Source organism: Quercus robur, chromosome 7 (genome assembly GCF_932294415.1).
Source record: "Quercus robur chromosome 7, dhQueRobu3.1, whole genome shotgun sequence".
In the NCBI taxonomy this organism is placed as follows: domain Eukaryota; kingdom Viridiplantae; phylum Streptophyta; class Magnoliopsida; order Fagales; family Fagaceae; genus Quercus; species Quercus robur.
This window is the reverse complement of record NC_065540.1, coordinates 27,818,786-27,887,998: the sequence shown is the minus strand read 5'-3', so window position 1 is coordinate 27,887,998 and position 69,213 is coordinate 27,818,786. Positions and strand designations below refer to the sequence as shown.

The 69,213-nt window shown below is 35.3% G+C and overlaps 3 protein-coding genes across 6 annotated transcripts in view; all 3 read left to right on the top strand.

Moving 5' to 3' along the window:
• Positions 1 to 11,888: 11,888 nt before the first annotated feature.
• LOC126692999 (uncharacterized) lies at positions 11,889 to 39,703 on the top strand. 2 transcript variants are annotated; one of them, XM_050388836.1, is made up of 24 exons: positions 11,889 to 12,257; positions 12,363 to 12,463; positions 12,829 to 13,024; positions 13,102 to 13,183; positions 13,282 to 13,564; positions 14,301 to 14,403; positions 14,500 to 14,636; positions 15,653 to 15,826; positions 16,712 to 16,914; positions 17,017 to 17,160; positions 17,249 to 17,337; positions 20,829 to 20,976; positions 21,214 to 21,266; positions 22,520 to 22,575; positions 30,740 to 30,903; positions 31,242 to 31,432; positions 33,315 to 33,366; positions 33,446 to 33,518; positions 37,799 to 37,900; positions 38,026 to 38,122; positions 38,212 to 38,328; positions 38,412 to 38,653; positions 38,774 to 38,914; positions 39,212 to 39,703. In XM_050388836.1, the coding sequence occupies exons 1-24, from the start codon at positions 12,068 to 12,070 to the stop codon at positions 39,392 to 39,394; spliced, it is 3,321 nt and encodes a 1,106-aa protein (XP_050244793.1). In that variant the 5' UTR covers positions 11,889 to 12,067; the 3' UTR covers positions 39,395 to 39,703. The 2 variants fall into 2 exon arrangements, with proteins under 2 accessions (XP_050244793.1, XP_050244792.1); XM_050388835.1 differs by having other exon boundaries at positions 31,239 to 31,432.
• Positions 39,704 to 41,878: 2,175 nt separating this feature from the next.
• Positions 41,879 to 42,470, top strand: LOC126692998 (uncharacterized). The gene has a single exon (XM_050388834.1). It carries the CDS (start codon positions 42,025 to 42,027, stop codon positions 42,223 to 42,225), a length of 201 nt encoding a protein of 66 aa, XP_050244791.1. The 5' UTR covers positions 41,879 to 42,024; the 3' UTR covers positions 42,226 to 42,470.
• A 19,631-nt stretch (positions 42,471 to 62,101) lies between these two features.
• LOC126692997 (uncharacterized) overlaps positions 62,102 to 69,213 on the top strand; it is an 8,466-nt gene continuing 1,354 nt past the window's right edge. Inside the window, exons 1-7 of one of the 3 annotated variants that reach the window (XM_050388832.1) lie at positions 62,102 to 62,259; positions 63,011 to 63,187; positions 63,320 to 63,516; positions 63,647 to 63,754; positions 63,907 to 65,894; positions 66,161 to 66,236; positions 67,214 to 67,400. In XM_050388832.1, the coding sequence (XP_050244789.1) occupies positions 63,088 to 63,187; positions 63,320 to 63,516; positions 63,647 to 63,754; positions 63,907 to 65,894; positions 66,161 to 66,236; positions 67,214 to 67,372 (2,628 nt within the window). In that variant the 5' untranslated portion in view covers positions 62,102 to 62,259; positions 63,011 to 63,087 and the 3' untranslated portion in view covers positions 67,373 to 67,400. Of the gene's footprint in view, positions 62,260 to 62,378; positions 62,400 to 63,010; positions 63,188 to 63,319; positions 63,517 to 63,646; positions 63,755 to 63,906; positions 65,895 to 66,160; positions 66,237 to 67,213; positions 67,401 to 69,213 lie in introns of those variants that run through there. The other 2 variants (XM_050388833.1, XR_007645170.1) reach the window with 2 other exon arrangements.

The window sequence follows — 69,213 nt, the reverse complement described above, 5'->3', positions numbered from 1 at the left end:
TAGAAAATAATTGCAGAAAATAAAGTTTGTTGCTGAGAAAATGAAAAGATGAGAATAAGTCTTTTTCCTTTTTTACTTCTTCTTTCTATATCTATATTTGTCGTACATGATGACCTACTTATAATATAGTGAGAATCCATGCCATTTCAAAATCAAGTTAAATGAGGCTAACAATGACTTACCCTTTTTTTTTCTTTAAATGCGTTGACTATGCTAAATCATAACAACCAAGAATATGAAAAATTATTAGGTCTATCTAGAGAATTGCTGACATGGTCCTCTCTAACCTCTCAACCAATAAAATGATGTTATTTATGCAAATGTGATATCACTTGGTAATTTTTTATTTTTTATTCCTTGTACTAATTAAGAAACTCATGCATACATTACATAGATAACATCGTCTCATTAGTTAGAAGGACTATGTCAGCAGTTCTCCCGGTGGACCTAATAATTTTCCCAAGAATAGAAAGTAAAAGGTAATTCCATAAATACATTAAGTCAAATAGTTATGATAGCATAAACTATCAACGGTAATATTATAAATATATAGTTGTATAGAATTAAGTTTTTAATACCTGCCATCTATAATGTTACCATATTAAATATTCAAATAAGAACATTTGAAAGCAAAACATTTACAATGGAAAAAAAAAAAAAAATATATATATATATATATATTGCAGTAAAACTAAAAAAGTTAGCAATTGGTGGTATTAATTGTGGGCGTAAGCGCCTGTGAATGAGTGTGGTTTCCTTTTGGGCCACTCACTGACATATATAAGTTTGTATACTAGATTATGGGTCCAAAGTTTGAGTACGGCTTGGAAAAGTGTTAGGCACCCAAGACTGCCCGGCTTGTGGGCTAGCCTTCATTATGTATTGCAAGGCCTTGTTTAAATATAGAAGTTATCAAAGGAGCTCTAATCCTTAACATAAACATACATCATGCACTTAAGAAAATAACACACACAACATTTTAAATATCATATCACAATATAAAATGAAACAAATAAAACAAAATCAAACAAAATAAATTAAACATGGAAAGTTGACAATTAAATAAAACACACAAAGAAAAAATATCAAATAAACCAAGCATAACAAAAAGACTCAAACAACATGGAAAATGATTAAACACAAATAATTAGCCTAAACAGAGTCAAACAAAATCAAATAACATGTCAAAAATGATTAAAACATTAAAAATAGGATTTTTGTCATGTTTGGGTTTAGGGGGCACACACTCAACTATGCGTACACATGGTCGAAACCATGTGCACGGAGACTTGATGATGCGTACGCATCCTTTAGCACAATATGTAAAAATCACATTTTTATGATTTAATCAATTGCATACTTGAATCTAAATCAAAGAGATAAACAAAGGAAACACAAAACTAAATAAAAACTACATCATGGTTAGGTTAACATGCATAGAATAAATATAACAACAATCAAATAAAACACATGTCAATAATCAAACTAATATCAAAACAAAGAACATGTTAATATAACATAAAAACCAAATAAAGTCACATAATCAACTAAGAACAGATTACAAACAGCCTAAAATCAAATTAATACATATCAAAAGAATTAAAAAAACAAATAAAACAAAGATAACAATTAGAGAAACTACATTAAGAAACTCATGTGAATCATATTAAACAAAGAAAGAATTCATGGAAAGAATACTCACATTGCTTAAGATTATGAGTTTAGAGATTGTTTAACCAACCCCTTAGTGCCTACAACACAAAGATTAGATTGAGAGGATAAGAATAATCAAAAGAACATAATAGTTTTTAGAAATCACAACTCAAAAACAAAGTTTAATTGAAAATGGTTTTGAAAACAAATTAGAAGATAAACTTTCTTCCTTAAAACTAACTAAAGAGAGGTTTTGAATTTGTAAAAAATGTGCAAGGGTTTTGAGTGAGAGTTTAGAAAAGATGAACTATGTTTTAGAGAAGACGGAGGCAAACAATATATTCTCTCTAGCTAGGGTTTTTATTGGAGACATAAAATGAGTATTTATATGTTAAAATTAGGGTTTTCAAGGCTTTTTAAAGGCTTTTAGATGTTCTCAAGGGTCTAGGAACCGGCCCCCATAAAAGAATAATATTTTGGGGGCCCAAAAATCATGTTTTAATGATTTGGAAACGAGCATGTGTGTGCACATTTCGAGGGTGTGCACACACCCTTGATTCATGCTTACGCATGCTCCTAAAAAACCCTAATTTTGACTGTTATGTTGACCCGATTTCAAACGATCATAACGCACTCAATCTAAGTCCAAGTTAAGTAAATGTTTTGTTTAAATTGAAGCCTATGATGTCTACTTTCCAATGAAATAAACCTTACTCAAACTTTATTTATGGATCAAAATTTATGGTTAAAACAATGAGTAAAGGTCATCTTTCAGTATAGTTTTCAAAGTGATTTAAGCACTTTTGAGTTGTGATTACTTTCAAACTATTGTAAACTCTTTAATTACCCTTGATTGACATATGTCAAGCTCATCATTGGGGTCGGGGACCAAAAGTTATTAACCGGTACAAAATGAAGTGTCTACATTAATTATCACATTAATGTTTGGAAAATTCTCCTATCTAAAAACATTGACAATAGCTATTCAAATTCTAATTTAAATTTGAATTTCAAACTTTAGCAAAGAAACCAATTTGTCTTTAAGGTATAAAGTTATTTCCTCAATTCACTTAAATGAACATTAAAATAGATTATGACATTTTTGCAAAAATATCCAACACCTCCTCTATTAGGCAACCAACCTTGGACGGGTGTGTTACCCATGACTGTTGTGCTGAAATGATTGAATTAGAGTCCCCATCTAAATTACATCTTGAATCCCAATTTCCCGAGCAAATTCCATTGCTCTCCTTAGTCCTTGCTGCCTCTACTTCTTCCCCATTAGATATTGCTTGGCTTTTAGAACTTAGCACCATAAGCAAGTTTCCTTGCTCATCCCTTACGATGATTGATGGTGTTATAAAATGAGCCTAACTTCAATCTCGTCCATAAGGCTCGTCCAAGGGAGGAATGAGAAAACGGACGGTATAGAGCACGCCCGTCCGTGATAAGCTCGTCCGTCCAAAAAGAAGGATTGGATGAGCTCATTACGTTCTGAGCGTGCACCTCAAAGGCAAGCCTTGAACAACCCCCACATTCCTACCAAGCACGAGAACCGAGGTTCATTATTACAAACCATTTCCAATAACTGTTATGGAAAACAAGACCAAAAGATGTAACTTCCATAGCAATTATGGAAGTTATCACTGAGTCTTCTAAGCTCCTCAATGTTAGGGGAAGTTATTAGATAAATAACAATTTCCATAAATCTATATAAACACTTATCTCCGACAATTAAAGGTAAGTTCTTACTTCCTAAAACACAACCCCAGAAGTTTGGAATTCTATATTTTTGGAAGAGAGAAACTAACTTCATCATCGGTCAACCCCGGTCTCTTCTGATCTTTGTTTTCTTTTTTCAGGCCCTCCAAATTATCAAAGTCCGCACCATCCGACTTACTAATTTTCAGAGAGTTATCAACGATAATTATGCATGATATATGCTACTCATTAAGAACTTGTCCATCAAATTTATTATGTATAATCTGGTGGTGGTGGTCTCCATATATAGCTGTTTGTTAGGCTTAGTCTCATTGTTTACATTGTCGTATTTCTGGTCCTTGATGCATGCATTTTCATTTTCACAATACATAAATCTCTTACAAGTGATACCTACAAATTGTGAGATGGAGAACGCAAACATCTAAAGTATGCAAGGAGAAGTATGCCTACAAATTAGGTAGGGTTTTAACAAGTCTCTCCCGTGTAAGAGTCTCTCTCTCTCTCACCCTGTAAGAGAACTTTTCTCCTCTCCCTTTGGTAGAGAACTTAGCTCCCTTGTGTGGGGTTTTCCTATCCTCTCAATACACTCGTTTCTCAATGGAGCAAGAAATCATTGAGGAGCTGCAGCACCTTTGTCTGACTAAGGAGGAGGAAGAGGATATTCTAATTTCTACGCAAAGCCGGGATGACCTTTTGGAAGAATGCTCATTAAGCTTGTTTGGATGACTACTTTCAGATAGACAGCAAAACATGAGAGCTCTGAAAAACACATTGAGGGTAGCATGGAAGATGGGATCAGAGTTGAGAATCGTAGATGTTGGGAACAATACTTTGCAATTTAAATTTGGCTCCAGTTATCAGCGTGATTGGGTTAAAAATAGTGGGCCATGGAATTTTGAGAACAATTTGCTTCTTCTTTGTAGATGGAAGAAAGGCCTCACTGCTGCAAATATTGTTTTCACTCACTCTCCCTTTTGGGTTCAGTTATGGGGCTTACCATTTGAGCTCATGTCAGAGGAAGTTGGACAGGATATTGGAAGGAGTTTGGGGCGTTTGATAGAGGTTGATAAAAGGGCCAGTCAATCGGATCAAGCCAAATTCTTACGCATTAGAGTGGATCTCCCAATAGAAAAGCTACTCCGAAGAGGTGGACATGTACTAAACAAGAGTGGTGAAAAGTTTTGGATTAATTTTAGATACGAAAGGCTTCCCACTTTCTGCTATCTGTGTGGTCTGCCTGGCCATGATGACAAGCATTGTAGGGTTCATGCAGATTGGCAAAACACTCCAAAGCAATATGGAGAATGGTTAAAAGCAAATGGAGCTTTCAATGGTGGAAGTGCGAAGCAAATGAACTTCAGCAGCAGAAACTTCGGTGCAAGGAATGATGTTAATGGCGGTGAAGGTCAGGTTGCTGCTGAAAATTTTCTGCATGTTGCATGGACAGGTTGCAGAGAAGGAAGTGCCATTGGTGGGTGTTTTCAAAATTCAAAAAGAGTAGACAAGTCAGCTCAAAGTCACAGCTGTGGCGTGTCAGGTACTCAAGGTTGGCAGGCGGCGAAAGTCAGGTCTGAAAGGGACATAAAGGAAAATGAAATGTGGGATATAAGTCAAAAAGTTAAGGCATGTGTAGAGAGCCCCAATCCCATTCAACTAGATGTGCCTGATCTAGTCACAAAGATTGGAGAGAGAAGCACGTTACAAAGTAGTTGCCAGTTAACTCTGAACATGGAAAGTAATGTTGAAGTCACAAGCCCACAAAAGCCACGGTATTGGGCCCAAATGCAAGAAGCAAAAGTAGATCACGCAATAGCCCAAGAAGTCACTAAAAACCAAAAAGGGAAGGGCCGAATCAAAAAAATAGCATGGAGAAAGGTCAAACACAAAGAAAGGAGAAGCAAGCTCTCGGCCCAAACTCAAGTACAAAACGTCAAATTGCTTTGCTATTTACAGAAGGGGAAGTAGAAAATTTAGATAATTCAGTCAGGAAAAGAAAATGTGAGGGTTTTGCTTGCATTGATCATGGTGTTCATGGTAGTGTTATTACTGGTGTTGCTCATGGTGTTCATGATGGTATTGCTCATGGTGTTAATAATGATGATGCTAATGGTGTTCAAAATGGTGTTGCTCTTGGTGTTCATAGTGTTGCTCATGGTATTCATGATGAATCTGATATATCAGCGATGGCTGCAACGCAGCACCGCCGGGAGCCAGAAATTCCTTAGGTTGGAACTGCTGGGGGCTTGGGAACCCCTGATCGTTCGAGCATTGCACGATCTGGTGCGGTGCTGGGATCCCAAAATAGTCTTCCTCTCAGAGACTAAGGTAAGGAAAAAACGAATGGAGAGAATTAAGGAAAGAGTTGGGTTTGCAAATAGGCTCTTTGTCCCTTGTCAAGGTCATAGTGGGGGGTTGGCTCTCCTGTGGACAAGAGAAATTAACTTGGAGATCAAAAGTTTTGGCAGCCACCACATTGATGCTGTTATTACAGAGGAGACCTCAAATTTTAAATGGCGATTCACTGGCTTCTATGATCACCCCCAAACTCACATGAGGCAGCAGTCTTGGGATTTGTTGGAGTTCTTAAAGAATCAATCTCAGCTCCCTTGGTTTTGTTTTGGAGATTTTAATGAGGTTTTATCAATGGACGAAAAATCAGGTGGAGCTGTAAGGTCACAGAGTCAGATGGATAAATTTTGAGATGTGGTTAATGCTTGTGGTTTTAAAGACTTGGGATACTTGGGGCCGGATTTTACATGGTGTAACATGCAGTCTGGTGACAGCAGGGTGTATTTGAGGTTGGATAGGGCTTTTGCAACCAGTGATTGGATTGACAAGTTTGGCGAGATCAGAGTTAATCGTCTGGTTGATTCAACTTCTGATTATTGTGCATTATATGTAGCGGATCCTAAAGCCCCTAAACAGCCCCGTACTCACCGCTTTCACTTTGAGGCTATGTGGGCTAAAAGTGACGAATGTAGAAACATTATTGAGGCTACTTGGAGCACTACAGGCAATGTGAATACGGTAGAAGGTATGGTTGCTGCCTTGAAGGCCTGTGCCATGGATCTAAAGGCTTGGAGCTCTACCACTTTCGAGCAAATCCCAAAGAAAATACAGGAGAAAAGGAAAAGGCTTAGCAATCTGGTACAGTTGGATAGGGATGGCCAGTTGGGCGAGGAAATAAATCAGGTGAGGAAAGACATTAATGATCTTATTGATAGTGAAGAAATCTATTGGTGTCAACGGTCGAAAGCTCATTGGCTCCGGGAGGGAGCTAGGAATACGAAGTTTTTCCATGCTCGGGCTTCGGAAAGAAGGAAGCAAAATACTATCTTGGGTATATGGGATAAATTTGATAGTTGGTATGGTGATCAAGATAGTATTGCTAGGGCTGCTATATCCTATTTTGAGGAAATCTACACTACTTCTTGGTCGAATCAGATTGAGGAAGTAACCGATCTCATCCCAGTTAAGGTAACGGAAGGAATGAACATGGAGCTGTCCAAAAGCTTCACCAAAGAAGAAGTTCTTGCAGCTCTTAAGCCACTTCACCCTACTAAGTCTCTAGGCCCTGACGGTATGTCTGCACTTTTCTTCCAAAAATATTGGAGTATTGTAGGCAATAATGTAACTAATTTAGTTCTGAATGTACTTAATTCTGATATGTCTATGGCTGAAATCAATAAAACTAATATAGCCCTGGTGCCAAAAAACAAGAATCCTCAGAGAATGACTGATTTTAGACCTATCAGCCTATGTAATGTTGTTTATAAGCTTATTTCTAAAACTTTGGCAAACCGTCTTAAAGCTATTCTTCCATATATCATTTCAGAGAATCAAAGTGCTTTTGTGGCTAACAGACTCATCACTGACAATGTCTTGGTGGCCTACGAGATTATGCACTATATAAAACACAAAAGGGGTGGGATCAATAGCTTTATGGCTGCAAAGTTGGATATGAGCAAAGCATTTGATAGGGTGGAATGGTCCTTTATTGATAAGGTAATGAGGAGGATGGGCTTTAATGAGTCTTGGATTGGCTTGGTGATGAAGTGCATAACCTCGGTAACCTACTCAATCATTATAAATGGTTCGGTTCATGGATTATGCCTACTAGGGGTCTTAGACAAGGCGACCCTCTGTCTCCTTATTTGTTCCTGCTTTGTGCTGAAGGCTTCTCAGCTCTTATTAATGAAGCGACAAGATGCCAGCAGTTGAATGGTATATCCATCAGTAGGGGGGCTCTAAAAATCAGCCACCTTTTCTTTGCCAATGACAACCTCCTTTTTTGTAATGCCAATGGTGCTGAATGCAATAAGTTGAAGGAAATTCTAAGAATCTATGAATCTGCTTCGGAGCAAAAGATCAACATCGAGAAGTCCTCAATATTTTTTAGCCTAAACACTTCTCAAGAGCGTAAGGATGAAATCCTTGGCATTCTGGGGCCTATGAATGACTTTCGGCATACAAAGTATCTTGGTCTCCCCTCCATAATTGGTCGATCAAAAAAGCAAATCTTTGCAGAGATAAAAGAGAAGGTTGGTAAGAAGCTGGTTGGCTGGAAAGGTAAGCTTCTCTCATTGGGAGGCAAGGAAATTCTAATCAAAGCGGTGGCTCAAGCCATCCCCTCTTACACTATGAGTTGTTTCCTTCTCCCAATGAGCCTATGTGAAGACCTTGAAAGGGATATGAGAAGCTTTTGATGGGGTCAGAAGCAGCAGGAATCTAAGATTGCTTGGGTCGGTTGGAAGAAAATGTGTCAGCCTAAATCCCTTGGTGGTATGGGTTTCCGCAACTTGCATGCGTTTAATTTGGCCTTGCTTGCAAAACAGGCTTAGTGGATTCTTACAAACCCATGCTCCTTAGCAGCCCGTATTTTAAAGGCGAAGTATTTCCCATATGAGGACATTTTGAATGCAAGCCTTGGCAGCAGTCCCTCGTACACTTGGCGAAGTATTTTTCAAAGTCTTGAAGTCATTAAGAGCGGAACCCGTTGGAGAGTTGGAAATGGGCGTTTAATTCACATTTGGGAGGACAAGTGGCTCCTTACTCCTTCCACATTCAAAGTTATCTCCCCTCCTAGAGAATTTGGGGATTTCCCCATGGTTTCCTCTCTCATTGACCAAGAGACTAAGTGGTGGAAGCCCAATGTGGTAAGGACGCTCTTCTTGCCTTTTGAAGCGGACACTATACTAAAAATCCCCCTAAGTCAGAGTTTGCCGGTGGATTCTCTTATTTGGATTGGGAACAAAAGAGGGGTGTTCACTGTCAAAAGTGCGTACTTCATTGTTGCTAAGCTTCAGACCGATAAGGATTTGGGGGAAAGCTCCTCGGGGGACTCAAATAGTATCATTTGGAAGAAACTGTGGAAATTGAAGCTCCCTCCAAAGGTCAAGATTTTCTCTTGGAGAGCTTGTGTAAATGGCCTCCCTGTGTATGTGAAAATGGCGGAAAGAGGAATTCATTTAGGTTGTGACTGTCCTGCCTGTGGGGAAGAAATTGAAAGCCTCACTCATGCGTTAATTTTGTGAGATTTTGCTCTTTCTGTGTGGTCTCTTTGGCAAGACTGCCCCCAGAATTTGCTTGTAAATGCTATGGATTTCATTGATGTCGTGCATAAATTTTGTTCAAGCCCCAATGTTGTGCACTTAGAATATTATTTTGCAATTGCTTGGGCAATTTGGCATAATCGGAATTTGTTAGTGCATAATGATAAGGGCCTCTCTCCTTTGCAAGTTTGGGATTTGGCGAGAAGTGTTTTAGAGGATTTTCATGAAGCCAACGATGTGCTCTATTTTGCGAAGCAAGGTTCGAATGATGGCTGGATGGCCCCTCCGCCTGGGTATTTCAAGGTGAATATGGATGGCGGGTCGCCTTTAGATGGCAAAGGCATCTCCGGGCTTGATGCGATTGTTTGTAATGATGGAGGCAAGGTTGTTGCAGCGCTGTGCAAGGCTCTGCCTTCGTGTTACCCAGCAGAATGGGCCGAGCTCTTTGCTTTGGAGCAAGGCGTCCTTTTGGCTCAACAGTTCGCCATTTCCAACGTTATATTTGAATCAGATGCTGCTCCAGTGATTCAAGCTATTTCACAGGATCTTTGTGGTGGTGGTGAAGTTGGCCATTTAATTCAGGGAATTCAGAGAGCAATATCTTCTTTCGCTAGCTGCTCTTTTAGACACGTGAAAAAGGGCTTATAACGGGGCTGCTCATGAGCTCGCCTAGTTTGCAAAATGGAATAATACTAGTCATGTATGGAAAGATGATTTTCCGTTGTTTTTAGAATTCTTGCTTCAGTCAGGCTCTGGCTGATGGTTGTATTGTTTCAACTCTGTTGTATTCCTTTTCTTTGAGTTAATGATATCTCATTTTCTTCTCAAAAAAAAAAAAAAAAAAGTATGCAAGGAGAAATAATTTGCAAATAAAAAAGAGGGGAGTGTGTCTAAATGAGGAGATAAAAGAAATGAATAAAAAAGAAATTTTTAAAAAATTTATCAAATAGAACATTGAATGAAGGGTACATTTCTTGATATTTGGTGTGCTAAAAGCCTAAAATATAGCACATCCAATGCTAGTGTTTTAGGTGACATAACCAAACTAAAATATGAATCATTATCATTTTGCTAGTCATGTTGAGGACTAAAAGCAACCATCCAAGTTAAATAATTACTAAGAGTGACCACTTTTAAATTTGTTTAGTATGTGCTAAAATTAATCTGTCACTTTAAGAATTCATAGTAGATTTTTTGGGGGGGGGGGGAGGTGAATGTAAAATATAACACCCACTATCTATTAAAAAACAAAAACAAAAAAAAGGAGAGAGAGGAGAGAAAAGAGAGATATATGAGAGAGAAAAGAGGATAGTTAGTAGAGAGGGGAGAGAAATTATTAAAAAAAAAAAATTAGCGCATAGCTAGAAATAAAGAGAGTTAGTAGAAAGGGGAGAGAAATTGTAGCATGTGTTGAAATAATTTGGCATGCCACATATGATGAAGGCTTATTTTTGGTATTTGGTGTGCTAAATGCTAAAATTTTAGCATTCAGCATACTTGATGACAATGCTCTCATTTCATGAATGTTTTAGGTTAAAATTTTAATTAAAATAAGAATGTTTAAAAGGAAAAAAATGACCAGATTGATTCATTTTGACCTAGTGAAAGACTGAATTGACATAAATTAAATATTTAAAACTAATATGACTACTGAAATAGAAATAAATATTTAATTTAATTTTAACAAAAAAAAAGAAAAAACAAAAGGAAAAAAATATATTAAATTACACTTCTGGTCTCTAAGTTTTTATTATTATTATTATTTTTTTAATTTTTTTATATAAGATAAAATTCTACTTTAGTCTAATCTATGTGTATATGTGTATGAAGCTCTCTTATAGAGACATGAACCCCAGTCCTTACCCCTCCCACACTCTATAAGTACTTATACTTATAAAGTGACCAACACGCCAAGGGTGTGTGGTGACGATCTCTAAGTTTGAGGTTATTTTAATTTTAGTATTTTGGGTCTGTTTGATTGGAGAAAAGAGAAGAGAGAAGAGAAAATAGAAGAAAAAATGGTGTTTGGTTGGAGAGGAGAGGAGGAAGAGAAAATGATGGAACATAAGGTTCATTTGGTTTGGGAGATGGAAAAATAGGAGGATAGAAAATAATGGGAGGATGGAAAAGTGAGAGTATAGAAAATATTTAGTTTTATTTTGTGTGCGTTTGGTTGGAGAGATGAAAAAGTGGAGAGATGAAAAACTCCTTTATTTGATTGAGAAAAAAAATGAGAAGATGAAAAATATAGTTAGTTACAAATTTACTTTTATACCCCTATTATATAAAACATTATTTATTTATTTATTTTTAATTATATTACCCACAAATATATAAATATGTTTATAAGCAAGTGAATCTAATTTTGTTAGCCTGTTTGGTAAGAGTATTTAAATATAATTTTTTTTTTTTTTTTGCAATCCATAAAATGGTGGGTCCACACTTGAATTTATTGTTTGGCTAATATTTTTTATATACAGTTTTCAAAAAATTGTATCATATTTTTCTGGATTAGAACATAATTTTGAAAACGGTTAAGGAGGTGTTTTTAGGATACAGGATTTTGGGTGGCGAATTCAATGGCATGAAATTTTGTGGGCGGCAAAGAGTGACGGTGAATGATCTTCATGGAGGACAACAATGACTCGCCTCAACTAAGCCTTGATTGAGATGGATAATCTAAGGAATATATGCGTCATTTCAGGATTAGAGCTTTTTCTCGCCTATGTTTTCTTCCTAATTCGGGGAGATGAATTTTTGTGGGCTCAGGTGACATGTTTTCTCCTCTCTTGTCTCTCCCTTCAGTTTTCTCTCTCGAACCAAATGGGAAAAAACAACATATTCTCTCCTATTTTCTCCTCCCAGTTGTTTTTCCTCTCTTTTTCACCTCAACCAAACAAACCCGAAAAGTTTTATCTGAACCTGTTTTTTGGGGGGGTGGGGAAGTGAATTTTGATGAAAAATTACTCATTTGCCCTCTAGAAGTGAAATGCTCTAGAAACACAGAGAAATAGCAAGCAACCCCTAATTCTGTCTCAGTTGAGTATGAATCAGTGCAAGGCGAGTATACATTTGAATAGGGCGAATACTCTTTCTCAGTAGCAAGTTGTTGACATTGAAATAAAAACATCTCCGAGCAAATGGAAGTAAAAGAATTAGAAGAAACGCAACAATTAATATGGAAATCAGAAGAAGAGTCACCACCACCACAATCCATGCTCTCCGTTACGGTGGCCCGCGTCATCAACACTCTGCTCAGCGCTCGCCCCAAAAAACTCTACGACGCCGTTTCTCGCCTCTACCCAGACCCTAATAAAAAAACAACCTCAGGTATTAATTATTCAATTCTGGTCCCTCTCTTTTTTTTGTGTGTGTGTGTGTGTGTGTGTACTGTAGTTCTTTGAATTGAATCAGTTTTTGTTTTTTACTTTATAGGGTCTTTGGAGGACTCTCTCTGGTTTTTACACAAGTATGTAAACGACAGCGTTGAGGACCAGGATGCATTTGATCAAATCCTTCTTCCCATTATTCAACATGTACTATATTTTATGCTCCCTTTGTTTCAATGAAGATAGTTTTTTCGCATTTTCCTGTTTTGTAGTATCAGATAAATTTAACTACTTGGAGCGAGATAGGGCTGTTTTCCGCTAAAATTTTCTCTATAGAGAAAACAACTCTATTTCACGTGAAGCTAAATAAGGGAAGTTAAGAGAGTTTTGCAATTCATTTTAAGGCCTCTACCAAACATAGGAAATTGAGATAGTTTTCTAGAAAATTCTTTTTTGGAAATTATCATTGTCAAAACAAATATTCATTGTGTATTACTATATTCTTGTTATTTGATTTTTATTTTTTGATTTTTTCTTATTATTATTATTATTATTATTATTTATAATAATAGTCATGGAAGAATGGAGGGCAGGCAATGATACTTGTTAACTGGCTATTTCAAGACGAGCTTCTTTTCCGACCTCTGGCGACTAATCTTGCCAACATTATCGTCAGAAAAGACGACCGTTATATAGCCCTCGCCTGGTGCATTCTTGTCCGCAATCTTCTCGAGTTTGAGACTTCCATGACTCAATTTTCAATGAATGGTAAACACCCCAACCACATTTTGACCGTTGTTGTGTGTTAACCCGTGTGAATTACTTCAATTTGTTATTGATGGCAGGGATAAGGGAGAGGTACAATGATGTTTTGAAGATACTTTCTTCATGTATGCCACGTCTGTTAAGTATTGTATGTAAAGGAAGGTACAGCTCACTTTCGAGAAACTATATGTGTCGCAATTTCATTTTGTATCTTATGTGTGTGTGTGTGTGCGCGTGTGTTTGACTGTTTGTTTCTGTAGCACTTTGCAGGATGGATTTGAGTTGCCATCTCGTCTCTCGGTGTCTGCAGCTGATTGTATGTTAGCTCTTACTGAAGCATTGGCAAAAAAGGTGTCAAGTGACAAGCTGAAATCAACTTCAAATGCTTTGAGTCGGCCGATTACTTTAGTGCCTGAATCATCTACTGGTGATAAGAAAGTGAAACCAGCTTCTAAATCTTCAGAAGTCTCAAACCTGGAAATGGGACTTTTATTTTGGGACCATTTAGAGGAACTCGTTAATTTAGTGCAGAGACTCATTGCTGTATGTTCTGTACTTGTGTTATATTTATTTGGCTCCAACACAGAACCTGCTTACTCCTTGTTCATATTATGTCATTATATTTACTTTTAATTGGAAATGCTGAGTTGGTGATACACATGCTTTTGCTATATGTGTGATTATGATAGATGTCATTAATTATGATTTGTGCTCTAGACAGAAGAAATTAGTTATATAAATGAGCTAAAAGAAAACTAATTGATATTCACACCATGTGCCTGTATGCAATTCAAATTCTTTATTGAAACCAAGAATTTTGCTCAAGGAGAGAATACATCTCCAGTGATATGTACCCAGTTTTCCCCACCTTTTCGTTTTTCCTAAACTCATAGCTTCCGTCGTGTCTTCTATATTTTTTTCTCCATGAGTTTGAGAATAGAATCAGGAAGTTTTGTGTGGAATGCTGATAGATGAGTGAAGGAATTTCAGACAAAAATAATTCATGTATCTATACCTCTGTGTAATGTGCCGTTACTGTGCTTATTTTAGACAGTAACGTTTTAACTTTTAAGGAATGCCCCATGAAAGAGGTTGTAGACTAATATAGATGTCTGCAAAAGAAACATTTGCTTTTGTTTGGTGACAAGTTGCCTGAAATATTTAATCAGTTTCTACTCTTTTCAAAACCTTGCTTCAACCACTGATTTGATGGCACTGTGTGTTACTTGAAGTTTGTCACGGTAATGAACTGTAATGGGGATTTTCCCATGCTGTGCAGTGGAGCAGAAAAAGTCGATCTTTACATGCTAAAGGATTGGAAAAAGTGCTCAAGTGGTTGCAAGAGATAAAAGGGCAATATGGATGCTTTCAAGATGAGGCAGGTCCAATACCCAATACATGCTTTCGTGCATATCGTATATCTTAGTATGTCTAATTTTCTATACATTGTGATTTCTTTTGCTACACATGGAAGACAGGCTCAAAGATACTCAAGACTGGAGTAACGTTACTCTCTTCTTGTTGGAAGCATTATGGCATACTATTACACCTGGAAGATCGCAAATTTTCTCAGCATTACAAAGAATTGTTGGAACAGTACTTATCTGGCATCCAGGTTATTCATTTCTTTTCTTCTTCTGTCAATGAATAAGTTGCCTAATTCATAGATCAAATCTGAATGATGATTCATGAAAAATTTGATTACGAAATATCAAAAAAAAAAAAAAAAATATTCTTTATCTTTACTCAATTTATATATATATTTGTCTTTTCAATCCAAATAATATATTTATTTTTGAGAGTTCTTTTATTATTTTAGAAATATAAATTAACATATATTAGTTTGAGTATCTGTTAATTTTGAGTGATGCGATAATTTGGTGTTTTGTTTGTAAAACAAACTTGCTATCTTTTTTATCTTTTCTCGAAGAATTGTTTTTGCTTATATGATTGAATCAAGTTGATAAATTACTAATTGTCTCAAAAATTGTTAGGAAATGTTGAATTTAATCATTAACCATCGCTTTAATACTTCTCTTCACGTGTGGACCCAAAATCCCCCTTTAACAAATGGAATCCATCACATGGGACTAAATTTTTTCAAATGGGAGGGTAGAGTGGAGGTAGGACTCAAGACCCTAACTCTGATACCATAATAAATTAGCAATGGTCCCAAAAGCTTAGTTATTAGAAAATGGTGAATTTAACCATTTAAGCATTATTCTAACACTAGTAAATAAGGATATTTGGTATAGCCTGGTCATTCTTCAAGATTATAGAATAATGTTCTTCTTGTGACTGCAACCAAACTTATTGGCTGTAGTATTTATTGATAAATTACCGATTGTCACAAAAGGTCTAGCTGTTAGGAAATGGTGAATTTAACCGTGTAACCAATATTGTACACCCCCCACCACACACACACACACAACACCTCTCACATGTGAGCTTAGACTCCTTAAGTGAGCTCAACATGTAAAATTTTAATTTTTTTTGCGGGAGGTAAATTGGAGACAGGATTCAAACTCATGACCACTTGCTTTGGTACCTTGGTAAATTATCGATTGTATTTGTGATGAAGCATATCCATTCTTCTTTCATTTCATGACGATAAATTGCTGATTCATGCAGTATTATACAGACAGCAATACTGAAGGGCATAGCGATAGTAAGGATGGTGGTGTAGAGACCAGAAAATTTTTTATAAACTGTTTATGCCTTTTATTAGGGCGTTTAGACAGCAAGAAATTTGAAAGCACCATTGTGGAATATGGGATGCAGATATCACGTGAACTTTTACCACAGGTATGCTTGAGGCCATGAAGAAACAAGTTGTGGTTATTTTGCATGATAGACATATACAGCTTTAGGGTTCTTGCAATTTGGATCACATCCCATTTTAGTTTATGGATGTACTATTTCATGGAATGCTTTAGGGGCTGTTGTTTTAAGAATTGGTAAAGTCCCATGCTACTAAGCGCAGGAGCATGGGTTCAAGATTTGCATCTTCAGTGTGACCACTTCATGCAAAAAATACTTAATGTTGGGACCTTATACAGGACACCCCTCCCATGATCTCACTTAGGTGGGAACAATACCGGGTAATGATTCCATAGCTATTGGTCACTGTTTGCCTGCGTAATAGTCTATTGATCTTTTAGCTATGCATTGTGGACAGCTGTGGGGAGCTGTGAGCAATTTTAACATGTCTTGGACATGGTTCTGGTGACATTATTTTGAAATTTAGACCTTTTTTAATGGTTGAGCATAGTAATATTACCAAAAATTCTTGTAGTAACTCTTTCAAAACACTGAACCTCCCACAACCTCCCCCCCCCCCCAAAAAAAAAAATTTCAAGACTTGGTCATGATGATATCAAAATTGGTTAGCTTTAGATTAGACAACAGGTGTCAGAAGTTCTCCTATGTTTGTTTTAGAACTTTAGCCATTGTGTTCTGAACTGGCAAGATGGTTGTCACCACCTGTTGTGATAGATTAGGTGTCTCTTGGTTAATTTTGATAGATAGATTAATTGCATTCAATCCTGGTATTCACATAATTTTAATTAGGTTAACAGAATATACCATATATATATATATTTAAATTTTTTTTTTTTTTTTTTAAAGAATAGATTCATGGTTGGAATTCATTGTGTTCACTTGGTCATGATTTTTCTCTGCTTTTTGAAGCTTCATTGCGCTAATGAAGATGTGATAGACGGGGTTGTTTGCATATTTAAGGCAGTTATATTTAAGCCAACTTATTCATCTGGAAGCAGTCTAACTGATACTAGACTGATGGACTCCATGCTACCGTTGCTGCTTCACCTTCTAGATGAGCGGGATGGCGCAGCTAGAGCTGTTGTTAAGCTGATTGCAGAATACTGCTCAGTGTACTTTTTCCATTCTTTTCACCTTTTTAATACTTTGTGGCAGCAACACACTTATGGCCTCTCTTTGGGATTATAACCTGACTTGCATTAATGATCCACCAGGAGCAGAGACAGTCGGTGCATTCAAGAAGTTTTAAAGCGAATTGCTTCTGGAAATGTTCTGCAGCGAAGGAATGCTGTTGATGTTATTTCAGAACTTATTTGCAAATCATCTGATTCAATAGATGAACTTTCTCATTTGGCATGGTTAAGACTACTCTAGTAGCTATTGTCATTTTGTGATTTCGCCCTTTGTAGCGTCTTTATAAGTCTCCTCTTCCTACTACTATGGCAGGCAAGATGTAGCAAACCAATTGCTAGAGTGCCTTGGAGATGAAGAAAGTGTAATTCGTGAGCAAGCCTCTAGTTTGCTTCCAATGCTAGGTTGGTTTTGACTATCTAAAATGTTTTATGATAATTCTTATATCGACATGATCTCAATATGTCTTTTGTATTCTGGTGTTTGACTATCTAAAATTACAAGGGATAGGTTACACAGATATGTTTATACTTGTTTAAACCATTGTGCACTTGGGCAACAAAAACTACTGCTGGCAAATGATGCTTGTTTGGAGACCTTAGTTAACTTAGGTTGTGAAATCATATTATTGTTGAGGCAACAACATACATTTCCTCTTGAGCTATGCACGTAGAAGTGCCGATGGGAACTTTCAACTTCCTGGTTATATGACTTGGGGTATTTTGGTACAAACAATTAATCTTCTCCCCCTTTTTTGTTAGAACCATTGAGTTTGATTCCCCATGCACAAACAGGATTACGAAAGAAGTTACTGAATAGGAAGAGTTAGCATTAGCACTGTTATTTTATATTGTCTTGTTATTCTTATATTAGCTTAATGGTATTCTTGTAATCATTCATATCATTCAATTAAAATGTATGCTACCGTGAAGGGAATAAGGCCCTAAACCTATTTTTTAATCTTACTCTCTCTGTGTTCAATCTTCTCTCCCTTTTTCTCACCAAAACCTAATCTTTGATATTTTACAACACAACTTGGAATTAGAGCATTCCAATCCAAGCTAATATAAAAAAAAACTATTAGAATAATGGTTAAATAATTAAATTCATCATTTCTTAATAGCTTAAGCTTTTGAGACAAGTGGTAGTTTATCATGATAGCAAAGAAGGTGGTTCTAATTCGAACCTTGTATCTGCTCTAGTCTTCACTCCACCTCCAACTTAAAAAGTTAAAAGTTCCACATGTTAGGTCCCACTTTTTAATGGAGTCTGTCCCCTACACAAGAGGGGGAGTGTTAGTGACGTTGGACAAATAAGGGGAATGTGTCTATGTGTGCTTGTGGATTGTGGTGGATTAAGTTGTAGGAGAATTTGGGGATCTAGGGTTTATAATTGTTAAAGATAGGTTATAGGTTCCTGATTTTTACCCCTACTGTACATTCCTTATCTCTATTAGACTTTCCTTTTGATTTGATTGTATTTGTTTCAAGAGCAATGTGTTTACAATTGTAAATACATTGTTCCTTTTCATCAATAAAACTCTTATTATCTATCAAAAAAAAAAAAAAGTTATAGGTTGTGATAGGAATAAAAAGATGGTTTGACGAGTTATTTGATGGCTATTTGGTAGAAAAACATATGTTGGGTTTTAGGGTTTTGATAGGTAAAATAAAGTACTTGATATGGGGTTGTAAGGAAGAAGAAAAAGAGACACTCTTATGGTGTCTCAGGGCTGTATGAATAGTATCTGGGAACAGTACCACAAGAAAGAAGAAGAAAAGAGAGAACCTGTGAACAGTGCCACAAGAAAGAGAAGAAGAAAAGAGAGAACAAACAGGGAATAAGAGAAAGGGTGGAAAAGAACAAAAAGGCCAACATGCCTAATACTTAGGGGCGGGCTCCCTTCCCATTATAAATTCTTTAGTTCTCTCATGTTTTTACACAAATAAAAGACACGTGGCAAGCAACATATCCTAAGGTTAGAAATAAGCCACATAATTTTCTCTCTTTCAACCGTTTCAGTTTTTGATAAAAATTTTCTGGGTTTGCTTATATCACCTGTTACGAAAAATGATATTTCAAAATCATCTTTTGAGGGTTTCCACTATCACAAAATGACCAGCTGCTCCAGACCCATATCTAGGAAGCTCAAGAACTCTTTCAAGAGCTTCAAAGTTTGATGGGAACAACTTTTGACGGAGAACAGAACAATGAATTGGGTATTTGATTTGGGTTATATTAATTGTGATTTGAATGTGAAGAGAAAGGCCAATTTAATTGGATAAATGAATAAAAAAAATTAAGGAATAAAAGATTAGAGAAGAACATCATGGCTGCTTTCAAAACTTTGAAGAAGAAGAGGAAGCTTTCAAAGCTTCCATAGCTGATTCTTTCACAGCTTTCAAAGTATATTGAGAAGTCTCATGCCAAACCCACAACCCATCACCCATCGGAACTCCCACAGCCAGAAATCCATATCAAACCCAATGTCTCACCTCCCCAAGCTCGCTGGAGGACCTAAATCTCACATGCCTCCGTCAGAACTAGCCTTGATGCTCATAGCGGCATAGCCATGAAACTCACTGTGTCAATCCAAACAGCCATGGTTTCTTGTTCTGATATGCCAATCTTAGCTGTGAAACCCACAGTTTTAGTCCAAACCCATTGCCATCAAGTTCCGATCTGCCAATCTGGACGCATCTGATGCTCAGGTAGGTGAGGTCCTTTAGGATGGGGATGTTGGAGAAAGAGGCAAAGAAGAAGGAAAGACAGAATCAGTATGTGTGGGGATAGAGTGAAATTTTGGCATGATGTTTGGTGTGGGGATAATCCTTTGAGTATGTGTTTTCCAGATTTATTCAGAATTGGTAATGATAAGGAGGCTTATGTGGCTGATCTCATGCAGTTTCCTAATGGGGTTCTTTTTTAGGACTTAGAATTCTTGCGAGAAATTCATGATAGGGAATCAGATTCATTGTCTGTTTTTTGGAATGTTATATATGGAGTCTCATTGAGAGGTATTGGTGAGGATAAGATGTGTTGGACATCTGCTAAGAGCAAGGGCTTTGAGGTAAGCAGTTACTATCAGGCTTTGTTGGGTGTATGTACTCAATCCTTCCCTTGGAGAAGTATTTGGAAGCAAAATGTTCCTTCCAAAGTTGCGTTTTTTGTTTGGACTGCATCTTTTGAAACTATCTTGACTATTGATAATTTACGTAAGAAGGTGTTGATTCTAGATTGGTGTTATATGTGCAAAAGTAATGGAGAATCGGTAGACCATCTTTTACTACATTGTCCTATTGTTTACGAGTTGTGGTCTATGATGTTCACCTTGTTTGGTATCAACAATATATAAAATTTCTTATTTACCTATCAACAATATATTTGTATGTTGCATCACACTAGTGTAACTCCCGTGAAAAGGATTATGAAAACATAAAATAACTACTAGCATCACACTTGTAGTTCATAAGAAGCATCACGCCCAGGGTTTGAGGGAAATTCAAAGGCAGCCACAAAATTTCCATCAAACAGTGATGATAAGAAAATTCTCAATACAGTTAAATAAACTAATCTGAACCATACATTATAATAGAATAAAACATAAGTAAAGGACTAGAAACCCTACCGATTAAACCCCTTATATTAGTAAAATTCTAAAGTTTGGCACTCTCTGAACATTTTTCTATAGTGCCATGAACAGTGAATTTTCAGTCCTCAACTTTAGCTTAACTCCCATGTTGGAACCACACCACAATCATTCCACCAAATTAAAGCTTGGGGTTGATAAATCTGATGTTTCTTGTTTCTCTTATAAATAATTGGCTGATTTCTATCAGATTGTCATGTGGATTGCAGTACTATGCATTGCTGAATTCTATGATTCTTCTTGCAGATCCTTCATTAGTTCTGCCAGCATTAGTTCGCCTTGTTTACTCTTCAGATGAAAGAGTTCAGTTATCTGCTGCTGATTCCTTAATTAGGGTGCTCAAATATCATAATCAGAAAGTTGAAGTTATTTGTATGCTGCTTGACTGTCTGAGGTATCTTGCCTTCCGTCCCCCCCACCTTTTCCCCTTCTCTCTTCCAATTCCTAAAGTTCAATTAATCCTGAGCAAAATGGAATTTGTTAATGGAAAGAGTGACGAGCATTTGTTGGAAGAAGAGGGTGGGGTTCTGACAGCAACCCAAACATTTGATCAGTTGAAGCTCATAATTCTAATAATATATTATATGGCATTTTCATCTATTTATGCATTCTTTTCCCCCTTTTCTCACAGCAACCTCAATCAGAGCCTAGATCTTCCACAAATTACAGGACATATAAGGGAAGGTTTGTTTCTCACTGTTTTAATGTTACGAGTTCTCAGTTGATGCAAGTTCTCATATGTACTTATATTATCTATAATTTTTCCTTGGATTGTATGACCACTTTCATGCTGATATACTATATTTTATCATTCTTTTTTAATAATCAAAACTTAAAATTTTTTGGCATTGAAGGTATCTATGATGGTTCTAAAATATGAGGGGAGCTATGGATCTGTTACATTTTTTTTGATAAGTAAGAAGAGAATATTATTAATAAAAGAAAAGCAAGAGAAACACAAAGAGTTCACGGTAGTGAACAAAGGAAAAACGAAACAGCAAGACAAAAAGCAGCCCCTAAACTATTCTAATAGAAGAAATAAAATCCATAAGGGTAGAACAATCCGAGAAACCCCAACAACGAGACCAATCAAAGAGGGTCCTCTGGCAAAACTCTAATAACTGAACCACAGTTTTCTCCTCATCCTCAAAGGCCCGCCGATTCCGTTCAGACCAAATAGTCCACATTAAATAGCCTGGGACCAAATCCCATATATCAGAACTATGCTTCCCAAGCCAATGAAACCAACAGAATAATAAGTCCTCAACTGAACCTGGCATGACCCAAACGATCCCAAACAACCGGAGCATATGCATCCACAAAGAATGAGTTATCGGACAAAAAAGTAACAAGTGATCCACAGATTCCGCATTACAACAGCACAAATAACATTGATTCACCATAGGGCGACCACGAAGCATAAGGTTATCCAATGTTAGAATCTGACCATGAGCTGCTGTCTACATAAAAAAAGCCACCCTTTTAGGAACCTTAACTTTCCAAATACCCTTCCAAGGGAAGGTGGAGGGAGCTGCATTACGAATCTTATGATAGAAAGACCGAGCATCAAACTTCCCATTGCCAATATTAACCGATTTTAACCGATTTTCTATTAGATTGTTAATGTTGATCACTGCATCTGTGTGTATTTAAATATATATTACATCAATTTTAATAAATTTTCTATTGGCTTATCCTTCTTTTGGTATTTTGGATTTGAAAAGAATAGAAATGTTTGGAATCTTGTAAGAATCTTCTAATTCAACGTTATTATAAAGTTCTAAAGTTCCTTCTCATATGGTCCATCTTCCTAGCAATAATAGAACTTGGCATTAGGTACTCATTCTGAATTGTTCTGACTGTTAGTGAGTTCTGTTAATTCACTTTGCCAAAAAAGGTAGATCCAATATATAATCATGCTTTTGTAACCATGGCAGGATCAAAGTTTGATAGCGATCAAGTGCTCAAGCTAATCCCAGAGTGGTCAAAAAGTGTAAGATTTATTATGCTAATATAAATTGGTTATATTTTTTTCCTTTTTCTTCCCTTTTGAAAATTCACTCAAGTAGCATAGGCTCTACCTTGCTGTCCAAAGTGTTTTCTTTATACATTTTATGTATGAAATCACATCTATGTTTCTGTTTTTGTCCTGCTTTACTATTGGAGATTTTTGGCTTTCTAATAATAAGAAATGCATATTTTTCTGTATTTTTAATTGTTTGTGGTTTTGAACAAATGATATAAGACCTGATTTTGACTTGTGTTGCAACCTCTTCCCTCTCTCTCTCTCTCTCTCTCTCTCTCTCTCTCTCTCTCTAATATGATGAGATCATTTTGTATCAATCCACCACCATTGCAGGCTACACAATGGGGTATACCCTTCCCCCTCCCAAACAAATGATGACATCTAAACTACAGCATTTCTAACAATAGCTGAAAGAACTGCACAGCATAGCATTTGCAGACATTTCCCAGTTGCTTCTTTTGATGTCAAAAATATATAAGAAATGAAAATGAAGAGATATAATACAAGTATGGTTTCTTTAAAGTTTGGGATTACATGTCTCACTCTTTGTTTCACACAAATGTGCACACAAAGGGACATAAACTGTTATGAGTTATTAGATTCTGTTTTATAATTGACATCCATTTATGGCGAAGATTTAATTATTCACTAACTGAAAGGTTTACATAGTCGCATGTCATTTGGAATATCATTCCACCGATTAAGGAATGATAACTACTTTTAAATTACGTGGAAAAGTGCATCAAGAGTATTGTGTAGTTATAGAATACTTATTAAGTTAAGAGGGAAAGTTTTACAAAATTGCTATAAGACCAGCCATGCTATATTGTACTGAACAGTGGGCTATTATGAAACATGTTCATAAAATGAGATAGCTACATGAGAAACCTATTTTCGTTTTTGCTTCCTCTCACATGGACTTACCTCACGGTCTTGTTGCTTGAGAGCTTAGTATTTGCAAACTGATGGCCAAGCTCAAGCTCATACTTCACCTCTTCCTCCTGGCCTTCATCCCTCCTCCAATGGCATGCCTCTTGTGCATAGAGTCACATGATACCCATGGTTCCCGCCAGGGGGAGAGGGGGGGGGGGGGGGGGAGAAGAGAGAGAGGGTGTACAAGCTCTTTTGCTTCATTAGCACCTCTATTGCTTGGGCTCACATGTAGTTAACACTTGTAGCTGAAATGAGAATGTTAAGATTGATAAGTAGAAATATTCTAAGGTGTCTTCCTTAATAATGTTTACATAACATATATAAAGGTGACACAATAGAAAGTGAATTTTATAGATTTTAACAAGTTGTTACTTGTAACTTGATCTATAGAAATCCATGCTCTCTCTAGGGGAATAGTTTTTTTAGGAGGCCCTGCTTCCTCAAATTAGTTAGAAATACTGTTTTAGTTTAATTCTTTGGATTGGTATAGGTGGTTTCCAAAGTTTTTTTTATTGAATCTAAGCTATTTCAATTGGTGGTTGAGGAAGGGGGGAATTTTTTCTCCCTTAAGATTCTTGGACGGGGAAAATACTACATGCAATCAGTTTTTATGGGCAAGAGTGCTGCACTTTGGTCAATGAAAAACCTGGAACACACTGTGATTGGGGTCAATTCCAAGCAGTTTTTCATGCTCAGGGAAGGAGATAATACTCATACATTGCAACGGGGGTCCAACTCGTTTGGTCAATACTTATCAATGACTGAGCTTAACGTAGGCAAGTTGTGGAGATCTATCATTATCCCTACGGGAAAGTTACTGCAAGGTTAGAGGGCCTTTGGGATTGAATTAAGAAGAATGCTAGAACCTTCCCAATATGTGTTGGGTGGCCTGAAATTTGTACCATACAAGTCTAAGCAGTTCTCAAAGTTTTGTTCTTCCTGGTCCTTTGTAGTAACTGAAAAAGCTCTAGTACAGGCAAGTTTGAAGCGCACTCAGCAGTCTTTCATTAGAGAAAAGGATAAGAATAGAGTTGGGGAGAAAATAGCGGAGCCTCTGAGAGACGAATCTTGCACACAAGTAGTAGTTTTTGAAGCTCAGGTTGGAAGATTTCTCCCGTCAGCCGTGGGTGGTGTTGAGGGTAGAGACGGTGGTATTAATGGCAAGAATAATATTAAGGCGAAAATCCTGGAAGGAAATAATCTTAGATTTCCTTTGAAGTTTAATTCGAATTCAAAAACTTTTGATTTTGGAAAGGTGCATGATATTAGGAAGTCACGTTAGTTAGGAAAAGGGTTGATTGTGGATGTGAATGAGGATGGAAAGAGGTGGTGTATCTTGGGATCGTTCTAAGTGTGGTGAGCAAGTTGGCAAATGGGTAGCATGGGAGAGATGTTCAAAATGAAAAAGTGTGGCTGGGCCCCTCCGAACAGAAAGCCCAAGTAACTCTTTTGGCAATAAAAAAACAAACTAGGGCTCGTGTTTGTCAAGCCCAAGTTTTTTTGAGGCTGGTGACTGTTCCAAACACGCTCAAGTCAACCTTGGGTCTTCACTTATGGGCCCAATTGTTCTGGAATCATCTAACTTGAAGTGCCCCTTTGACCCGAGCTCAAATACGAGTGGCTTGACTGCTACGAAGCAACCCGTGAGCTATGTGATCTTGCCTATGCCATCGGGGAAGCTTGCGATGGTGCCCTTGGCCACAATTTCCTCCATAGTGATGGCGGAAGTGGCAGGCGATGATGGTTTTGGTGGTCAGATAAGCCTGATTTGACGTACCCTGCCATCCACCATGTTGTTCCTGCCAGTGGTGGTGGCCCAGGCATCCCTCGAACCTATATTGACTTCTAGTGCTCCAATGGGGTTGGTGATGGTGCCCTTGGCCACGGTTTCCTCCATAACGATGTTGGAAGTGATAGGCGATGATGGTTTTGGCGGTTAGAGAAGCCCGATTCGGCAGTCCTCCAGCATGACGGTCTTGCCAATGGTGGTTGCCTAGGCACCCCTCGAACTGATATCGGCTTCTAGTGCTCTGTTAGGGTTGGCGATGGTGAATTTGACATCTCAGGTGGCGACAGAAGATGGGGATGAGGATTTTGTGGGTTTAGAAGTATCGGCCATTGCTCATGAGGATTCTGATCTTGAGGGGGTTCAGCAACCTTTCCCCACAATTAGGGAATTGGTTGGAGACTTGGATAAGTCTTGGGGTAACTCCAAAGAATGGATGCTACAATTGTGTGATGGACAGTAGTTAGTGCTTCCTTTGTCACTATATAGATCTCTAGAATGCATGTCGGTTTGCTCAAGCATGGAGGGAGAGTTTGTACTAGTTATTAGTTCTATTGTCACTGAAGGGCATAGGGTTAGTTGGGTAGATGAGGGTGATGGGCTAGTAGATTCTTTGTCTGTGGTTCTTGGGTCAAAGGATGAGATTTGTGAATTTGATGAAAAGTTGATGACTTGGAAGAGAGGTGGTAAGCCATTAGTAGTGGTACCCTTGGCCACTGAAGGTCCTTTGGAATTGGAGTCTAGTCCTATGAAGGAGCTTGGGTGCAAGGAGAGTGTTGATAATAGTCAGATATCACAATGGGTAACCAATTGGATAAAGGATTTTAAAAAATCTACGGGAACTTCATTGGAAGGTTTTGAGGAGCAAATTACAAGATTGTTGTTAGCTACAGAGGCCAGAAAAAAAAAATAAACAGCAACATGTGGTAGGTGATCAGACGAAGGTGGTCAAGTTGGGGCAGAAAGGTCAGCGGGAGTTGAAAAATTTATTGTCATCTTTGAATGTTGAGTATGGTTCAAATAAATTAAGGAGTGCAAGTATGGAGCGGGCTGTTGTGTTTTATCAATGAGTTTGAAGATTATTTCTTGGAATGTTAAAGGGTTGAATGAGTAGGATAAAAGGTTTTGGGTTAGAAATTTGATTAGGAAATGGGGGCTAGATGTTGTCTGTCTTCAAGAAACCAAAATGGAGTTGATAAAAAGAGCTATGATTCACAGTTTGTGGGGTGGTCAACATGTTGATTGGTCCTACTTAGGCTCGTGGAGCTTCTGGAGGGGTGTTATTGATGTGGGACACACGGGTTGTGAATAAAGTGGAGGAAGCAGTGGGGAGATTTTTGGTTTCTTGTAAATTTACAAGTGCGTCAGATCAATTTGTATTGGCGTTTACTGGTGTTTATGGTCCTAATTTACGGAGAGATGGAGGTTTTTATGGGAGGAACTCTGTGATTTGAACAGTTGGTGGAGTGTTCCGTGGTGTGTTGGTGACTTTAATGTGGTAAGGTTTCTTTCCAAACGTTTGGGTTTTAATTATTTTACTGCTGTTATGCAGAAGTTTTCCAATTTTATTTCGGAGCAAGGCCTCATTGATCTCCCATTACAAGGGGGAGCTTTTACTTGGTCAAATTCTTGAGAAGTTGCTTCGAAGGCTAGGTTGGACAGATTCTTGTTCTCTACAAATTGGGAGGACAAGTTTCCAATGGTTTCTCAAAGACAGATGTCTAGGTTGTTCTCGGATCATTTTCCAATTGTCCTTGAGGGTGGATCTTTTCAGAGAAGGAGTAGGCCGTTTAGATTTGAGAATATGTGGCTTAAGGATGAGGGTTTTGTGGATAGGGTATGATCTTGGTGGGAATTCTATCAGTTCCAAAGTGCTTCGAGTTTTGTACTGGCCAATAAACTTAAACTTTTGAAAAATGACTTGAAAAAATGGAATGTGGAGGTTTTTGGTAATGTTGAAGATTGGGTTAAAAAATTGTGGAAGGATCTAAGTGTTCTGGAGAATATTGAGGTTAGTCGGGGTCTATCAGCGGAGGAAACACTAGAATTGGAAAGAGTTCGTGACGAGTTAGAAAAAGTTACTTTGATGGAAGAAATTTGTGGGAGGCAGAAATCTAGAGTTCTTTGTATTAGAGAAGGTGACACGAATACTAAATTCTTCTATCGTATAGCTAACTCTCACAGGAGGTTTAATACCATTGATAGGCTTATGGTGGATGGAGAATTGACTTTGTAACTGGCAGCTATAGCAAGTTGTATCTCTTGTTTCTATAGGCAGCTTTATTTTGAAGATGTGGCTCATAGACCTGTCTTAGATGATGTGGAATTTTCTAGTATCTCAGTGGAAGATGCAATTTGGTTAGATAGGCCTTTTGATGAGGAAGAGGTGTTTGGGGTGATTAATAATTTTAATGGTGATAAGGCTCCTGGCCCGAATGGCTTTTCCATGGCGTTCTTCCAGTCTTGTCGGTGTGTTCTGAAAATAGAAATTATGGCTGTGTTTCACAACTTTCATACTCAGGCAGTGTTTGGGAAGAGTCTTAATGCTTCTTTCCTTGCCCTTCTTCCCAAGAAGGTGGCTGCTGTGGAGGTCAAGGATTTTCGGCCGATTAGCTTAGTTGGTGGGATTTACAAGATTATGTCTAAGGTGTTGGCTAATTGGCTTTGTAGGGTGGCTTATGGGCTTATTTTAGATTCACAGAATGCCTTTGTGAAAGGTAGACAAATTTTGGATTCCGTTCTGATTGCTTCTGAATGTATTGATAGTAGATTGAAGTCAGGAATTCCAGGTATGTTGTGTAAGTTGGATGTGGAGAAGGCGTATGATCACGTGAGCTGGGATTTTTTAATGTATATGCTTTAGCTTTATGGGTTTTCAGAGAAATGGAGAAAATGGATAATGTACTAGATTTCAACTGTCAAATTTTCCATTTTGCTCAATGTTAGTCCATTTGATTTCTTTGGAAGTTCTAGGGGGATTCGGCAAGGGGACTCGTTATCTCTGTTGCTTTTTGATATTGGTATGGAGGCGTTGAGTCGTATGTTGGATGTGGCTGCTTTCGCTGGGCAGTTCTCCGGCTTTTTAGTAGGTAGTACGACTGATACATCGTTGATGGTGTCTCATCTTTTATTTGCAGATGACACTCTTATATTTTGTGATGCTGAACCTACTCATATTGCTAATTTGAGGGTGATTTTTGCTAGATTTGAGGAGGCATCAGGGTTAAGTATTAATTTGGGAAAAATCTGAGTTGGTACCTGGTGGTGTGGTGCCCAATTTGGAGGTTCTGGTGGGGTTGTTGGGGTGTGGGCAGTCTTTTCTTCCCTTGAAATATTTGGGCCTTTCGTTAGGTGCTAAGTTTAAGGATTTATCTATCTAGAATTCCATCTTAGAGAAGATGGAGCGGAGATTAGTAGGTTGGAAGAGACTGTATTTATCTAAGGGGGTAAGGTAACTCTTATTAAAAGCACGCTCTCGTCTTTACCTACATACTTTCTTTCCCTTCTGCCTTTACCTGGAAAGGTGGCATAGGCAAAGTGTATGGAGAAATTACAGAGAGATTTTCTGTGGAGTGGAATTAGTGGTGAACCTAAAATATATTTGGTTAAATGGGCAAGGTTTGTAAGCCTTTGTAGATTGGGGGACTAGGTATAAGATGATTGGGGAGCTTTAATTCTGCGTTGCTAGGTAAATGGTTGTGGAGGTATGGCATGGAGACCAATGCTTTATGGAGGAGGGTTATAGAGGCAAAATATGGGAATATTTGAGGTGGTTGGTGTACGAAAAAGGTGACAAGTCCTTATGGGGTCAACTTGTGGAGATTCATTAGAAGTGGCTGGTTGAACTTTTCTAAACTCCTTGTGTATGATGTGGAAGATGGTACTAGAGTGAAGTTTTGGAAGCATGTGTGGTGTGGAGACTGTACTTTCCAAGAGGCTTTTCTAGAGCTTTATTGTCTTAGTAGGTCAAAGGATTCCTTGGTGGCTGAAGTTACGGGTTGGTCTACTAAGAGGATTTATTGGAATGTGCAATTTCGTCGTTCACTACAAGATTGGGAACAAGAATCTTTTGATCAGTTTATAGGTATGGTCTATTCTTTGACTGTGTGGGGGTTTGGTCCTGACAAGGTTTGTTGGAAGCCAACAAGGAGCAAAGGTTTTAAGGTTAGAGGATTTTATCGTTCCTTCTACCCTCCTACTATTTTATCCTTCCCTTGGAGAATGATATGGCAATCGAAGGTTCCTCCAAGGGTAGCTTTCTTTTCTTGGTTTGCTTTCTTAGGCAAGATCTTAACAACAAACAACCTTCATAAAAGACGTGTGCTTGTGTTTGATTGTTGCTATATGTGTAAGAGATGTGGAGAGTCAGTGGATCACCTTTTGCTTCATTGCCCCATAGCTTGGGAGTTGTGGTCATTGGTTTTCTGTTTGTGTGGTATTCACTGGGTTATGCCTCATACAGTTATTGAGTTGTTTGAGTCTTGGCAGGGAAAGTTTGGGCGACATCGTAACATAGATATCTAGAGACTAGTGCCTCATTGTTTGATATGGTGCATTTGGCGTGAAAGGAATGCTAGAAGCTTTGAGGGTCGTGAACGTTCTTTGCTAGAGATAAAGTCTTTTTTCCTGCACACTCTCTTTGATTGGAGTGTGGTCTTTTCTCATTTTTCTTGTTCTTCCCTTCCTATTTTTCTTGATCGTTGTAATTTTCGTTCCTGATTTGTTCCCCCATAGTACATCCCCAATGTACTTAGTTTGGCGCTTTTATGGATAATATTTTTACGTTATCTATCAAAACAAAGATTGATAAGTGGAAATTTAACCAAAGATATGATATGAAATGAAGAATTTCGTTTGAGGAAAAGATGAGGAAGAGTTGCTCAAAATGGTTTGGGCATGTGCATAGGAGAATGATTAATATATCAGTGAGGAAGAATGATTTGATTCAAGTCAAGAGGATCAAAAGAGGTAGGAAAAGATCTAAAATAACACTATTAAAAGTAATAAAAAGCTGACATGTTAATTAAGTAGGTGACATCGAATGATTTTGGACAAGATAGAATGACGGGAACGAACACGTGGTCGACCAATTAGTTTGTTGAAGATCCACAGCTGACCCTAAAAGTTTTGGAACTAAGGCTTTGTTGTTTTGCTTTTGGTTTATCAATCCCAAAGCTTGAATTTAGTGGGTTAACAATTCCATGCATTGTTGTTTATTTGTACATGGTGATGCAAACAATTGCCAGATATCTCATAACTTCATCTTACACATTCATGGTTAGGTTTTGCAGTTGTTCCTTGTGTGTCTCAGTGGACAAAAAATGGATCAATTGGATGTAGGTCAAATTTAGAAAAAGTATGCATTTGCTTCTCAAAAAAATTTCAGCTTTTTGATTTTTTGATGTATCACAGGTTCAAGACTGGAACTGTTTGATTGGGCCATTGATTGACAAGATGTTTGCAGAGCCATCGAATGCTATTATTGTTAGGTTTCTGAGTTATATAAGTGAACGCCTTGGAGAAGCTGTTGATGTAGTCATTTATCATGTTCTATTGCATATGAAAGGACAGGACGAGTGAGTAAATTATTTTATCGTTTTTATCCAAATTTAATTGTAATATCTTGCATTTATTCCTCTTTTGTTGTTTAATTCTTATTTTTATATCTTAATGGTTTGTTTGTTTGTTTAAATTTATTAAATTGATCAGTAAACTACTGCTTGTTGATTCACTTTACCTGAACATAATTGTGAACTGAGTAGCACAAATGCTTCCAAAAGGGAGTCGTGTCTGTATAGCATATATCAGGATCTAATTTTATGTTAAATATATATTATAATCTTAAAGAATTTTATCTCCTTTTAAAGGAACTGTTCCTTGTCTGTTATCCATCACGTCCATTTCTTTTTAGCAGGATTGATGAAAGCGTTCTATCACGATGTGAGGGTAGAACCTCGACCAATGATGACCCTGTGAAAATGCAGCAATCTCTGTTTGAGCGCCTTTGCCCATTACTCATTATTAGGATGCTTCCATTGAGAATTTTTGATGACCTTAATTTGTCTGCCATGTATGATAAAGTTCTCATTCAAGGCATTATGCATGGTATGCTTTTCTGCCTTCCATAAGCTCTTTTTCTCTTCTTCCCTTTACAATCCAGAGCTCATTTCAATTTACTACATGTTTTTCTCATAGTTGTCAAGTTTGTACTGTAAGTGCAAAATCATGTGGATCAGGATTTTTTTAAATAAAAAAAAATCATGAAATATAATTCTGATTAAGTTCTGACTTGATTATTTTTACCATCTTCAGAATGCATTGACCCTTCTAATGTTCAACCCCTTAAATTTTGCATGATATAACAACAGCAGTAATGCTTTACTGAGATTTCTTTTGGTGGTTAGTGTCTAACAATAGAAGAAAGTAGGAAACAAGTTTGTCCATATGTCTCTGCTTCCTTGGGCATGATCTTAGTGCACGATTGTAAACTATACAGAATATCTCCTTGTTACAAATCACAAATTTTTGCCAAATCTTGGCTGGATGAATGTTTGAGTTTCCTCTTCACCCAACTTAGGCTTCTCATATAACAAAATAGATTCTTTTTATCTTTTATTCAATAACAACAACAAAGCCTGAGTCCCAACAACTTAAAGGGTGGCTATGGATCTTTACCAAACTAATTATGGTTAGTCACATGTATTTTTCTTTGCTATTCTATCCTATCCAAAAATCATACTTTGTCACCTTCTTAATTAATATGTTATTTTTTTACTATTTCTATTAGTGGTATTTTATGTCTTACTCTCTCTCTTTTCATTCCTTCAACTTGAATCAAATTACTCTCTCACTAGTGCATTAATTGCTCTCCTTTGCTCATGACCAAAATGACTCTCACCCATCTTCATCAATAGGAACCATTCCTATTTTGAAACAAAGTTTTGCATTTTTTATCCTATATTTTCTTGTATTTTCATTCATCCATCCTGACATTCTCATTATGCCTATTCAATTTATGAACATGTTGCTTCTTTATTATACCAATATTTAGTACCAAAGCATAACTGTCCTTACAGCAATCTTGTAAAACTTTTTATTTATTTATTTATTTTTTTTTATTTTTTATTTTTTATCTTAATAGGTATTCTTCAATCACATAATGACCTGGATGCACTTCTCTTCCACCCTTCTCTTATCCTATAATTGGCATTCTCTTCAATCTGTCCATGCTTATGATATTGATGAAGATATCAAAAGCACTCACTCTTTGTTATCTTTTGACTATCAAGTTTTACAACTACTTCATCTTTGTCTCCTTTTACTGAAATACTTACACTTCATGTTCTTTGTTTTAATCCTACTTAACTTGAAGCCCTTAGATTCTTAGACATCCCTCCAGATTTTTAACTTGGCATTGAGTCCATGTCTAGTTTCATATACTAAAATTGCATTGTTTACAAAAAGCAAATGCCAAGGGTCTTCATTTGAATTGTTCTAATAAGTTCATTCATAACCAATACAAAGAGATATGGACTTAAAAGTTTATCCTTGATGCAAAGCTTTGGTGATAGGTTTATCATCACTGATTTCTTCTAAATATTAAGAGAAAGGTCAACTATTCTTTGGCACAATTAATAAAAAATCTAAAACTTCCTTTTTGGATAATATTATAACAAAATTTACCAAAGGGGCCAATTATAGTGTCTATACCAGCTTGGAAGCAATACTCTGAACTTGAATTCAACAATTAGCTTTGGTGGAAAGATCTTATTTATGAATTCTACATATATTATAGAGATCTATCCACTTGGAATTATATTCTGAAATTTGAATAGGTAGTAATTGAAGTCTATCTATTGGATCCATATATGAAAAGCATGACTCACAGCTGTATGTCATTTGTTTATTGTCATTATGGATCTATGCATATTGTTTAGTTGTAGTCATTTATATGCTTACTTTCACTTGTTATTTGGGGCAATTTCAGGCTGTGGAGATATCAACAAGCATGATAGTGTTGCTGCTTTCCTTCTAAATAGGTTGATCCACAAGCATAACCATAATCAAGTTTCAGTAAACTGAATAAGAGAGCCTGATCTTTCCTCTTCTTTTCTTTAGGGCATTTCATAAGTTTGAATTTGAAGATGTACGGAAACTTGCTGCTGAGCTCTGTGGTCGCATTCACCCTCAGGTATGCAAAAACTTTGCTCGACTTTGTTATTTGTGCATCCTAGTTGGCTTATGCGAGGGATATTGTTTTGTGTTTCCTTTATGTTATGTTATTTCTCAAATGAGGTCTTAGTGTTGGATTTACTTGCTGGAAACAATCATTTTTGTCATTCCTACACATTCAATGAAAGGTATTTAAGGTATGCTCCTAAAAGCGTAACTAACACTTCATATGTTTCTCTATATGTTTTCAAATATAATACATTTTCAATGAAAACATTTTACATTTGAAAACATTTTCAGTGAAATATTTTTTAGTGTTTGGTGTGGCATGTAAAATTTTTTAAGCACAAACTGCCAACATCAGTGGCTTAGCCACCGAAGCCTCCAGTCTGGCAATCGAACCATTGGCTCTGGCTGTCGGACTGAGAACCCTCTTACCACATGGGGGGGAGAACCAATGTGTGTTTTTGTAAAATGTTTTACCAAGTTTTTTAAGGTAAAATATTTTACAACATTTTACAAATGATTTTACAGTCAACGGAAAACATTTCCAGGGTTGACCAAATTTTACAATGAAAAAAGCATGGCAAAATGTTGAAAATGTTTTTGGTAAAACATTATATAGCGAAACAAAAGAAGTGTACAACTTCCATAGAATGTGCCTTAAGATTGGCAACTTTAAGCTTTCAAGGCATGAATATGCAAGCCTAGTTGAGTGTGAGATTTCTGCTGGGATACTGATACAGTTTACATTGTTTTGATCGGTAAATAAAAACTTTATTGAAAAAAAGAGAAAAGTACAAGAAAAGAAACAAATTCCTTGGTATACAGGATGTGTATAAGAAAAGCAATTGTCTACCCAACATTACATAAATCTACAAAATCTAAAACAGAGGGTATATCAAGACCACTCAAAGCAGTCCTCAATTAAAACAAAGACAGAAGGAAAATGTGCTTCAACTTGATGATAGAATGCTCCTCTCCCTCAAAGATACTGTTGTTCTGTTCTCGCCATATGTTCCACATAAAAAACTGCGGAATAAAATCCCAAACAGATGCCGACCTATGTCACCCAACACCTCTAAACCAACTCAACCACTTGTTTAGGCATAACCCTGGAAGTACCAAACAAGCTTAATATGAAGGACCATAAATCAAAAGCGAAAGGACAATGAATGAGCAGGTACTCCACTGATTTCCAATCATTTTTACACATTCAACACCTATTAACAACGCAAATATTTCTCTTCCTCAGATTATCCAAAGTTAGAATCCTCCCTTTCACCATTGTCCAAGTGAAAAAAGTTACCTTAGTAGGAGCTTTCACCTTCCAAATACTTTTCCAAGGGAAGGGTGAATACCTCTGTCAGATAAGATTGAATAGAACAACTTCACATCAAAAGAACCACTCTGGGTAGCCACCCGCACAACTTTATCTTCCTCATTCCCATCATCCTTAGAAGAATAAAGAAGAGCAAAGAAAGATCCCAAACTTGCCAGTTCCCAATCTTGTCTCGGTCTAACTAAAAGCAAATCCTAGTGCGCAATCCCATTATGCCAACACAAATACTCCGCCATAAACGCATCCTTATTCCTTGCTATCCGATACAACATCAGAAATGCCTCCTTGAGAGATATTTCTCCTCCACACCATAAATCGTCCCAAAAACAGATTCGAAGACCCCTTCCCACCTCGAATCTGATATTTTGAGAAAATCTTTCCCAACCACCTCTTATGTACTTCCATAAAGAAACCCCATAGGGTTTCTTTGTAGCTCCAGAACACCAACCACCCCCATCACTGCCATATTTGTTAGCTATTACAGTTCTCCATATAGCATTTGTCTCCACAGCAAATTGCCATTATCATTTGCCCAATAATACAGTGTTAAAATGAATGAACCTTTGAATCCCTAAACCACCTGATTGTATTGGCTGACATATAGACTTCCAGTTGACCAGGTGCATTTTAATTTCATTATCCAAACCACCCCACAAAAAGTCCTGTTGTAATTTTTCCAAACGGTTAGTCAGCCTAGCAGGGATCGGGAACAGTGATAAGAAATAAGTAGGGAGGCTAGAGAGGGTACTCTTGATGAGTAATTCTCCCACCCTTAGATAAATACCTCTTCTTCCATCCAGCAAGTTGCCTTTCCATCCTTTTTAGAATTGATGACCATATGGCTGTGGATTTAAATCGAGCTTCCAATGGCAAACCCAATTATTTCATGGGCACAGTTTACATTTAAATGGGGATATGGGTCTCCATAAACAATGAGTTAGAAAAGCCTTGTCTGGTCTCGGTTGATTGTTTCTTCTCTATATTATATGAGTTAAATTCAAATTACACTAGTATAACTTCTATTCATGTCACACCACTCATTACTTTTTATTGGATAAGTTTTTTTTTTTTTTGAAAAATTTATTATTGGATTATAACATCTCCTTATATCTCTCATGCTTGCAAACTATTAAGATGATTAGAGATCAATAACTAAACTATCTCATTTGTAACATGATCAAATTTTATTTATATATTTATTCATAAAAAGTTATATTTTTATTTATTTTTGTATCTGAAAATTATGCACATAACATAAGTTTATGGATTGGATAGTAAATAACATTCAATTAACATGATATTCAGTGTGTGTGTTAAGAATAAAGGGAAAATGTAATCCAGCAGTGGGATCGTCAAAATATTAATCTAATAAAAAGTTATTAAGTAGTGTAATGTTAACTTACACCAAGTGTAACTTTAATTGTTCTTTTATTACTAAATATTGCCAGCATAATGTATTTGTCAGTTCTGGTTAAAAATCGTACTATTTTAAAAAAAAATCATGTTCACATATATATTGCTTTTTTTTTTTGGGGGGGGGGGGGGGTTGGGGTTCAGTTAGTGTTGGATTTTAATTGTTCTTTTATTTCTAAATATTACTGCCAGTGTGTTTGTCAGTTCTGGTAAAAAATCGTACTGTATCGTGTTCTGATAGCAAATTGGAATATGTTCGAATGTATATTCAAAAGTTTGTTCTAAACACATTAACCTTGTGTATAACTTTTTTTTTTTTGATAAGTAAGAAGAAAATATTATTAATAAGGAAAAAGCATGAAAATACAAAGGGTTCACGGTAGTGATCAAAAAGACACAAGTAGCCACAAGCAGCCACTAAGAAAAACTAATTAGACGAAAGGAATTCCATAAGGGTAGAACAATCCAAAAGACCCCGACACCGAGACCAATCAAAGAGGGTCCATTGGCATAAATCTAATAACTGAACCATAGTTTTCCCCTTATCCTCAAAAGAACGCCGATTCCGTTTAGTCCAAATAGTCCACATTAAACAGCCTGGAACCAGATTCCAAATATCGGAGCTATGCTTCCCAAGTCAATGGTACCAACAAAATAATAAGTCTGCTACTGAACCTAGCATGGCCCAATCGATCCCAAACAACCGAAGCATATAAGTCCACAAAGAATGAACTATCGGACAAAAAAGTAATAGGTGATCCACAGATTCCACATTACAACAGCACATACAACAACGATTTGCCAAAGGATGACCACGAAGCATAAGGTTATTTAAGATTAGAATCTAACCATGAGCTGCTGTCCACATAAAAAATGCCACCCTTTTAGGAACCTTGACTTTCCAAATGCCCTTCCAAGGGAAAGTGGAAGGAGCTGCATTTTGAATCTTATGATAAAAAGACCGAATGTCAAACTTCCCACTTCCATTAAGACCCCAACGAAGCTTGTCACCCCCATCACCCCTAGGAATCCGGGTCAAATTAGACCACCTTTCCTTGAGGTTTATTGAAATGACACTCCCCCAAACATTTGTATGAATAACCCCCTTGAGGTATGTATAAATGCAATAGTTAACTCCTTGCCCTCTCAAACTATGATTAAACCAACAGAATATTCCATTTTAAAAATGATTCTTACCCAAACTATGAACTAAATGACACTCGCTTCCCTTGAGGTTTGCGAATGCATGACACTTCCCCCCACCCCTCCTCCCCCTCCCCCAAGTTATCTATAAATTAATAGGAATCAATAATAAAAATGGAAACTGTTAGTGAAAACTTGCATTTAAACAAATCTCACGGGAGGAGTGGTATAAAACTTCAATGGAGGTTTGTGTAATTGACCCTAACAAATATATATAAAGAATATGAACAAGTTAGATTTTTTTGACAGATATTGTTTTCTTATTTCTTGTTATGCATTTATTTGTCTTCTCAATTTGTATTCCAACTATTTTAAACTGTCTCTACCTTCTAATTCTATAGGTGCTATTTCCAATTCTCTGCTCTGAATTAGAACATGCAGCAGCTTCTCAGGATATATTGAAGATAAAAGCTTGTTTGTTTTCAGTTTGCACTTCCCTCGTGGTAATTATCTTACACTGTCAACATATATCCATGCATTTGAGAACTATTGGTTTTCTCATATGCTTCAACTATAAGCAAATTTCATTCATACCACAGCTAATATAAAGGTTTCTTCTGGTTTGTAGATTAGGGGCAGTGATTCAGTTATGCATCCTGTTATGCTCAAGATTAGGAAGACGCTAGAAACAGTTCTCTTATGGCCTTCACTGAATGGGGATGAAGGTACAACTAATTAATTTTCTTTTCCCATCTTTCTTCTGATACCTCTTATTGTTATTGGAGTAATGGCTGTAAGTATACTCTTCCCTCAGTTTCCAAAGCACAACATGGATGCATTGATTGTCTAGCACTGATGATATGTGCCGAACTGCAAGCTCCAGAATCATTTGCCAACACCTCAGGAAAGAGTAGCATTCTTGGGAAGAAAGGTGGGATTTGGTTGGTTTCTTCTCCTTAATACAAGAATAAATATTTTCTGTTGTGCACATTTGATCTCTGTCTCAAATTGCAGGGGATGCTGCCTCGAGAAACTCTATCCTTGGTTATGTGATCCATCAATTTGTAGACGATAAGAACAAAGATGGTCCAACCTCCAAGTTGGGTAATGAAAACTGTACACTTGAGGCACCAGTCCGTCTCTCTTTCCGGCTGTGCATGGCTAATGTTCTCATCAGTGCTTGCCAGAAGATCTCTGACTCTCATAAGAAACTGTTTGCTCGGAAGGCTCTCCCATGTATCATCCGTTCTGTTGAGGTATTTCAGTTATTGAATTTATAATTTGTAGATCCTGCTTGCTTTGGGTCTTGTAAAGGTTGGGGTTCTTCAAGTCACCTTATCTCCCATTTGCTTCTTACAATTGTATCAATTATGCAGGCGATAATGCAGTCAGAAATTAGAGCTGCATGCATCCAGGTTCTCTTTTCAGCAGTCTACCATTTGAAGGCTGTAGTTCTTCCTTACTCATCTGATCTTCTTAAACTCTCACTAAAAGCTCTAAGAAGTGAATCAGAAAAGGTAATAGAATCTATTCTTGCGCAAGATAAACAACTGTTTTGGTGTTGTTGGTTGTGCTTTAGCACCTGTCATCTCGAGTTTATAGATGGCCCCCTTTTCTTACCATATCTGTGTGCGCACCCATGCATGCACTTGTGCTCTTGTGTGCGCATGCATGCAAATGCACATCTTTCTGTTGAGCTGATTATTGTGCCGGTAAAGGGATTGGGTGCAGTAAATAAAAGCAGGGACAAAGACAGTTATGCAAAATATTCTTATATCTATCACTTAACTCGGTTGCATACTATTTTCAATCAGGAAAGAATGGCAGGTGCGAAGCTTGTGGCATCTCTCATGGCCAGTGATGACATGATTTTGGGAAGTATATCAGGAGCACTAATAGAAGCTAGATCCATGCTTTCAACTGTATCTTTGACGGATCCCTCCCAAGAGCTTCGACAAGTATGCAAACAGTTGCTGATGTGCATGACTTCTACCTGAGTTGGTTTGAAGCACTTCTCCAGGATTGAAGATCATAAGATCATCCGTGTGCCTCATAATTACTTAATTTAATGAAATTATGCTTATTAGTAGCTGTACAGTTAACTCTCTTGTATAAGGATAGAGTTTTAAGGTGGACTTTCTTTTATTAGCTATATGAGGTGAGGGTCCTACTTTTTAATTGGAGGACCCTCCAATTCGTGGTTTGTAGCTTAACTGACGTGATCCTTGTTAGCAGTGGTAGCTAATGATTTGGTCTTTGTAACCACTAATTTTTCGGAAAATAAATTAACAAATGGGTTGAAAATATTTTTAGAAAATGTAAAAAAAAAAAGGGAAAATAAATAAAATAAATTTATTTTTATTGCCTTTTGGACCACTTTTTCAATTTAGTGTTTCATCATTTATAAATCTAGAACTTTAGAATGCTATTCATTGTAATTTGTATAACATTCAAAATACGCAAACTTTCTAGTAGAACTCTATATTGCAAAATTACTACAGAGTACAATTTTGTTAAAGACAGGATACTTATTTTTCTGCCTATATAACATGATGATTATTTAGGCAAAAATACTATTTTGGTCTTTGTATTTTAGGGTCATTGTCAATTTGGTCCCTACCATTTAGTAACAATTAATTTCGCACTTATTATTTTCTACTTGCAATTAATTTCAATTAGTGAGTTGATAGTAAAAACCAAATTGATTAAAATGAGTGAAATTGACAACAACCCTAAAATATAGGGACTTAATGATATTTTCGCCTTATAAATCATTGGAATAGGATTATGGGATTCTTGGGGTATACTTTTCATTATTTTCAAAAACACTCCAACAGTTTAATTCAAATTGATTTTCTCACAAGTAGAAATTAAGGACAAACAAGTATTTAACAAAAAATGGGATCTAACTAAAAAATGAAATCACGAGGTGAAGTGCTGAACACAGAGTTTCTACCTACGGGGACTGAGTTCAAAAAATGATGTTAGGTCTCTAAGTTTTGCCATCAACATTGCTCCTTTCATTTCCTTTTACCACTCAGTCTCATACTGCTCCCTTTCTGCCTCATCCCACCAACATAAAACTTAGCCCAGCACACTCTCTCTTTCTATCTCCTGATTGTAAAATTAATTTTTTAGAATTCAAAGTGAATAATATGGGGTTATTTTGTTAAGGGTTTAGTTGCATCTATTTTTCTAGTGCGTCGGACGCGATATGATTCAGACACGTGATTAAAATTGGTGGATAGAATAGCTAAAAACATGATGGACAAAAGCTTTGTCCTTCTCTGATTCTTCTGGAGAACTCTGAAAGTGCAGTGCTGTGCATGTTTATCAATTATCAAGTTCTCAGATGTTTTGTTGACCGACCCTTACGGAAGAATGTTACTAATTATTGTGGGCGGCATTAAAAATTAGGAGTTTAATAGTAAAATATTTTTTATTCTAACTATTAACATTATTTCTTTCCAAAAAAAAAAAAAAAATTGTTTTCTGTAGTGTTCTCTATGTCAAGGCAAGGGTTTGAAATTTTTAAGACTTACGACTTCTACTTTTTTTTTTTATTAAAAAAAAGGGTGGTTACTGGTTAAGCACTTGGCATGCGAGGGATTGGAATTTTGTTTTGTTTAGACTTTAGAGTTAAGCCTTACACCACATGTTTTGTTTGGTTGACCCATGAATTTGGTAAAAGTCTCTTCAGGACCAGGTTAACAAAACAGTCTTCCTTCCTGTGGGCGGCAGGCAGCATTTATTACTTTTCCAGTTTTCCAAAACAGGGCACCCATATCACTTTCCTCTTTTTTTGAATTATCACTTTCCTCATCTATTCCTATTATTTTATGAGTAATGTTATTTTTTCACAATATTCTTGCCTAATCAATAATTGTAACAGGGTAAATCAATAATTGTAACAGGGTAAGGAGTTGGCAGTGTTCGTTTACAAACAATTTATTTAATTTTTTGAAATAAAAATATTATAAATAAAAGAATTAAAGTTAAATAAAATAAATAATTGACTTACATAAGACTAATAAATAGTAAAAAATATAAATAATAATCCGGTTTATAAGTGCAACGCAGTACTTAATATTCATTTTTATCTTTTTGTACTTGTGATTTGAACTTACCTTCTTTCTCTATTATCTATACTAAAATAAAAAAGAAAGAAAATTACTGTATTAAGGTTTTTTTATTTTTATAAACATTACTTTATTAAGTTTAATAATTTTTAAACCAGTCTTTTTTTTATTGTATATATATATATATTTTTCTGAATATTATATATCAGACTATCAGTATGATTTAGCAATTATATATTATTATACAAAATTATGTCAATGGTAGTTATTTTATTACCATTACTTTTAGATTTTTGATGATAAAAAGAAAAAAAAAGTGACTTTCACTATTGGGTATTGAATATAAAGAAAGATTAGAAACCCCTATAAATACAAGGAAAACATCAGTATACATCACACGATCCTAAACCAAAAAAAAAGAAAAAAGAAAAAAAAAAACAGAGGCACAAGTAGAATCAATCAACAGACAAAACCGATCATCCACAAAAACAAGAGAAGTTGTAGAAAGAAGAGTGAAGAAGTTTTGAGAGCTTATTTGTTGAAATTCAATGCTGCAACTATTCTTCGCTGTGGCCTTCTCGGCTGTACCTTTGACTCTGTACGTACCGCCGATCCGAAGCCTAAATCTGTTCGTGGAGACCATAGAAGAGCTTCTTCGGCAGACCACAACCTATACAGTCAGAGCCTATCCTCGTGTACGCCTTGCTTTTTCTCGTATCCTCAACTCTATTATCCGCTTAACCAGGTAGACTCTTTTTCATTCAACCCCACAATCAATAATTGTATAAATTTAAGACCCAACTCAATTATTGTCTGCTTATTTTTGATGGGTTTGTTGTAATTTGTGGGATTAATTTAATTTAAATTTTTATTTTTTTGAGGGGGGATTTAATCTTCGAGATGATTCATGATTTACTTTGTTGTACATGGATGTGGTGGTGTTGTTGCAACTTGCAAATGACCCATAATAATATCAATTGGGTTTTTTATTAGAGCTCAAAGTTTTTATAGTTCTTTGATTTGTGGGATTAATTACTTGATGTTCATGGACTATATGGTTGTGCCTGTAATAATATTACTCATGGTTCTTGTAATTTGTTGAACTAATTGATTGGGTAAATTTTGATGGTTGGATCTTGAATAAGGATTTGTTCTTGAGGAGAAATTGAATGCTGAGCTAATTTATTTATTTTTTGGGTTCTTTTAAAATTATCGTAGTTTTAGCCTAAGTGCTACTTTGCCCACCAATCAGATGGATGATGTTAGAAATTGTGGCGTTAGATTCTTCTGTCTTTTGGAGAACAAAGAAACAGTGAATTTCATTTTACTCTTTTCATTGTTGTTGTTGTTGTTGTTTTTTTTTTTTTTTTTAACTAAACCTAATAATCTAGTACAATTCGTTTTTAGTTTTACTTTTTCATTACTTCTTTATTTTTATTTTTTTTGCTGAATATTACTTCTTTATTTAAATCTAATACAACTATTCGAAAATAATATCAATCTAGCACAATTATTGTCTTCAATTATTCAATGAAATTTTATATTAGTATTATTTTCTGATATCATTAATTTCTATTAAGATATTTTCGTTAAGGGGTTTGTTGGATTCAGCAATCAAAATGTGTGTGTGTGTCAGAGAGAGAGAGAGAGTTTTTGTTGTCTGCTATTCAACTGGTGAGAGGGTTGAGAGAGAGAGAGAGAGAGACAAGGGTAATTTGCCTAGGTTGTAGCTTATAACCCTCACAAAAAAAATTAAAATAGATACAAAATTTTAAAATCTAACTATTGGATTGCATGTACTTAGTGTGTGTTTGGGTTTCCTGTGTTTGCGTCTAGCTCCTGCATTTGCTCTTCTTTTTTTTTTGAACCCGCGCCTCTTGCACTGTTCATGGGACATAAACAGTGCATTTAGGTTAATGAATAGTACTCGGCTAATGAACAGTAAATTTTTTATTATTTTTTTTTTATTGTTTTCAGTTTTTAGCCAAATAAACTGTATCCAAACGAACCCTTAATGTTCTTAACACACATGTTAATTTTTTGTATCAATAATATGTTATTTACTCTTTGATTTATATACCTATTTTTTATGCATAACTTAAATTACAAAAACTTGAAATTTAAACCTTTGATTAATTACTAGTCATTGATTTTTGATCTTCTTAAAATTTTGCAAGCATGGAAGATATACGAAAAAAAATATAATTCACTAGTGGATTTATCAATATTCACATCCAATAAAGAGATATTAAATAGAGTTATTGCATTTCGCTATAACAAAGTTATAGCATAACTTAATCCTAAAATATCCTAACAGTGGATCGATGGTTTTCATGATTTGGACATTTCATGGACTTCTAATAATCTTTTTTATTTTATTTTTTTAGTTTGGTGCAATTTTGTGTATTAAGTGGCCAAATTTGGACTTGTACTAGGTTTGTCTTTTTATTTTTTTTAGTACATACTAGTTATTTATTGATGATATGCCAATATTAAATGCTAGCCTCACCACACGTGTTTTGCGTGTGTGATGAGGCTTTTTTTTTTTTTTTTTTTTTTTTTTAAAAAATTTCCAGAAAAAATAAAAGAGAAAGAAGCAACTAAAAATCATATAGAACAATCAAAATCATATGAGCAATAAAATGATAAAAAAAAAAAAAAGCATTTAGGGAAGGGCTACTCCTTCCTCTAAGAGAAAAAATAATGAGATTTAAAAAAAAAAAAAAAAGATTAAACATAGGAAGAGAGGCATTTATTTATATTAGATTTTAGTAACTGACTTGACGTTCAAAAAGAATAAAGAAAGATGGAAGTGCCTAATTTTAAGGGATATGAATAAATATCTAAAATTTAGGAGTATTTAAATTAGTATTTTTAGGTATCTAACATTTTATTTAAACTTTCTAAACATATGAATTTGAAGGTATATATAATAATGTTATGGATACACTAGACTCATCACACGCGTTTTGTGAGTGTAATAATGCTCTTTTTTATTTACCAGTATTTGTTTTTTTGGTTTAGTTTTATAATGCTTAAAGGTGATATATAAATAAGCGTGTTTTTTTTTTTTTATAATTTTTTTTTTAAGGAGGTAAGGTAATGTAGAATAATATTTAAAAATGAGATAGAAAACCGTAAGAAGTTGAAATATAATGAGACATTTGAATTTATTGATTGGGAATATGGGATAAGAATTGTGATAAATAAATAAAAATTGAGATTTGAACAAAAGGAAGATGATATACGTTAGTGTGGATGGATGAAGATTTGTGATAACTGTATAGAATTTGGATAACAAAATTTTTGGAATGTTTTAAAGAATTTAAAAAAAAAAAAAAAAAAAAAAATATAGAAATTTTGGGATAAAATTGAGTAGTTTTTACTTTTTATGTGCGGTAGGTTTTTTTTTTTTTTTTTTTGGAAGAAGTAATTTTGTATTTTTTTTTAAAGATAATTAAAGTATTTGAATTCAAATAGATAACAAATATAAATAGGAATCAAACATTTGAATACAAATGGGTGATGAGAATAACGTTTTTTTTTTTTTTTTTTTTTTTTTTTTTTTTTTTTTTGGGTACATAAGATAGTATTATTGTTTTAACATTTATTGCTTTTTTGTAGGGAAAAAAAAAATTAAACTAAAGGGTATGTTATTTCGTTCATATTTTAGTATGCCAAAAATTGAAGATGAAACATGAGAATCCTCTTATTAATAGTATAAATTACCCTTATCCAACTCAAAAAAGATCACCTAGTAATTTGCAAGGTAAGTTTTTTTTTTTTTTTTTAAAAGACCAAATATTTTGCAAGGTCAAAATATGATTTTTAATTCCTGAAACTTGTGTCATATTTTAAATTTTAATTACGTTTTTTAACCATCAACTATCCATAGTTCTTCTTCTCAAAAAAAAAAAAAAAAAAAAAAAAACTATCCATAGTTCCAATGTAGATCATTAAAGTTTCAAAAACACCCTTTGCTCTGCGTTGTTATCACCATGTCAATGACAAATTGACAATTACTGATGTGGCAAACCTATCCTCTACGTGCTTTTATAATGCTATGTTGCCAACACAACATATTAAGTTACATTCTAAACTCATAAAATAATACTTTCTCCGTCTCACTTTGTTTGTCCTCTATTCCATTTTGGCATGTCCCAAAATATTGTCCTGTTTCTAAAAATAAAAGTCATTAGTTTACTTATGTTCCTATTATACTCCTATTTTATTAATAATTCAATTTTTTGATAAATTTATTTAAGGTTAGTTTTGGAAACTTATACATTTTTAAAAGGTAGACAAGACAATAAATGATGTTCCCTTAAAAAGTTTGACTTTTCAAACAGGACAAACAAAGTGAGATGGAGGGAGTATACTGGTATGTGTTTGACAACCGTCTAAAAGTTAACTCTTTCCTTAAATTATACATTGTTTGCACGTTTTATTTTACTTTTTGTCTCAACTCTCAACTTTGGGTGAGTTTGGTTCAACTTTTTGAGGTTGGGCTTTTTGAAAAAGTTGAGTTTTCAAAAAGTACATAATGAAAAAATGTTTTTTCAAAAAGTTGAGTGTTTGGTAAAAACTGTTAAAGAGTGCATTTTGAAAAGTTGAGTGTTTGGCTAGCACTTATAAAAGTAACGGTTTGAATGGTAAATTACAAAAAAAGGACAATGTATATGTAAAGTATTGTGAAAATACTTTCTAATTTTTTTTTTAATAAAACTTTCTAATTTTTTTTTTTTTTAAAGAACTTTCAAAGTTTCTAAAAAAATTATTTTTTTCTTACCAATATTAACTAATAATAACCTATCACTTAAGATTTATTGTGAAAATATTGTGATTACATCTCTCAATTTTAATTTCTCATTCTTTATTTTATTTTTCCCTTATTTCTTTACTTTTTTTTCATCCATATTTCCTTTTTTTTTTTTTTTTTTCTTTTTTCTTTCCCTCTTTTTTTCTCCTCCACACACGTACCCTTCTAATTATTTATTTTTTTTCCCTACCTGGACACTCCAGAACATTCCACTTTTCTTTTCTTTTTTTTTTCTTTTTTCCTTCTTTCCCTTTTTCCCTTACCACTTCTTCCTCCAGAACGTTCCCCCCCTTTTTTTTTCCTACCACTTCCTCCAGAAAATTCCAGTTGCTGCAGAGCTCGAGTGTTCGGTCTGGTTGAGTAAGCAACTGAAGAAATTTTGTATACAGGATTTTAGTATTAGAAAGGTCTGGGTTTTCATCCATATTTCCTTTTTTTTTTCTTTTTTTTTCCCTCTTTTTTTCTCCTCCACACACGTACCCTTCTAATTATTTGTTTATTTTCCCTTTCTTTCCCCTTTTTCCCTACCTAGACACTCCAGAACATTCCACTTTTCTTTTTTTTCTTTTTTCCTTCTTTTCCTTTTTCCCTTACCACTTCTTCCTCCAGAACATTCCCCTTTCTTTTTCTTTCTTTTTTTCTTTTTTTTTTCCTACCACTTCCTCCAGAAAATTCCAGTTGCCGCAGAGCTCGGGTATTCGGTCTAGTCGAGTAAGCAACTGAAGAAATTTCGTATATAGGATTTTGGTATTAGAAAGGTCTGGGTGATTGTAGTATATTCGGACCTGTAGTTAGCTCTGCTTGGGCAGCACCCCCATTGTGAGAAGCTACAAGGAAGAGAGAAGATCCCTTAAGTCTCTACCACCACTGGGTTTGTATTTGATTTTGATTTTGGGTTTGGGTTATGGGTTTTCAGTTGATGGTTTAATTTTGAGTTGATTTTCTGTGGATTTTGGGTTTGATTTTGAGTTGATTTTGTTTTGGGTTGATTTTGAGTTGGGTTTGGGATGAGTTTTCCAATGGGGTTTGAGTTGATTTTAAGTTGTTTTGTGTTGATTTTGAGTTATTTTTGGTTTGGTTTTGTTGATTTTGTGTTTGGATTATCAAATGTTGAAATGGGTTTTGTTGATTGTGGTGGTAAACCGGTGATAGTTGGGTGGTGCTGTGTTTGTAGCAGCACGGTGAGGGCAGAGCAGAGAGAAGAGATAAGAGGAATGAGGAACAGGCTTGAGAACTGAGAACAGATGAAGGGTAATTTGGTAATTGCCCAACTCACCCCAACGGATATATCAAAACGCACACGGACTTTTGGCAAAATGGACCTGAAGAGCTCCTTTCAAGGATTGCGCGTTCTCTTCACAAGTATAAAACACAACTTTTTCCAAAAAGTTGCGTTTTATTCTAACCAAACGCACTTAAAGGGCTGGCTTTTTTCAAAACGTGATTTTTGGGCTGAAAAAGTTGAAATAAACGGGCACTTTGTTTCAAAATATTTAACTTTTAGCTTTTTAAAAATAAGTTAGCTCTTAACTTTTTGGCTCACATTATGAAAATAAGTAATTGCTAGACGGACACAAATTTTTTTTTATAGATATGATAGAAGACTTTAACAGTTGAGCTAATTGGAACCTATAGAAATCCATTAATTTAATATTTCAAAAATACCAAACTAAATAGAAAATATTGTGATCTTTAATGTGTTTGCCATGTGTTTTCATATGTTATTCTTACTTCTTGGAGACTAATATGTGACGTAAATTCATAAAATTTATTTTGAGGTATTTTTTAATTTCAATGATTAAATTGATACCTAACACATAATTAAGAGATGAAAACTGTAATTTTTTTTTACCTAATTTGCAACTTGATGCCATGATCTTTGAACAAAATCCTCTTGGTTTTCACTTGTTTACAATGTTTTACAAAGGGGGAGAATTATGTTTGGAAGCTTTGGGAATTGAAATCTGTACTATGGTTTACATCCTTTTCACTCAAGCCCTACATCCACATAAACTTTTGGGCCTGCAAGAGTCTTCCACCAAGTGGGTGGCAGCAGGATTTCTTTTACCTGTGCTCAGGTAGGAAAAAGATGTTCAAAATTGGGAATTAAGTCCATTTTCCCAACTATATAGTTAGTAGGCACGGTTTCAAAAGTATATATTTTACTAACATCTCGAGTCTCAAAGACTCGATTTTGGCCTATAAATCGAGTCTCAAAGACTCAGTTTCCATGGTTTGATCACATTTGATGTGGCGTTTTTTCCACGTGGCGTCTACTTGGAAATCGAGTCTCTAAGACTCGATTTATAAACCAAAAAAATTTTTAAGTCTCAAGTCTCTCATGTACAAGCCATTCCTAGAAATACCAAAAAAAAAAAAAAAAAAGAAAAAGAAAAAAAAAGAAATCCCAAAGAGAGCTCACCTCACCTCGCCGAGTTGATGCCTGGGTTGCGCGGCCTGGGTCGCGCTGCCTAGGTCGTGCGGTGTGGGTCTGGCATGGTGGTGCGATGGTGGCGTGGTTTGGCTGGATCGGGCGGCTGTGGGTTCTTTGATTTCTGGTTTGATGAGAAGGTGGGGTAGGGTGGGGTGGGGTGAATGGTTTGTAGTGTAAGGAGGCTGAGTATGCAGGGTTAAAGGGTGGGCTTTTAAATCGAGTCTTAGAGACTCGATTTCCAGGTGGTCATCACATGGAAAAAATGCCACATCAGATGTGATCAGACCATGGAAATCGAGTTTCAAAGACTCGATTTATAGGCCCTAAATCGAGTCTTTTAAACTCGAGATGTTAGTAAAAAATATAGTTTGAAAACAGTGCCTACTAATTATATTGTTTGGCAAATGATGTTAATTTCCAATTTTGGCCGGAAAAAGATCTTGCTGAAACTGCCTGGCTATTATAATGAATGCCCAACATATATGCAGTTTCTACATTGAGCAAATTTAGTTACATTCATAGGGAGACCAGGAAAACAAAAAAAAAAAAAAGTATCATGATCTATACTATTGAACTTCACTAATAATAATAAGTAGTTTGTTTGTGCAGCTAGTAGCTTCATTGGAGCAATGCTTGATCTCATATCCTCTAGAGCCCTTCCATAATAATAAATGACTTGCAATCATCAATAATAATCTACTTAGATTAAGATTCTAACCTGAACCTACCTAATACTTTTAACAATTGTATCGCAACATTAGAATCAAGTTGTTGTTGTTGATACCTGTCTTGGGCTAGTTCGAGTCTATCACATCAAAACCTACAGCTCTGCTACCATGTTGGTAGTGTGACCAATGGCATGAGCTAACCACTAACCCATGGCCCAAATAATTTCTAATAAGCCCCACCACCTATTATCCAACATTTCCCTCTTATGTTGAGATTACTCATCTATATTTTTATCATATTTTGCAAAGGAAACAATGCATGGCCCTGGGATTCCAAGTTGATTAAAAAAAAATTATGAACCTATGGCACCCTTTGAGTACATGCTTTATAGATTCATAGTGAGAATTGCAGAAGGCCATTTTACTGTAAGATTTTGAGCTTGCAAGGATTCAACAATGGCGGAAAAGACAGTTGGAGTTGTAACAGAATGAGAAGAGAGAGAGAGAGAGAGAGAGAAGTTTCTGGAAACAGGATATTTTTTTTATTATGCAAAGCTCAATTACATATAATACAAGACTACCTATTTATACAAGTCTGAATAGATAGAAAGCTAGAGAAAACAAATCTAACAGAATCTTTCCTAATAATAATATCTTGTAACAAACTATCTGTAAATATTGGAATTACAGTTATCATTCACAGCTTGAAGATCATCTATGTAGCTTCTTCAACCTTGATCACGCAATAGAGGAATTCTAGAATTGAAGCTGAATGAAGAAAGTAAAGTCCAAAACGTCACCGTTCAATTTAATACAAAACGCACCGTTTTCTCATCACTTCATTAAACATAACATGTGTAAAGTGGAACGGCACCATTTTGGCTTTTTTGAAAACTATCCGTTAGCAAGTAGCCGTTACTCATCCTCTTCCTCAGTTTTCTGTGCTTGACCCTCTGAGCTATTACTTCCTTTAACTTCCCCCCCTCAAAACCATGGGGGCAGTGGACACCATGATTTTGGACTTAAGGAAGCAAAAACGGGAGACTTTTGGTAAAAATATCAGCTAATTGATCTCCAATAGCAATGTACTTAACCTGTAAATCTCTGCGCAAAACACGCTCTCGAACAAAATGGTAGTCCACCTCCACATGCTTTGTGCGAGCATGAAAGACAGGGTTAGACGCAATAGCCAAGGCATTGACATTATCACACCACAATTTCGGAGGATGGGAGAGAAAAATACCAAGATCCTTTAGAACTTGGCAAAGCCAAGATAACTTAACTGCAGTGGAGGCTAAAGCCTTGTACTCAGACTCTGTTGAGGACTTGGAGACAGTGTCCTGTTTCTTAGCACTCCAAGTGATAGGATTGTAGCCAAGATACACTAAATAACCAGTGGTGGAGCGCCTGTCAAAGGGTTCACTTGCCCAATCTGAATCAGAAAAGGTTGAAAGTGAAAGAGGTCCAGGCTGAAGAAAAACTCCAAATTGAAGAGTACCATTGAGATATCTAAGAATTCTTTTAGCTACAATCAAGTGAATATCAGTACGAGTTGTCATGAAAGACTTGATGGATGCAGAACTCAGATCAGGGCATGTGAAGGTGAGATAATGGAGAGAGCCAACCATACTTCTATTCTGATGAGGATTGGAAAGCACAGAACCTTCAGTAGGAACAAGCCTAAGATTTGAAGCACAAGGAGATCGAGCGGGCTTAGAAGTATGCATATTATGTCAAAGAAGAAGGTCCTGAGCATATTTAGTTTAACTCAGAAACAAGCCTTTGGAAGTCTTGGTAATCTGAAGCCCTAGGAAATAATGAAGAGAACCTAAATCCTTAAGTTCAAAAGCCTTACTGAGCTGGGAAATGAGGGAGTTAAGGAATTAAGGATTGTTCCCGGTCAACACAATATCATCCACATAAACCAGTAAATAGACAATAAGCTTCCCATACCTCGGGATGAACAAAGAAGAATCGGCAAGAGAGGCTTGAAATCCCATGTGAAGCAATTAAGTTGAAAACTTCTCAAACCAAGCCCTCGGAGCCTATTTAAGACCATAAAGGGATTTCCAGAGCCTACACACATGATTAGGCTTTGAGGGATCAACATACCCAGGAGGCTGAACCATGTAAACCTCCTCTGTAAGAAAACCATGGAGAAAAGCATTACAGACATCCAGTTGCCTCAAAGGCCAATCAAATTGAACATCAAGAGAGAGAATCATTCTAACTGTTGGAGGCTTTATGACTGGACTGAAAGTTTCTTCAAAATCAACACAAACTATTGATGAAATCCCTTAGCAACCAATCTGACCTTGTATCTACTAATACTGCCATCACTATTATGCTTGAGTTTGAACACCCACTTGCAACCAACCACATTTTGTGTAGGAGAGTATGGCACTAAATACCAAGTACCCTGTCTTTGAAGGGCAGCAAACTCCTCATCCATTGCTTTACACCACTGTGGATATTAAATAGCAACCTTGAAGGAGGGTGGTTCAATGATAGTGTAATTAGGTGTAGCAGGCTTTGTTCAAACAGTCTTAGCCTTAGCAAGTAATGCTTTAGGCTTGTAAATGCCATTCTTAGACCTTGTCACCATAGGACGTGAATTAGTAGTAGAAGGAACCTGAATATCAAAAGTCACATATGGAACTGTGGCAAATGGATCAGACACAAGTGATGGAGAAAGGACTGGTGGAATGGAGAGAGTGATAGGTTGTGATTGAGAAGGTGACTGAGATGTGGTAGAGAGAGGAACAGAAGGTGTAGGTGAGGAGGTAGGAATATGGTCTGATGAAGGTATAAGAATAGATTGTGTTGCTGAGGGAGTAGGTTTTGGAAGGGCTTGAGAGCTAGGAATAGGGCTAGATTGAGATGAGGAAAGAGGATATATAGGAGCAGAAGCTAACCTAGAAAACTGATGAATAATAGGATCTGAGGACTGTGTTTGACCAGAAGAAACATGATTTGGACTGATGGTTAAGGACTGAGAAGAAAGAAATTCAGTTTCATTGAACAAAACATTTCTTGAAATGTAAATACGAGAAGTAATAGGATCCAAGCAAATATAACCCTTTGTGTATGCAGGATAGCCAAGAAAACAATGACATTCTAGGCCCTAAGACAACAATGACACATTCCTTTGACTCTCTTCTCATATGCATACTTTATTTCACTTGGAGAGAGTGAAAGAGATGTTAGTTCACTTGCAAGAAATGAAGTTGACAATGGCAAGGATCATATGAGTTTTATTGCATGAATTTGGAGTTTAGACTAGTGTTTTAAGCCTTTTAGCACACTAAAGGACGTAGAAATGTTTCAATCTAAGCTACTTGATGCTCTCAAAATTTATACTGTAAGCTCAATTTTCTCTTAATCTTATTGCCCTATGGTCAAACTAGAAAGAATTTTTTTGGTGGTTGCTATTTGATTCAAAGTAGTCATTACTTTTGGATGGTTGGTGTCATGTTACCTTCACATGGTTTAGCATTTGGAGTGAATTTCTAGTTTATATGTTGTTTTTGTTTTTTATTTTTTATATTTATATTTAATGTTTAAAAAATGATTCCGATCAAGGGTTAGACGGGTGTGAGAGACCTCAAAAGTTGCCTCTTAAAAAAGAGAGAGAGAGTTTGGAGTGCTTTTTAGGGCACCTCTCTTTTTGGGTAAGTGGTATAGAGTTGCCACTTATTTTTTATACAAAAAATAAGAAAAACTAAATACGTGTCTGAATTATTCTCTTCATTGATTGAATAAAAAATTACATATTTGGAAAATTGAAAAATTACATGGCTTTGGGTCCTAGTTACAAACTACCAAATAATTACATGGCTTTTTTTCCTAGTTACATTCTACCCAAAATAAAAAGTAAAGACAAGGCTTAGATCTACTTAACCAAAGACCTAAATCTAGAGACTAGGTTAAGAAATGGGAAGGTGTTAGGCACCTATTCTGCTCAAACAGAGTCTGGTCTTCTAGACTCTTGTGAGCAATGTATCTTTTTATGTATGTCATAAATGATATGTTGAACATGTTAAATAAAGATTAAATCACATAAATTTATTTATGAATGAAGTCTCTTCTTATGTTTAAAAAATTCAGATTTGTTTTGATTGGTAAAAAAAAAATTGATTTTGATTTGTCAAAATACCAGATTTGTTTTGTAGGATGTAGAAAAAGGTAATTTTTGGAGATAGAAAATTCAGATTTGTGTTTATCACATGAAATAAAGTCTTTTGATTTGAAAAATATCAGATTTGTTTTTTAAGAATTAAAAAAAAAAGTTTTTGATAATAGAAAAATCAGATTTGTTTTTTATATGTTTTAAAAGAATGAAAAAGATTTTTAAGAAGAAAGTTTCACTCATAATTTAAATTTATGCAACATGAATTAAATAAAACAATCACAAACACAATCATGTTTAATCTTTTTCTTTATTTCAAAAATCTGCATATGTTAAAGAAGAATCAGATTTGTATTTAAGAAAGATACAAATCGGTTTTTTATTTAAGAAAAATTCAGATATGTATTTAAGAAAGATACAAATTGGTTTTTTATTTAAGAAAAATTTAGATCTGCATCTAATGAAGATGCAGATCTTTTTTGAATTAAGAAAAATTTAGATCTACATCTAAGAAAGATGCAAATCTATTTTTGTTTAAGAAAAATTTAGATATACATCTAAGAAAATGCAAATCTGTTTTTGTTTTAAGAAAAAGAATTATTCACATACAGATTATTGGAATTAAGAAAAAGATCATAACAATTGTATAAAAATCAAGATCATGCTTTAACAAAACAATAAATAATAATTCATGAATAAAGAAAAACATTCATCATCATAAACAAGAAGCATAAAAAGAAAAGGTGATTGAAAACAATTGCTTGAATGAGCACTCCTTATTCTTGAGGATGTTTTAGGGTTTAAAGAAACTTATTCGGTTATCTTTGAAACCTAAAAACCCTAATTTTAGCAGAAAATATCATAGAGGATCAGCAAATATCAGCAATTTGAGAGCCTCAAAATGTATGCCTTCTAGAGCGTAGGAAATGGTCCTGAATTATAAGACCCAGTCTCTATTTATAGAGGTTAGAAGACTCTAAAAAATAGTTTCAATGTGTAGAACACGAATCGGGACTCATCCTTTTGCGAAAAGATCGAAAAGGATCTGCCTTATCGTCACCTGAAGGGTGTTGGGCCAAAGCCCAAAAGGGGGAAATTCGGCCCTTTTAAAGTGCCGTTTGGCACTCCAAAAGTGCCGAATGGGCTCTTGGACACCAAGCGTTCTTCCATGTTCGAGTGCATTTTGGACTCTCCTAGAGTTTTTTGATCCGGTCCTCGCACCTAGACGTGTTTTCATCCTTAGTCTATGATTTTTTTTTTTTAATCTCTTTTCTGGATAATTTAGACTTTTTCGGGAATAATTATCTTGTAGATAAATACCCTAAAATAAATCTTGATAAAGTTTAGATTATCTACAATTTTATTGTTATCCAATCATCCCTTTTAATCCTATGCATGCAATCCTATTTTAAACACTAATTATCAACCAATCACAAAATTATTTAATTAATTTTAATTGCTTAACTAATCAGAATTAATTTAGATTGATCATGTGTGGTTGACTCTACCTAGACACAATGCATGTTGACCGTGCAACTTGATCATGCGATATCTTTCCATCTGATGGTTCGATTTGGAAACTGGACACACCATTATGATCGTTAGAATCTCAAGATCATTTTTTTGATATGCAATGAATGAATTAATGAATGTAATGCAAAGACAAATGGATGCATGTAATACAAGAACAAATTGATGCATGTAATGCAATCATGATTTTTGGGTACATGGATGGTCATTAAAGTCATGTATTAGAAGCATGTACCATCTCTCTCACAATATGAATCATATGTGGATGGTGAAAAGTTCCTTTAAGTCAAAAACTTAGCATTAAGAAAGTTGTTGTTGCATAAATAATAGAAAAATAATTAGTGATAAATACTCAAATTCCCTTTGCTAATACAATAGATTTAATATGAATAATCAATACAATAATAGAGAATTAAAATAAGTTCAAGAACAATCTCACAAAGTTATAGAATAACGCGAATGCGTTACTTCTATAAAAGTATTTCTATATTTTCACTCTTTTACCTCTATATCCTATATCTCTTCTTTTCGCTCTTACAATTTTCACAAGAGGGGGTAGGTATGGAATTAGTACGGCATCACGCCCTTGGAATCATGTGGGCTGTTGATCCCATCTATAACTCACACAAAAAGAAGGCTAATACTGGGCACTTGGTCTCATAAGAACCGCGAATCCTACCTACACCCAATGAGGTGTCATGGTAGGATGTTGCCACTTGCCACCCATAGAAAGAGCCACTTGGCAACTTGAGAGCTACCAGCTCGACCTACCTCATAAAAATTATTATTTTAATTTAATTACTAAGAAAATTTAGGTAGTAAAAATATACGATTCACTATAAATATCAAGTGTTTGGAACACACACCAATAGAAAACTCTAAATGAACTTGTCTAATGTGTCACATATACTTCCCAAGAGATAAGAGTCGTTTTGCACTTCTCTAGATTAGAACCCTACAAAAAGTCCCTTTGGAGTTTGCTAATATTCACGAAGTTTGTTCAAGAAAAGCATGTATGAGGTTGGGATAAATTAGGTAGTTGACTGTATCAAGGTTTCCTTTCTAGCGAAGTATAAAAGTTTTGACTTCCAACTTATGAGCCTTTTTTGCCATTTCTTAAGAAAGAATCTAGTATCTCAGGCTAGTGCATTTATCTAGTCAAGGAGAAACCCTATGTATTTAGCATTTACCTAATTGGAGAGTGAAACTTGTTGGGAAATTGGGGCAAGCACAAGAAGAAAGAATCACAAAATATTGGCTTTAAGACATGTTGAATTGATATCACTAAGACTAGGATTGTCCAAGTCAAACATGGACCCAATAAACCTACTTGATTTAAAGTCACTTGAAATAAGAACTACTCTATTAGAGTAGTGCGGCGGTTGACGATGGGTATTCGAGTGTCCAAACTAATCAACATTGGATTTAGTGATGGTTTTCCCCTCCTAGATATCTATCTCATAGTAACACGTCCAAACATTTCCTATGTCGTGCATCATGTGAGCTAGTTCATGTATGCTCCACATTCGATTTACTAAGCTGTTGTTTGCGCATTCTTCAATATCTCAATGACACTATTTTCTTGTCTTGAGAGCTTACTTTGCTACTAACTAGGCAAAAAACCTCACTAATTTACGACCCACAAATATATAATGCTTCCTCCTTAGCTCCTTTATGATCTCTTGATGATGCAATAAAGAGCCTGTAGTGTCCTATTCCAATACTGAAGTTGAATATTGTGCCCTTATCGATACCACATTTGAACCTCTTTGGTTGCATTGGATCCTAAAGGATTTTGGTGTTTCCACTTTATCTACCACTTAACTTACTGTGACAACTAGAGTGCAATTCTTATTGCTCATAATGATGACTTTTACGAATGGACCAAGCACATTAAGATTGATTGCCACTTTGTCTAGCATCATCTTCTTCAAGGTTCTCTTAAGTCACTATCTGTCATTTCCCAAGATCCGCTTGTAGACATCTTTGCCAACTCACATCCTATGGGATGTTTTCGTGCTCTAGTTAAGGGGAGGGGGGGGGGGGGGTGTTAGTGTATAAGCTCACTACGCTATATGCCCATTATCATTTTCTTATTTGTCACTCATAGAGTCAAACTTTAAATCAAAATATAAAAATAGAAACCTCATTTTCTAAAAGTTTAAAATTAATTCCAAACTCTAAAATCCTAAAACCTTCACCTACAACATCATGCTCATTTTCATTGTGTTTTTTCCATTGTCAACAAACCAAAACATATCATTCACAATACAGTCTACCTTAAAAATTAAAATTTCATAAGAAAATCGAAATAGAACTTAGTGAAATCCTTGTAAATCAACCGGTTACCATCTCTTGATGTATCTATGACATATAGGATTCAAATGCTATCTCGCCCATTGTAACTATCAAATTATAAATAAATTTTAAAAAAAAATCCAATAAAAGCAAACCTGTCTTTTAGGGATGTAAACAAGTCGAGCTGAGTCAAGTATTAAAAGTTCAAGCTTGTTTATTTATTTGAACACAAGTCAAGTTCGAGCTCATCACCAAACAAGATTTTATATTCATGTTTGACTCATTTTCTTGTCGAGCAAGGTCAAACTTGTTCATGAGCTACTTGATTAATTTATTCATTTCTTATATATTGTGAAACTGTGAGTAAAATATTTTCTCTCTTCACAATTTCATGAGATTTTCCCACTAATAAACTATTTATATTATCAATAAGTTACAAATAATAATTTAATATCATATAAACTTATAAAATCTAATTTCAAGTCTATATAAATATATTTTTAGACAAGTATATATATATAAAATTATAAAATTATATATATTTAAATTGTGCCCAATTATGAAGAAAAATGTTTTTAGACAAGCTTTTTTTCAAGTTAAGGTTGAAATATTCTAAACAGGAACACCCTTTCCAAATAACATTAATATTCTAACAATTTCGTTAGTTGCCCGGTTCTAAAAGATAATGTGAAACTAGCATCTCGAGTTTCTAAAACTCGAGATCAAACTAAAACTCGAGTTTTTAAAACTCGTTTTTGGGGTTTTTCATATAATGACATGGACAGAGTTTTCCACGTGGATATCGAGTTTATAAAACTCAATTAATGTTTAACGTTTTTTTTTTTTAAAACTCCCTTCTAAAACCGAGTTTTTTGACCACTTAAAACCTATTTGCACTCTTAGACACTCCACACTCTCACTCTCAAGCACTCCGCGCTCTCAAACTCACTCACTCACTCACTCTAAACTTTCAAAATCACTCACTCTCACACCCAAATCAGCTACCCTGTTCTCTCAGTCTCCACAGGCTCTCTTCTGCTTTGTTTATGGTCTTCGTTCTTCATCTTACTTGCTAGGTAACAATTCTCCGTTCCTCTTTTGCTGAATTTATGTTATAGATTTGGGCTTTTTGCATGGTGGGTTACACATTGTTAGAAATCTAAATGTTAGAACTTATTTTGACTAAAGGACTTGTTGCTGCTGTTGTTTTTGTTTCTGGGTTGTGGATTTACTTGGGTTTTCAGTTGCTTTTGATACATGCCCATTTGGGTTTTGTTTAAAGTTGCTTTATATTTGTAGACATAGATGTCATTGAAATCAAAATTTTGTTTGTTTTGTTTTTTTTTTTGGTGGGATTGAGAATAAATGGATAAAGGAGTTTTCTTTATTTTGTTTCTCATTCAAGAATCAAGATTGTGTTTATGGGCTTTTAATAAAAATTCAAATTTTAATTTTCTTTAGTGATAAAAAGCTTAATGGGTATTCCTTGCTATGTGTGTTGTTGGATGGCCATATAGGAATAAGAAAAAGGTGAAATAAGAGGATATTCACCATAGTTAGTATGTGAAATTTCCCAACAAAGCATGGCTTATGTTGATTCAAGGAGATGTAAAAATCTATGTGGAGGGAGGACGCAGAATTGCTCTTTCAATGTTTCATTTCAAAGTTTTTGTGTTTCCATTTTCATTCTTTTAATGCTCACTCACATACACTCACATATGAGAAGAACTCGAGTGTTTCATTTCTCTTTGAAACAAATCCGTTTTCATTCTTTTAATGCTCATTCTTTTACGCAGGTGCCTAGGTTTGCTGACAAACAAAACTCCAAAATTGTGATTTTGAAAGCTAGCGATATAAGTATATAACCACTACAGTTTTAAAAGAAAAAAAAAAAGATTTTTGCAATTAGTTTTCAAAGTAGTTTTAGACTTTTAGTACTCTCTGTCCCTTCAATTGAAGGGCTCAATCTTTTGGGGGAAAATTCAAAAACATATAATTATTGAAGTAGAAGTGTTTGAGATATGAGCCCAAAAGCTTGCTGTATTATATTGTGGTCCTAAACCAGGTAAAAGGACCTATGGTTCTTTCCTATCAGATTTTATTTTTGTACAATTTTGTGAGGTCCTTACTCCCAAGCAAAGGGCCACCTTTTGATGATGGAACTCCAAATCAAAGAGGGTTGAGCAGGCCACAAATCTTAGGACTTGTTTTGGGCTTAATTAGATTTTTCAATAGGCCCATTTTTCTACCAATCAACCCACTTGAAGTCTATTTATTATTTTTAATATTTCACATATATGACGATCGATAAAACACTCCTGAATCAATGAAAGTGGATTTTACACTCATGGTCCATGGGAAAAGATCAATGGAAGTGGATTTTTAAAATTTCCATATTCTGGATCTTATTGCAGGCAAATCTATTTTTTTCTTCCTATATTTATGTATTTTTTCCCAATTTTTTGTTCTCTTTTATTGCTTCCAGGTCACATTAGCTTCTATTTTCTTGAATCTGGGGTAATTTTTATTGGAGACACTTTGTCAGCTTATTGTGTGGAAAGCTTTTTGAAGGAAACCCTGAATAGGTAATCTTGGCTTACATTCCTAGTCATGCCTTATTCCAGAGATCTGATATCTATAAATTGCGCTTTTACTATGACATCTATCCTTTATGACTCTATATTAAAAAGTTGAAGAATAGATGTTTTAGATTTATCTGTTAATAAAGTTGAACAAGAGGTAACTAATCTGTCATGCAACAGGGCATTGATCCGTAATGTTTTGGATATTAATAACATTGTCTGCATTAGGTTGACTACCGTCCAATGTCTCATCGTCATCAATGTCCCTCCCAAAGTCCCCAAAGTCCCTCTCAAAGTCCCCAAAGTCCCTCTCAAATTCCCCAAAGTCCCCTCATTCAATCCTCTCTTCAAACTCATCTCTACCGACAAAATCTTCACCGTTAATGGTAGTAGTCTCATCAACATAGTCGTCATCATCACTCTCATCGTCATCATCATCATCATCATCGGCATGAACATCATCATCCTCTACATATGTAGAATACTCATATTGAGCATCCGGAACTGTAACCTGTAAACTTGTGGTTGTTTGTTGGATTTCCTCGATACCAACTTCTGCACATGGCTCCAATTGTATGTACAACTCAATACCATTTACTGCAGGTATTCTATCCAACTTGTCAAACATGATCTTTACATATTTGTCTGTTCCTATCGCCATATACTTGTAATTAATCTGGTTCTGCAGGACTTCATGTGACATACGATAAGTAATTTGTATGTTGTGTACAACATGATTCGCACACAATTCTTCCATAACTATCATCTTCAATTCATCAAGGGTTTTCAACCTACGATCAATTTGGGTATAATAGGTCTTTATACCCGACCCTTCAAATGGCAATTCCTTGTTAGCATTGGCATTCTTAAGCGGACCACCGTGGTATAGGATTATATCAATTTCAGGCATTGTGAACTTGTTAGAGTCAAGTTACTATGTTAGTTAAAAAACATTTTATCTAGTCAAACTACACAAAGTACAAATTCCAATTCATTCAAAGGGTATGAATTACATTACACATTTCATACCCAAATAATTTTTCCATCATGCTAAGACTACCCATTCCATACCCAATACCAAAAAAAAGCCAAAATCCTTGTAAAAGTATACAATATTTTATCTAATTACATACCCATAACATTTACTTACCCATTTCATACCCAATACAAAAAAAAGCCATTACATTACACATTAAAAGGGCATGAATTACATATCCATTTCATTACAATTCATTTTATATCTATAAGTCACTCATTTCATTACATACCCATTTCATACCCATTCAAATGGCATTATTACATACCCATTCATTACAATTCATTCACTACCCATTTCATACCCAAAATAATGATGAATAAAGTCAAGAAACTTGTAAGATCATGATAAAAATAAGAGCCTAGAAATGATGAATAAAATTTTGATAACAAAAACCATGCAAATTAATTCCTATCAAAATTAAAACTAAAAAACAAAGTTCTATAATTCACAATATCGGTATCTTAACTAAGTAATGTTACTATCTACAAAATAAATAGACAAACTCTTTAACCCACACCCAACAACAATTAATACCCAACTACAATGACAATCAAATCAAAAAACCCTTACCTGAGATATGAATTTGTTGAGAGGGAAGAGCAATGAGAGAGGCAATGTGGTGAGCGAGAGTGAGAGACAATGTGGTGTGAGAGTTATGGTGAGACTGAGAGGCAATGTGGTGTGAGAGTTATGGGTGAGTGAGGCAGTGAGGCTGAGTGCTCTGGGTGAGAGAGTGAGGGCTGATAATTTTTTATCTGTGAAGACTGATATGTTTTTATAGACTGATGCGTGTTATAAAATTTTTTCCAGGGGAACTCGATCTAGTTATATGCAAATTTTAAATAGATTTCGAGTTTCTAAGACTCGAGATCTAAGTGGCATTTTTAAGTCCAGCTCAACAACTGGTCCGCTATTTTTCCAAACGTTGGTTAACTTATTACATTGTTAACCATTACACAGCTGGTCTGTAAATTTTCCATTCTAAATAGCTTGGTTTATTTAAAGCAAAAGAAACAGAGAAAGAATAGAGTTAGAAATATTTATTTAATAATTTGAGGTTAGCGGGTTTTAATTAGGCCACCTGGATATCCAATCCATTAGCATTAATCAGGCCACCTGGATATCCATTAGCATTAATATTTACAGACAGGAATTGCAAATTACTAGACAGTCATTTTTTTGAAGCTTTCGCCCTTCTTCCGTCTTTCGTCTTCCCTCTGTCACTGTGTCAGTGTCAGTGTCAGTAATTTCTTCTTCTGTGCAATTGTTGGAGAAATTAGAAAGGTACGAACTCTAACCCCTCCAATTTCATTTCATTTCATTTCTTCTTCTGTGCAATTGTTTCTTTTCGCTGAAACTGAAAACTAAACTCAACCCCTGAAGTTTTCAAAATCTCTCTCAATATTTTTCCTCTATCGATTGAGGTACTGATGATAAATTAGATTTAGATTTTAGGGTTTAATCTAAGTGCGTATCAATGGCCTTTCAAATTCTCAATTCTATAACATTGAGAACAAATTACAACATAGGCTGAGGGCGAGGCTCCCCTTTTTTGGGTACATTTTTCCTAAACCGGAACTTTTTTTTATTTTTTTTATTTTTTTTAATGTTATTGGAAGAGTTCATTGACCCTAGTATGATCAACCTGCTTCAATTTTTTTATTATTTAATTTATAGTTTAAATTTATAGCATTGTGTTAATTTGGTGGAATATTAATCTGGAAAATTATTAGGCACCCCTCGAATATTATGACATGGTACTCCCTCCTCTCACAGAAGTGGTGGGTCCCACCATAAATTTAATTAATAGGACTCATTATTATGTGGGAGGCTGTATTCCTGAATAATTAATTCATTAGTCTTAATCTCTTGATGTATTCATGCAAATTGTAATGGGGTATATTATGAGTCATTTTGCGTGCAAAATGGTAGGATATAGAAAGAGTAGTTGCAGCAGCTATACTTAAATCTTTTTAAATAGTTTCCTACCATGTTGATGTTGTTAGAATCTCAATTTTGGTTTCATTGATTTCAGCCCTTCTTCCTCATCAATTTAAGCTCAAAGCTCTTGCACTTGTATGCGGCGTGGGGTCAATAAATTTGTGGTCTCCCATGGACGAAGATTTATCTAATCATGCTTCAATCCTTCCATGGATTTGGGTCATTGAAGCTCTTGCACGCTTCAAGCAAGTGGACGTTTCTGTTTTGCATGGTATTTGGAATCCAAATCTACCCAAAAAAAAAAACTTGTTATAGTAATAGTTTATTTTTTGGATTATCTTTTTAATCAATCTTTTAGCCAAAGGTTGCGGTTTTGGGATATTACATGATTTCTTTGTTTCAGATTTGATTGAATTGGTTCCAGAATTACCTGATGATTTGGGGAAAAACATGAGGGAAATGTTAGCTTTGAGATGTTTGGAGTTTTTATTTGATCCCTCTAATGGAGTCAGAAATGGTGATTGTTCTACCCTGGATTCAAAAGTTGGGCTTGATTTTTCGAAAAGCTGTGAAGATGTTCTCCAACACATATTGCATGAGGTATTTAAAAAAAAAAAAAAATCTAATTTCAACACTTCATTTGTATGTAATATCGTGTGTATTTTATCATCTGCTTCTAAATTTTAGGAGCTTGGATTTCCATTTTGATGTTGAACATTTCTTTTGTTAGACATCATTATCAGATCTTAAAATTGCTGGACCTGAGCTCCTAAAATGGGATGTTCACCCCTTTATTATTCATAAAAGAGCTGGAATGCCTAAGCTTGCCTTACAACAGGTAAAGGGAGATTTTTTTTCCCCTGTTTCTCTCTGATGACCTTTTCTTTGTTTAATCTATTATCATTCATTATTATCTGAAAATTTATTTATATAAAAAAAAAAAAAATCTATTGTCATTCATTATTTGGTTTTGTGTTTCTTTATCAACAGCTGAAAGATTCAATTCTTGAAGGCATTCATCCATATGCTGATTCCTTGAAGGAAAGGAGTGGATTGACATTGACAAGTGCAGGTGATGGAATTCCTGTGAATAATGGTAATCACAATGCACTTACACATAGAGTTAATGGGAGCTGCTTTGATACTCAACACATGGGAGCAAAAGGGAACTTGATACCAACAATGCTTGAGAATGGGAATCAGCTATTGAAAAAAGATCCTTGTAATAGGAATTTATTACCTTCCAAGAGGGGAAGAAATAGGTCTGCTACTGAAAATATGGTTGGCGACTTCCATGAGAACCAAAATACATTAAATGATGGTTACATACTCCACATAAATGCCAAAAAGCAGAAGCAATGTCCCTCTTCTTCGATTCAGTCCATAGAAGAGAACCCAGTCCCTCTACATGGAACAGAACCGTTAGAAGATTCTTCTGCAAGAGTCATGCCAGTTTCTGAAAGAGAAGGTTGTGATTTGGCAAATGATCAGATAGGAACTCTGAAAGAAGGCAGGGTTCTAGAGGATGGTCATGATGAGCATACTGTCTCGGTGAGATGTGGCCACAACAGTGATGGTGAATTCCATCATAATCAGTCAGAGACTTCTGATAATGCCACAATGATATGCCAAGATCCTTCTGCAGATGAACCTTGTAAAAATATCGCTGTCAACAAAGACATAGATGATAGTGAGCATTGTGTTGACCCAAGACCATTAATTGGTCCCTATAGTGCAACCATGATGGTTCAAGACATGTCTGTTGAAGACAAAGATGATAGTGAGCATTGTGCTGAACCTAGAACATCAAGTGGTCCTCTCCTGAACAAGACTCTAGAAGATGAATTCCATCATAATCAGTCAGGGACTCTTGATAGTGCCACAATAATGCTTCAAGATCCATCTGCAGATAAACCTTTCCAACATGTCTCTGTCAACAAAGACAAAAACGATGGTGAGCATTGTGTTGAACCAAGACCATTTACTGGTTCTCTCCCTCCTTGTAGTGCCAGTGTGATGGTTCAGGGCATGTCTGAAGTTAAACATAGTCAAAAGATCTCTGTTGATGAAATCAAAGATGATAGTGACAATTGTGCTGAACCTAGAACATCAAGTGTTCCTCTCTTGAACAAGACTCTAGAAAATGAATCCCAATGTAATTGTGGACATGATTTTCAACTAAAAGCACCATATGCTGCATCACTGGATGGATTCCAGCAGAAGATTATCACTAATGAAGCTGAAGAGGTTATGGATCGTTGTTGTGAAGCAGAGACATCAAATGACAGCGATGAGTGTCACAAATATAAAATTGATGTCTCCAAGAAAAAACTTGAATTCTTGAGCTCCCAGTGCAAGTATAGTCATGATTCCTTAGCATCAGCTGGTTGTACAGAGCATAACTTTTGTGTGAGGTGTAATGAAGGTGGTCAATTGTTAGAATGTAACACCAGGAATTGCCCATTGGTGGTTCATGAGAACTGTTTGGGTTTCTCATCCAGATTTGACGACAATGGAAACTTTTACTGCCCCTTCTGTGTATATTCTCTTGCTATGTCAGAGTACCTTGAAGCTAAGAAAAAGGCCTCCTTGGCAGAGACAGAACTAAACAAGTTTATTCATATGGATTTGAAGCATCGGCGAAAAGAACTCATGCAACAAGCAGAACCTTCTGCATCATGTGATAATGTCAATGCAACACTAAGAGAGGAAGAGGCAACTGTAACTACTGGGACACTAAATGAATTCACTAACCAAGGACAAGCTCACCATGAGGAAAACACAGATGTTATTCCTGTCAATCAAAGACAAGCAGAAGAAGGATTTCATCAGGAAGTTTCAGGGCAACAGATTGCTGATCCACCACGGGAACCTGTTTGGGCACTTAATATTGATGGTGAAGGAACTTCTGGAGATGAAACTAATAAGTCTATCATTTTTAATTATTCAATAAGATTACGAAGGCGGGAGAGTTATCAGTAAGTTGTTCATGTATCAAGTCCTTTTAATGCAATTATCATCTTCCCTTCATGTCATTCTAGGTGTTAGGTATTTCTACCTTGCATAGCCAGAAGCCGTCTTAGAAATTTGTAATGTTCTCTGGTAACCATATTTGGTCTTGGAATCATGTTTTCTTACCCCATGCACTCTGGTTATGAGTGGCAGTTTAGGTTTGCATTGCATTGATTGTCCTTCATTGATAATGACTTTTTTTATTTTTTTATTTTTATTTTATAATTTGTAGTACATACCCAGTACTTCCTCCTCTGCGAAGGCGAAAAAGGGTTCCATGGACTGCCGAGGAGGAAGAGAGACTAAAGGTATTTGTTTTACCTTTTGAATGCATCACTTCATATTGACAAGTAGTTTAAAAGTCCATAGTTTTACTTATCACATTTGTATGTAGTCATTGTTAGTTTAAGTGTATTCAAGTTCATATTTAAGACTGGGTCTCAAAATTTTATATTTTCTCTTTCAGAATTTCCAAAAAAGAAAAAAAAATTATAGTTTTTGTATGTACTTTACATGCATTTGATGAAGAATGAGAGTTGCTAGCAGTCAGCATGATAAGTTGTATACTTGTGGCTCTCATTTAGGACTAATGGCCAGTAGTTCATTGATTAGATATACAACAACAGGTCTTATATTCTTAATTTTTGTTTTTCCACTAAGAAGCACTGGTACTTCAAACTAGTGGTCATAGATGTATAAAACATCAATTCAATACAGAAACTCTCAGATCTGGGGGGATAAATTTTTTTGATGACATGCAACCTCACCAGGGCAGGGCCCTTTGGACCCACCTCTAGGGAGTAAACCACTATTGCACAACCCCACCCACTTGAACCGTTTATCAGGTAATCCAGGGGAACTCCTAGTGGGTATTGAACTTGGATGTCTGGGTCTACAATTTATCCCAAGACTCCAACCGCTAGGCCACACCCTGACAGGTATGGGGGGGATACTTAACTTTGCTGCTCTTTCTCGCTCAATCTCACTTCTCTCTATGAAACTAATAATGTCTTAATTAGTTTTATTATTCAAATATGTTTTACGTCCTTTAGGATTTGTTGTCTATGTTTTATACTAAAATTTAGCATAATATGAGTTTAAGAATATTTATTTATGTAAATCATTGATTAAAGTACTCTTGTATCATATTTTAATTTTCAAGAATTAACATGTCTGCTGTGTTCATCTCAGATTATATATATATCATGTATCTATATCATTGCTTTCAGGAGGTTGCATATGTCTTAAGTTCTTATGTTGATTTTTTTTTCCTTCCCTATTTTAGGAGGGAGTGCAGAAACTTACAAACCCCAACGACAGTAATATCCCATGGAAGAACATTTTGGAATTTGGTGGTGATGTGTTCCGACCAGATCGTACAACAATAGACCTAAAGGACAAATGGAGGAACATGTGCAAAAGAAGCCCCAAGTCAAAACAGTAGTTTGTAATATATAGACGGATTATATATGGTAAGAGTTACATATGTGTTTCATTCAGTTCAAGTTTTTAAAAACCTTTTTTAAAAATTTGGCATAAAAAACAGTATGAATAAAGCGTAAATAGAAATACTTAACAGGTATAGAAGTATATAGTGAATTTGTGTGAAAATTTTGGGGCTAAAAGAACATCTGTATGTTAATCATTTCTTTTATTATATTCAAATTTAGTAGCTTACGTATGTTATTTGTGTGTTCTCATATGATGTTACCAACAGCCAACTAAATATTAATATATTTACTTAGTTTTCAATTTTTTGTTGTATTTCAAACGACCCTTCCTTCTCCCACAGGAATGGGTAGGAGGATAAGGTCATGGGTTTGATAGATTTGATTTTTGTTTTTTTAAACCTAGTAATAATAATATACATACATACATACATGGGACGTTGAGATTCAGTCATTCAAATAATAATAAAAAATAAAGTAAATCAGATAAAAATTCAAGATTTTTTTTTTTTTTTTGACAGTAAAATTTAAGATTATTAATATTAGTATGAAAATGTTTTTTTTTTGATGATGTGGAACCTCACCAAGGCAGGAATAATAGTATGAAAATGCTGACATTTAATATAAATAGCTAAACATTTAAATATATATATATATATATAATTTTTTTTATAATGTTATTGTTTTATATAATAATACACCTTAGCACAATAAACAATTTTAGTGCCAATAAGAGTATCAAAGTTTAGTCAGATTGAAGTAGTTTTGTACGAGTATAATTATGGAAAAGTTTAATATGTATTTTACGCTTTAATTTTTTATTTATCTTTTTAAAAGTGTGTTTTCAGAGCATTTTCATTTCAGACAGTAAATTAGAGTTCTTTTATTTTTAAAAAAAGCACATGTAGCATACCTTATATTACGAGTGTTTTACTAACTATGATCAAAACAAAGTGCTTTGTCCTGGTCAGCTTGCATATTGATATAGGGATATATTTTGCCCTTTTGATCTGCCTTGATATCTCACTTTGGCCCAATGATTTTATTTTATTTTATTTTTTTCTTTCATGAATCACTTTGATCCAATGACTTGTAGTTATTACGATTGCCTCTGGTGGTCAAAGTTTAAATAAGATCAATCTTATCTTGAAATATTTTAATAAGGTTTTTAATTTTGATAATATTTGCCAGGATAACTGTATATACTTTATTAAAAGAAAACTGTAATTACTTATTGATCATAATTCCTATGGATGATGTAAATACAGTTTACTTTTGATAAAGTAAGAGAAAACTTACTTATTGATCATAATTCATAAAAAAGTGCTACGTCCACAACATTTTCACAACAAATCATAAGTGGTAGGTTGTTATTGGTTTTAATTTATACCTATCACTAAAATTACTTTTTTGCTTACTAATAACAACTTGTAACAACTTGTAACAACCTGTCACTAATGGATGATGTGTACTAATAAAAAAAAAAAAAAAATCCTAAGGATGATTTGGTTATTTTTTATGGAGGGACCTAAGGGCCCATTTGGTTGGGGTGATTATTGTGGGGATGGGAAATGAGGGAGAGAGGTGGGGAGAAAATGTTATGGGATAGTGTTTGGTTGAGGGGGGGGAAAATGGTAGAGAAAATGGTGAGGAGAAGAGGGGGCTTGATTGGAAATTACCCGCCTATCCCCTTTGCCTCCCAATTGTGTTTAATGTTGGGTTATTTTTATTTATTTATTTATTTTTTTTTCAAATTTAACGTTTAGTTTATCTATTTATTTATTTTTATTAATATACATTGATAGCATTTTTTTTCTTTTGAATTTTATATATATTA

What these genes read in the sequence shown, in the direction of transcription:
- LOC126692998 (XM_050388834.1), top strand. Translation starts at nt 42,025, where the DNA reads ATGCTGCAACTATTCTTCGCTGTGGCCTTCTCGGCTGTACCTTTGACT.
- LOC126692999 (XM_050388835.1), top strand. Translation starts at nt 12,068, where the DNA reads ATGGAAGTAAAAGAATTAGAAGAAACGCAACAATTAATATGGAAATCA. An exon ending in AGTATTGTATGTAAAGGAAG is followed by an intron (nt 13,184 to 13,281) that starts GTACAGCTCACT and finishes TTGTTTCTGTAG; the next exon opens with CACTTTGCAGGATGGATTTG. An exon ending in TAGCATTCTTGGGAAGAAAG is followed by an intron (nt 38,329 to 38,411) that starts GTGGGATTTGGT and finishes CTCAAATTGCAG; the next exon opens with GGGATGCTGCCTCGAGAAAC.